Source organism: Vicugna pacos, unplaced genomic scaffold, assembly GCF_048564905.1.
Source record: "Vicugna pacos unplaced genomic scaffold, VicPac4 scaffold_66, whole genome shotgun sequence".
In the NCBI taxonomy this organism is placed as follows: Eukaryota; Metazoa; Chordata; class Mammalia; order Artiodactyla; family Camelidae; genus Vicugna; species Vicugna pacos.
The window spans coordinates 2,487,254-2,559,342 of record NW_027328747.1 but is presented as its reverse complement, the minus strand read 5'-3'; the positions used below and the strand labels follow the sequence as shown (position 1 = coordinate 2,559,342).

Genomic DNA, 72,089 nt, shown 5'->3' with positions numbered 1-72,089 from the left:
TGTATGGAGTGGGGTTTGGAACTGAAAAGAAACTTTGTGTTCCCTTCAAGCTAGGTGAAGGACGACTTTCACACACACTTATCTCTCAGAACTGAGCATGTGGAGAGACGTTCGTTCATCCAGCACAAAGGGAGCGGGTTGCAGGAGAAACCCTTACTCAGGTTTCTCAGTCTGTTTCCTAATGCCGGTTTGAAGTCCCTGCCGTTTTCACTGTAAAACCGAGTTGCAGCTTCTACCTCACCATATATATGTATGGAGTGGAGTTTGCCACTGAAAAGAAACTTTGTGTTCCCTTCAAGCTAGGTAAGGACGGCTTTCACACACACTTATCTCTCAGAACTGAGCATGTGGAGAGACGTTCGTTCATCCAGCACAAAGGGAACGGGTTGCAGGAGAAACCCATACTCTGGTTTCTCAGTCTGTTTCCTAGTGCCGGTTTGATGTGCCTGCCGTTTTCACTGAAAAACCGAGTTGCAGCTTGTTCCTCCCCATATAGATGTATGGAGTGGAGTTAGCCACTGAAAAGAAACTTTGTGTTCCCTTCAAGCTAGGTGAAGGACGGCTTTCACACACACTTATCTCTCAGAACCGAGCATGTGGAGAGACGTTCGTTCATCCAGCACAAAGGGAACGGTTTGCAGGAGAAACCCTTACTCTGGTTTCTCAGTCTGTTTCCTAGTGCCGGTTTGAAGTGCCTGCCGTTTTCACTGTAAAACCGAGTTGGATCTTGTACCTCCCCATATATATGTATGGAGTGGTGTTTGTAACTGAAAAGAAACTTTGTGTTCCCTTCAAGCTAGGTGAAGGACGGCTTTCACACACACTTATCTCTCAGAACTGAGCATGTGGAGAGACGTTCGTTCATCAAGCACAAAGGGAACGGGTTGTAGGAGAAACCCTTACTCTGGTTTCTCAGTCTGTTTCCTAGTGCCGGTTTGAAGTGCCTGCCGTTTTCACTGTAAAACCGAGTTGGAGCTTGTACCTCCCCATATATATGTATGGAGTGGAGTTTGCCACTGAAAAGAAACTTTGTGTTCCCTTCAAGTTAGGTGAAGGACGGCATTCACACACACTTATCTCTCAGAACTGAGCATGTGGAGAGACGTTCGTTCATCCAGCACAAATGGAACGGATTGCAGGGTAAACCCTTACTCTGGTTTCTCAGTCTGTTTCCTAGTGCCGGTTTGAAGTGCCTGCTGTTTTCACTGTAAAATCGAGTTGGAGCTTGTACCTCCCCATATATATGTATGGAGTGGAGTTTGCAACTGAAAAGAAACTTTGTGTTCCCTTCAAGCTAGGTGAAGGACGGCTTTCACACACACTTATCTCTCAGAACTGAGCATGTGGAGAGACGTTCGTTCATCCAGCACAAAGGGAGCGGGTTGCAGGGAAACCCTTACTCAGGTTTCTCAGTCTGTTTCCTAATGCCGGTTTGAAGTCCCTGCCGTTTTCACTGTAAAACCGAGTTGCAGCTTCTACCTCACCATATATATGTATGGAGTGGAGTTTGCCACTGAAAAGAAACTTTGTGTTCCCTTCAAGCTAGGTGAAGGACGGCTTTCACACACACTTATATCTCAGAACTGAGCATGTGAAGAGACGTTCGTTCACCCAGCACAAAGGGAACGGGTTGCAGGAGAAACCCTTACTCTGGTTTCTCAGTCTGTTTCCTAGTGCCGGTTTGAAGTGCCTGCCGTTTTCACTGAAAAACCGAGTTGCAGCTTGTACCTCCCCATATATATGTATGGAGTGGAGTTTGCAACTGAAAAGAAACTTTGTGTTCCCTTCAAGCTAGGTGAAGGACGGCTTTCACACACACTTAACTCTCAGATCTGAGCATGTGGAGAGACGTTCGTTCATCCAGCACAAGGGAACGGGTTGCAGGAAAAACCATTACTCAGGTTTCTCAGTCTGTTTCCTAATGCCGGTTTGAAGTCCCTGCCGTTTTCACTGTAAAACCGAGTTGCAGCTTCTAACTCCCCATATATATGTATGGAGTGGAGTTTGTCACTGAAAAGAAACTTTGTGTTCCCTTCAAGCTAGGTAAGGACGGCTTTCACACACACTTATCTCTCAGAACTGAGCATGTGGAGAGACGTTCGTTCATCCAGCACAAAGGGAACGGGTTGCAGGAGAAACCCATACTCTGGTTTCTCAGTCTGTTTCCTAGTGCCGGTTTTATGTGCCTGCCGTTTTCACTGAAAAACCGAGTTGCAGTTTGTTCCTCCCCATATAGATGTATGGAGTGGAGTTTGCCACTGAAAAGAAACTTTGTGTTCCTTCAAGCTAGGTGAAGGACGGCTTTCACACACTCTTATATCTCAGAACTGAGCATGTGGAGTGACGTTCGTTCATCCAGCACAAAGGGAACGGGTTGCAGGAGAATCCCTTACTCTGGTTTCTCAGTCTGTTTCCTAGTGCCGGTTTGAAGTGCCTGCCGTTTTCACTGTAAAACCGAGTTGGAGCTTGTACCTCCCCATATATATGTATGGAGTGGAGTTTGCAACTGAAAAGATCTTTGTGTTCCCTTCAAGCTAGGTGAAGGACGGCTTTCACACACACATGTCTCTCAGAACTGAGCATGTGGAGAGACTTTCTTTCATCTAGCACAAAGGGAACGGTTTGTAGGAGAAACAGATACTGTGTTTTCTCAGTCTGTTTCCTAGTGCCGGTATGAAGTTCCTGCAGTTGTCACTGTAAAACCGATTTGGACCTTGTACCTACCCATACATATGTGTGGAGTGGAGATGGCAACTGAAAGGAAACTTTGTGTTCCCTTCAAGCTAGTTGAAGGAAGGCTTTCACACACACTTATCTCTCAGAATTGAGCATGTGGAGAGACTTTCTTTCATCCAGCACAAAGGGAACGGTTTGTAGGAGAAACATTTACTGTGGTTTCTCAGTCTGTTTCCTAGTGCCGGTTTGATGTTCCTGCAGTTGTCTCTGTAAAAACGAGTTGGAGCTTGTACCTCACCATATATATGTATGGAGTGGATTTAGCAACTGAAAAGAAACTTTGTGTTCCCTTCAATCTAGGTGAAATAAGGCTTTCACACACACTTATCTCTCAGAATTGAGCATGTGGAGAGACGTTCGTTCATCCAGCACAAAGGGAGCGGGTTGCAGGAGAAACCCTTACTCTGGTTTCTCAGTCTGTTTCTTTGTGCCGGTTTGAAGTGCCTGCCGTTTTCACTGTAAAACTGAGTTGCAGCTTGTACCTCCCCATATATATGTATGGAGTGGAGTTTGCAACTGAAAAGAAAATTTGTGTTCCCCTCAAGCTAGGTGAAGGACGGCTTTCACACACAATTATCTCTCTGAATTGAGCATGTGGAGAGACGTTCTTTCATCTAGCACAAAGGGAACGGGTTGCAGGATAAACACTTACTGTGGTTTCTCAGTCTGTTTCCTAGTGCCGGTATGATGTTCCTGCAGTTGTCACTGTAAAACTGAGTTGGACCTTGTACCTACCCATATATATGTGTGGAGTGGAGTTGGTAACTGAACGGAAACTTTGTGTTCCCTTCAAGCTCATTGAAGGAAGGCATTCACACACACTTATCTCTCAGAATTGAGTATGTGGAGAGACTTTCGTTCATCTAGCACAAAGGGAACGGGTTGCAGGTGAAACACTTACTGTGGTTTCTCAGTCTGTTTCCTAGTGCCGGTTTGATGTTCCTGTAGTTGTCACTGTAAAACCGAGTTGGAGCTTTTACCTCCCGATATATATGTATGGAGTGGATTTAGCAACTGAAAATAAACTTTGTCTCCCCTTCAAGCTAGGTGAAGGACGGCTTTCACACACAGTTGTCTCTCAGAAATGAGCATGTTGAGAGACGTTCGTTCATCTAGCACAAAGGGAATGGTTTGCAGGAGAATCACTTACTGTGGTTTCTCATCTGTTTCCAAGTGCCGGTTTGAAGTGCCTGCCGTTTTCACTGTAAAACCGAGTTGGAGCTTGTACATCCCCATATATATGTATGGAGTGGAGTTTGCCACTGAAAAGAAATTTTGTGTTCCCTTCAAGCTAGTTGAAGGACGGCTTTCACACACACTTGTCTCTCAGAACTGAGCATGTGGAGAGACGTTCGTTCATCCAGCAAAAAGGGAACGGGTTACAGGAGAAACCATTACTCTGGTTTCTCAGTCTGTTTCCTAGTGCCGGTTTGAAGTGCCTGCCGTTTTCACTGTAAAACCGAGTTGCAGCTTCTACCTCCCCATATATATGGATGGAGTCGAGTTTGCCACTGAAAAGAAACTTTGTGTTCCCTTCAAGCTAGGTGAAGGACGGCTTTCACACACACTTATCTCTCAGAACTGATCATGTGGAAAGACGTTCGTTCATCCAGCACAAAGGGAACGGTTTGCAGGAGAAACCCTTACTCTGGTTTCTCAGTCTGTTTCCTAGTGCCGGTTTGAAGTTCCTGCAGTTGTCACTGTAAAACCGATTTGGAGCTTGTATCTCCCCATATATATGTATGGAGTGGAGTTGGAAACTGAAAAGAAACTTTGTGTTCCCTTCAAGCTAGGTGAAGTACGGCTTTCACACACACTTATCTCTCAGAAGTGAGCATGTGGGGAGACGTTCGTTCATCTTGCACAAAGAGAACGGGTTGCAGGAGAAACACTTACTGTGGTTTCTCAGTCTGTTTCCTTGTGCCGGAATGAAGTTCCTGCATTTGTCACTGTAAAACCGAGTTGGAGCTTGTATCTCCCCATATATATGTATGGAGTGGATTTGGCAACTGAATAGAAACTTTGTGTTCCCTTCAAGCTAGGTGAAGGACGGCTTTCACACACTTATCTCTCAGAACTGAGCATGTGGAGAAACGTTCATTCATCTAGCACAAAGGAAACGTTTTGCAGGAGAGACACTTACTGTGGTTTCTCAGTCTGTTTCCTAGTGCCGGTTTGAAGTTCCTGCAGTTGTCACTGTAAACCGAGTCGGAGCTTGCACCTCCCCATATATATGTATGGAGTGGAGTTGGCAACTAAAAAGAAACTTTGTTTTCCCTTCAAGCTACGTGAAGGAAGGCTTTCACACACAGTTATCTTTCATAACTGAGCATGTGGAGAGACGTTCTTTCATCTAGCACAAAGGGAACTGGTTGCAGGAGAAACACTTATTTTGGATTCTCAGTCTGTTTCCTAGTGCCGGTATGAAGTTCCTGCAGTTGTCACTGTAAAACCGATTTGGACCTTGTACCTACCAATATATATGTGTGGAGTGGGGTTGGCAACTGAAAGGAAACTTTGTGTTCCCTTCAAGCTAGTTGAAGGAAGGCTTTCACACACATTTATCTCTCAGTATTGAGCATGTGGAGAGACTTTCGTTCATCTAGCCCATAGGGAACGGTTTGCAGGAGAAACACTTACTGTGGTTTCTCAGTCTGTTTCCTAGTGCCGGTTTGATGTTCCTGCAGTTGTCACTGTAAAACCGAGTTGGAGCTTGTACCTCCCCATATATAAGTATGGAGTGGATTTAGCAACTTAAAAGAAACTTTGTGTTCCCTTCAAGCTAGGTGAAGGACGGCTTTCACACACACTTTACTCTCAGAACTGTGCATGTGGAGAGACGTTCGTTCATCTAGCACAAAGGGAACAGGCTGCAGGAGAAACACTTTCTGTGGCTTCTCAGTCGGTTTTCCAGTGCCGGTTTGAAGTTCCTGCAATTTTCACTGTAAAACCGATTTGGAGCTTGTACCTCCCCATATATATGTATGGAGTGGAGTTTACAACTGAAAAGAAACTTTGTGTTCCCTTCTAGCTAGCTGAAGTACGGCTTTCACACACAGTTGTCTCTCAGAACTGAGCATGTGGAGAGACTTTCGTTCATCTAGCACAAAGGGATCGGGTTGCAGGAGAAACACTTACTGTGGTTTCTCAGACTGTTCCCTAGTGCCGGTTTGAAATTCCTGCAGATGTCACTGGATAACCGAGTTGGAGGTTGTACCTCCCCATATATATTTTTGGAGTGGAATTGGCAACTGAAAAGAAACTTTGTGTTCACTTCAATCTAGGTGAATGACGGCTTTCACACACACATTTCTCTCAGAACTGAGCATGTGGAGAGACGTTCGTTCATCTAGCACAAAGGGAACGGGCTGCAGGAGAAACACTTTCTGTGGTTTCTCAGTCTGTTTTCCAGTGCCGGTTTGAAGTTCCTTCAGTTTTCACTATAAAACCGAGTTGGAGCTTGTACCTCCCCATATATATGTATGGAGTGGAGTTGGCAACTGAATAGAAACTTTGTGTTCCCTTCAAGCTAGGTGAAGGACGGCTTTCACACACACATATCTCTCATAACTGAGCATGTGGAGAAACGTTCGTTCATCTAGCACAAATGGAACGGGTTGCAGGAGAAACACTTACTGTGGTTTCTCAGTCTGTTTCCTAGTGCTGGTTTGAAGTTCCTGCAGCTGTCACTGTAAACCGAGTCGGAACTTGGACCTCCCCATATATTTGTATGGAGTGGAGTTGGCAACTAAAAAGAACTTTGTTTTCCCTTCAAGCTAGGTGAAGGAAGGCTTTCACACACAGTTATCTCTCACAACTGAGCATGTGGAGAGACGTTCTTTCATCTAGCACAAAGGGAACGGGTTGCAGGAGAAGCACTTACTGTGGTTTCTCAGTCTGTTTCCTAGTGCCGGTATGAAGTTCCTGCTGTTGTCACTGTAATACCGAGTTGGACCTTGTACCTACCCATATATATGTGTGGAGTGGAGTTGGCAACTGAAAGGAAACTTTGTGTTGCCTTCAAGCTAGTTGAAGAAAGGCTTTCACACACACTTATCTCTCAGAATTGAGCATGTGGAGAGAATTTCGTTCATCTAGCACAAAGGGAACGGGTTGCAGGAGAAACACTTACTGTGGTTTCTCAGTCTGTTTCCTAGTGCCGGTTTAATGTTCTTGCAGTTGTCACTGTAAAACCGATTTCTAGTTTGTACCTCCCCATATATATGTATGGAGTGGATTTAGCAAGTGAAAAGAAACTTTGTGTTCCCTTCAAGCTAGGTGAAGGGCGGCTTTCACACACACTTATCTCTCAGAACTGAGCATGTGGAGAGACGTTCGATCATCTAGCACAAAGGGAACGGGTTGCAGGAGAAACACTTACTGTGGTTTCTCAGTCTGTTTTCTAGTGCCGGTGTGAAGTTCATTAATTTGTCACTGTAAAACCGAGTTTTAGCTTGTACCTCCCCATGTATATGTATGAAGTGGAGTTGGCAACTTAAAAGAAACTTTGTGTTCCCTTCATGCTAGGTAAAGGACGGCTTTCACACACACTTATCTCACAGAATTGAGCATATGTAGTGACGTTATTCACGTAGTATAAAGGGAATAGTTAGCAATAGAAACACTCTCGTTTCTCAGTTTTTTTAATAGTGCCGTTTCAAAGTTTATGCAGTTTTCACTCTAATTGTGAGTTAGAGCTATTTCCTCCACATATATATGTATGTAATGTAGTTTCCCACTTAAAAGTATCCCTGTGTTCTCAACAAGCTTGTTGATTGTTGGCTTTCACACACATTCAACTCTCAGAATTGAGCATGTTTATAGGCTTTCGTTCATCTAGCTCATAGAGAATATGAAATCGATAATCATTGCCTATGGTGGTAAGAAAACAATAAAGGGAGCATTAATTTAGTGTCTTTATAGCTATTGTCAGCAGACATGAGAGAATTTCATTTTCAGCATAGATTTCTTTTTTTTAAAGTTCAGAAATCTTAAATCTTTCCTGTTACTGGATATATATAGTGAATGTCTTAAAGTCTTTGAGCAAGTTCTTTAAAGCAGAATTGTTACTTTGCTTTTGGTTTGTAACCTAAGGGAATTTCCAGAATTCCAGTGGCAGTTCAAAAGCAATGGCCTGTACCTTGCCTATTACATTTTTAAGTTCCGTAAATATAACTGTAGACTAGGTTACTGTGGATAATTCAAGAGCTGCTTGGATATGTTATATGTAAGTTATATTTTCAAAAATTATAAATATCACGGAAATCCATCACCCTTTGAAATCTTTTTGGTATAATTTATTCTTTAATAATGTAGATTTAGATAGCCCTTTTATTTATGTAACCCTTATGAAAATAAGTTGGTTTTATATAACTCCTTTGTAAATAAATGATTTAAAAATTGTTTTTTTAATCATTTGCTTCTTAAAAATAGGATATTAATTGCACAATATGTATTTTCCTTCAAGTTCATACTTTTTTCCCTATACTATCTTGACTTGTTTAGATAAGTTAACCCGTAGTCTGATTTATTTTAAACACTCAGTATGTGCTTCTGTCTGTTGCTTTATTAGAGAGCAAGGATTCTTTATTATTTTTAATAAAATATACTTGCAGTAAACTATACTGGGATTCTTTCATTCACAGAGTCAAGCAATGATACCTGTTTGTTAGATCAAGTGTCTAAGCCTCTCAAGTGATTACATGGACAAAGTTAAAAACGTCATAAATGATCGACTAACAAACTTTATTGTATTCCTTGATTAAAGGTATAAATATTGGTTGATCTTAAATTCGGATGTAAAGCTCTTATGAATTACATGGGTGTTCTCCAAAATTCTTTAATTTGGGCTTTAAACCCTCCAGTAAAATACTGGTTTGAAGGAAGAAGAAAGTCGAGAATAGATTGAATCCAAATTTTGTGGGAATAAACAAAGCTAAATGTTTCAGTCATTTTTTGAAGCAGAACAGATATCTTTTCTGCACCATATGATTTTAATAGTATTCATCTGAACATACGGTTTAGACACCATGAGACCACAAGCCAACAAACAAGATCTCAGGCAAAGCAAGAAAAACAACTGAGGGGATTTTCTACTGCAAAATTTTCCCTAGTTAGAACTGTAATAGAGAACAAATCTGATGCCATATTGGATCTGTTCCTTCAGTTTGAAGCACTGTGCCCTGTTTTCCAGGCTTAATCTTGCTGGCTCTGCACCTTTTGTAAAACAACATTGCCTTTAGCCTAAAACCTACAGGAAAGCCTATTCTCGGGGCTCTGACCTTTAAGGATGTTAGCACTTCTGCACTTATGTGGAGATGGCAAGTTGCAAAATAGAGAATAACCTTTGTTTTGTTGGAGGTTTACAGGGACACCATAGCCTGGCCCACATGGACGGCTGCAAGAACAAAGAATGCCTGCAGCAAGAAGTTTGCACAGCCAACCACACCCCCTCCCCTTTTTAGTTTAAAAGGAGCCTGAATTCTGACTTGGGCAAGATGATTCTCCAGGACATTAGTCCCCCATCTTCTTGTTCTGCCAGCTTTCTGAATAAAGTTACTATTCCTTGCCCCAAAACCTTGTCTCCTGATTTATTTATTTATCACTGTTGTGCAGCGAGCAGAACAAGTTCGGCCTCGGTAACAGAACCAGCTTTGTCATTCCCTCTGATGTGAAATCTCTCTGGGTGTACACGTGCTTGCCTGGTGGTGGTGGTGGTGGTGGTGGTGGTGATGGGCAAAAATATTTCACTTCTCCTGATTTCAATAGGCTAAAATTTCCTGCTATCTAAGTCAACTCTAGACTTTTACAGAATCACCTGCAGATGTGTTTCTGGAAGCTACAAAAATTCCAACAATGAAAATAATTCTATTGTCTCCAGACAAGATACTTTTCCTCAAAACTAAGCAGCTCTGAGACACACTTCAGGAGTACACATAGATGCAGTGTGCTTCATTTCCCATGCTGTTCCGACACAATTTTCCACTTATATCAAAGTAAATTAAAATCGGTCTTCAATAGCAGATGCTCTGGCATGATACAATAATGTCAGTTCCACATATTTATTGAGCCAGAGCAGCTTTAGAATAAATGATTTTATACCAAACTCCTGCTTGATGTCCTGTCTTCTCCCTGGTGGCTAATTCTTTTCTTCTTTCTTCCAAAAAGTACTCCTGTTATGGGAAGTTAGCCTTTACTGTGCACATTCAATTGGGAAGGCACAAATTAAACATGTGAAGGGATGACATACATATTTAATTCTTACTTATACATATATACAAGCACACAGGATCTGCGTCTTGGAAGATGTCACTTCCTAATGTGGGCAAGAGGATGGTCTATAGTTCAATCAATGATTTCTAGGATATAATAAAGCAATGCTTGATTTACAAGACAGAACAACTCCTGGATATGAATCAGTGGCACCGATCAGTGGGTGCACATGTGTGTATACACACGCCCATGCACACGGAGCAGCCTTGGAGACACTCCATCTGTGCTGTTGGAGCAAAGTCATGCTGGGGAGATGAGGAAAAAGTGCCTAAAACAATCAAACCAGGACACCTGAGTAATGGGTAATAGGAGTCAATTGAATTTTCTGGTTAGCTGAAGGTCAAACAAAAACACTTTTAGTTTCAAACGTCATTGCTAAAAATTTCCTTAAAGCACAGGAGCCTGTTTTCCTGCCTTGCTTAGTGTCATATGGCATATTAAACATGACAGATTCACACTTCTCTGACTGTGGAACGGGAAAGGCCTTGCTGTCATGTTCTGAATATTAGTCTATTTTTGCAGCACAGTGGATACTGAAAATAGGGCAATTTGAGTGAATGGGAATGGACGTAACCTAGCAGACATTGACTGTGTGTGATTTGCCAACTTTCTCCAAAAAGTAGGGGTAGCAAGCAAATCAGATAAATTGAGGGTTCTTGGGGTGGGGTGTCGGGTGGGCTGACAGCTGGGTGGTCCCAGGTAGCTTGTTCTACTGTGTAAAATTGTGACTATGATCCAGACAGTGACACATTGTCAAATTCTTGTGCCTGTAGCTTTGATACCTGGCCAAGTCTGTGCAGCCCCAATTTTATCGATGGTGCATAATATAGATAACTAACATTCCCTGAGGACCAGGTTGTGTGACTTCCATGCATTGACTCACTGACTTCCCTAAGCACCCTTTGTGGTAAATAACAGTCTTAAAATATGCAGCAGGGATTTATTTTGTTTGCAAGTGATAAGATGAAGCTCTGAACTGTTGAAGCCTGGCCCAAAATCATGCAGATGTGGAGATGCAATGCTGGGATCTAAGCTCGGGCCAGACTCCAGAACCTGAAGGGCCCAACAAGTCCCCTCACCCAGGAACCTGGCCCACAGCCACTGCCAGGCCCTGTTCTGTTTCTATGAGTGCTCACAGGAAAATGCCAGGTACTCAGGGTCAATGTGACTTGATTAAGGAATTCAAACTGAGATAGCCTTTTGTTGGGGACTGTAACCTGGGAGTGAAACTGGCAGTGAAGTAAGGGAGGAAACAGCCCTGGTTGTAAGAATATTTCTAGGGAAGAAAGTTCCCTGATGGGCTGGCATGGAATCGCTGTGGTTGTGAGCCCCCTGTTGCACTGTGGGGGTGTGGGCAGGGAAGGAGAGAGACTGTTCATGCTGGTCATAGTCAATAAAGTTTGTAAACAGCTGAGTTCTGTTCCTTCACAGCTCAGACACATGCAGGACATGAGGATGCTTAGCTAATGACCAACAGTGGGTAGCAAAGGCCAAGAGTGGGGTGGGGAGGAGAGAAGGGGTCACCTTCTGGAAGAACCTCTGCCCCAGGGGGCCAGGAAGGTAATGAATGATTGGGGATGCACAAAGGGTTTATATGGCCTCATCAGGTAGTTCCTACTTTAAACTGATAGTCTGGAATATATGGTAAAATACGGTGGAATGACTGCTCTTATTTTAGGTTCTACAAACTCTTAAACAGATAGATTTCTATCTCCATTATACAAGCACTGCTGGGTAACATTTATAGTCATGTGAGGATCAAAGGAGTGAGTACTTATTAATACTATTACCATGCTTCTACTGAATTAACACTTCAGCAACAGTATAATGGCCATGCTTCTTAACAACTGCCTCTGTAAAAGCTCTTGCAAGTCACAAATAATAATTATTAAAAAAATATGAAAAATTATAACAATTACATTTGCAACAACTATGTTGTCTATAACGATGATAATGTTAGCATCTCCCTCTCATATTAAACAATACCCAACACTGGATTCCTTAGGAAGCAACGCCAATGCATTTTTGGACTCTTCAAGGTCTTCACCCCATGAAGCATTTTTACCCACATTGGTCCACCACAGCCAGAATTGCTGTTCCTTGCATGGGGGGCTGCCATGCTGCGATGTCCTGGGCTTTTTCTGGCACCATGTGTCTATACTGGGTCGTCAAGTTTCCACGTACCCACTCTGATTTCCAATATATTGTTCTCCAGAGCCAACAGAGGGGCCACTGGAAAGAGGCCACAAATCAGGTGGTGAACCCAAACTGAATACCTGTTGAAGGAATGGACACACAACATGGAGTGGTGGATGGATGGAAGGACAACATCAATTCCTTTACTCCTGTAAAGAGAGAGGGGCAAATGGTGAACTAAATCTCAAAGAGAAAAGACATTCATGGTAATACTAATGTTCAACAGAGAAAGAATCCATACAAAAGGCAAATATAAAATTTCTGGGAAGAAGACTAATTACAACCTGTTTCTTTCACGTATATACCCTTAGTAGGAATAACATGCTTAAAAATCTTTAACCAACCATAGTTATTTGCTGATAATAAACTTGGGAATCTTGAAGCATATTATTCACTCTCAGTGTTGAAATAATACAATCTTGCAAGATGATTTGTAATTGAGGATTAAAAGAAGACTGTTTAACAAGCAATTCTCCAAGGAAGACATACAAATGATCAAAAAGCACATGAAAAAATGCTCAATATCACTAATTATCAGAGAAATGCAAATCAAAACTACAATGAGGTATCACCTCACACCAGTCAGAATGGCCGTCATTCAAAAATCCAAAAATGACAAATGCTGGAGAGGCTGTGGAGAAAGGGGAACCCTCCTACACTGCTGGTGGGAATGCAGTTTGGTGCAGCCACTATGGAAAACAGTGTGAAGATTCCTCAAATGACTAGGAATAGACTTAACATATGACCCAGGAATCCCACTCCTGGGCTTGTACCCAGAAGGAAATCTACTTCAGGATGACACCTGCACCCCAATGTTCATAGCAGCACTATTTACAATAGCCAAAACATGGAAACAACCTAAATGTCCATCAACAGGTGACTGGATAAAGAAGATGTGGTATATTTATACAATGGAATACTACTCAGCCATAAAAACCGACAACATAAAGCCATTTGCAGCAACATGGATGCTCCTAGAGAATGTCATTCTAAGTGAAGTAAGCCAGAAAGAGAAAGAAAAATACCATATGAGATCGCTCATATGTGGAATCTAAAAAACAAAAACAAACAAAAACAAAGCATAAATACAGGACAGAAATAGACTCATGGACAGAGAATACAGACTTGTGGTTACCGGGGGGGGTGGGTAGAGGGTGGGAAGGGATAGACTGGGATTTCAAAATTGTAGAATAGATAAACAAGATTAAACTGTATAGCACAGGGAAATATACACAAAATGTTATGATAAGTCACAGAGAAAAAAATGTGACAATGAGTGTGTATAAGTCCATGAATGACTGAAAAATTGTGCTGAACACTGGAACTTGACACAACACTGTAAAATGATTATGAATCAATAAAAAATGTAAAAAAAAAAGAAAAAAAGAAAAAAATTTAAAAAAAAGACTGTTTTGGATGTATCTAACAATTTAAATAGAAATAAGAAATGTACTTTTGGGAAAGCTATGCATAGAGAATGTTGGAAGAAATACACTGAAAATAGGCAAATGAGCAAGCTCCCTTGAGTCTGGGAGGTTGAGTGCAGCACATTCAGAGAGTCTATGAAGTTATTAAAAGTCACAGAAATGTATGCAATTAAAGTGCCTTCATAAGCAAAATATCCTTCTTCAGGAATTTTTATCTTGATATTTCTATGGTCTGTGTGGTCACAGGAAGTCAGAGTTATGGTGCTGGCTTAGAAGTTCTTTTCTCTCTGTCTGTAATTTACAGGGCATTGCTACAGATGGGGCAGCAGAGATCTGTGGTAAGCTGTTCCATGGGGTGGGGCAGCGGTTAGAAATGATAAGGCCAGAGATCTAAAAGACTTTTAGACCCTCCCCTCCTAGCTGGCAGACCTTTTAAGTAAACTAGCACAGGTATGTAACTAAGACAGTGGATGAGAGGCAAATTTATAGTCCCTTTAGTGTTACTGCTCAGTCAAGGGGTAGGGACCACTCTGGCCAGGAACAGCAAGACCGTGGATGGGGTGGATGGGTAGGAGGAGCTGACATTTGCTTCTGACCTGAGAGGCCGGGGTATGTTGTAGAAAAGCCGACAGGGCTGGAAAGATGCAGCAGGTACACAGCCCAAAAGGAGCTGTCATATTCAGGGAAGTCAGAAAGCAAGAACCAGAGTTAGTGACGCCACAGAGTCAGCAGCGTGGCAGCAGTGATGTCAGTATCTGTGTCCATAACCCACCTAACCCTACATGAACTCATCTGCCTACAGGGGGCAGGTAAGTAGCAGAAATGTGTGGAGTGTGTACAGCCACTGGCAATTAGGCAAGTGGACATCCTAATGAAATGCACTGCTCACAGTCACCATATTGGAAATAGGGCCTCACACTGTCAGATCTAATTCTTATTCAAGAGAAGCCAGAAATTAAGAGTTTATTAGCAATCAACCCAGCTCAAAACCCAGAAAAGATATCATTTATAATGACAAAAAAGGCACATACTATTCAGAAATAAATTAATGAAAAATATTAAGATGATTCTGATAAATGACTTAAAAAAAGAAAAACAAATGATGATTGAATGAACAGTTGAATGCACCATTCTCTTCAGTGTGCAGACTCATGTTTGTGGGACATAGAACAATTTTTCTCCAAAATAAATTTAGTATCTGAATGCAAATTTAGTTAATAACCCCAAATGGATATAAGAAAAAAATCTGAATGGTGATCCTGAAGTTTTTCCAGAAATATACCCATATATACAAATAAAATAATGAGGAGGGATGTCTGAATTTGTAGTATTAGGGACGTTCTGGAAAAGGATAAAATAGGACCAACTCTAGGAGGTATTAATCTATGGTCATGGAAACAGTATAGAAATAGTGCACTGAGAGTATGAATGAAATAGATTACATTTCAAGAATAGACGTGGATATTTATGAGATTTTAGTAATATTATATAACTGACACTTCAAATCAGTAGATTCAAATACTGCAGTATTTAGCTAAATCATTGGAAGTCCTGGTACAGTGTTCTCATTTATGACATTAAAATAAATTCCAGATAATTTGTTAATTAAAAAATAAAACACCAGAAATAACCCAACATGATTAAATCTGTTCAGATTTTCATGCGAGAAGAACTTTCTAAAAAGCTTTTGGAAAAAGACCAAAAAGACCAAAGCCCCAGCAACGCCGCAAGGCCAGAAACGCCCACTGTAAAACAAAACTAACCCTCGCCCAACCCTCTCTCATGGTCCTGTATTGCTCTCTGATACTTTCTACACTTTCTTCTTCCCTTTAAAGTCCAGTTTCTTGGAGAAGTACCTGCGCTGAAGACTCCCCCAGGGCTCAGAGCCCTGCATCCCCCACGGCCCTCACCGCGGCACTGAGACAGGAGTTGCACTGCCGGTGGCTGCGTGTTTCAAACCAGTGGGCATTTTCAGCTCCTGTTTATTTGATTACCAGGTAGCTTTTGCAGTGGACAAATACTTTCCTCTCAGTGGAAGGTTTTCCCCCCTTAACTTTTGTTTTACTTGAATAAATTTAAAAAGCCCAGGCAGAAAGCTGTGTGTGCACATATGCACACACACAGATACACACAGATCTGGTTTTTAAAGGCTACCTAAGTATAGTCCTCCTCCTCCTTTTCCCCAGTCTTGTTAATTAAAGGTGGGCTTTAGCTCTTGCTTTTTGGCCCCACACAGCCCCCTTTCTCACTATGCTCCTTTTAGTCAGTGTTCAAATCCCTCTTAAGCCAGGTTACAGCCTTCTCTGTGTTGCCTCAACTAGTTTTCTCCCAACTGCTCTGCTATTCTTCTTACTTGGTGGATTTCTCTTCTCCCATTTGCCTTGTTCATGGCCCTTTTCCCCAGGGCCTCGTCTTCAATCCTCCACTTGGCAGGACTGAATCACCCCCACGGCCTCACCCACAGCCCCTCTGAGCTCCTGACTGGTGAATCCAGCTTAACAACGGACATCACCCCTCAGATGTCCCATGGACTCTTCGCACTCAAAATGCCACACACAGAACCATCTCCTCGAAACCAGCTTCTCCCCTTACACTCTCCTGCAGATCCGCTCTCCAGATGGGTCACTGGAAAGTCACCTCAGCAGCTTTGTGGTCCGCCGCCCCTGCCCTATGCTCACCTCTGCAGCAGTCACCATTTCTGCCGCCCATGTCACTATCCCTCTGCCCAGGGCCTCTCTGCAGGCGTGTGCCACTTGTTGTCTGGGTTACCTGGGGTGGTGCCTGAAATATCCTTTCCCCCCAAAATATGGGCCTCCCCCCAAAAATAGTATCTTCCATTCTGCTGCCAGTATAACCAGATATTCTTCAACATAAACATTATGCAATTCTCTTGCTTACATATATTCCAATATATCCCTGTTTCTTTAAGGATACATTCAAGTCTAAGCACACAAGGCCCCTCGTGACACAGGCCTTGTGCACCAGATATTCCCACCTTGGATACTTTGTTCTAACCCTACTTGTTGTTCTTCAGTCTGGCCAAGCCGCTTCATGCCGTGTACTCTTATATGTCTCTACCTCTCAGCATGAAGTGTCCACTCCCTCTACCACACATTAGAGAGTGAACTTCCTTTCCCCTTTCAAAATTCAGTTCAAATATTTCCAGCTCTAGGAAGTCCAATTTGTGTTCACCTGCTTAGCAACCCATCAACTACTCGCCAAGTCTCGCCTGGCTTGGGGAGTGCAGACACCAAGTCTTACCTGTCTTGGTCTCCCCAGCAGTTGATACAGTGTTTGGCATAGCAGGTGCTCAGTGTTTGTTGGATAGATAAACGAATGAATCGGTAAAGACATAAGAGGTATACAATCCCCCCTAGTTACTCAGCTGCCATTTTGGAAAGTTCATTCTGTGGAGTTATGGAAATGTCAGTGCAGGTGGTGGGCAGACAGAGCAGAGGTGAGGGTGTGGGGGAGACAGGCCTGGTCCTGGAGTGCGCAGGAGAGGTGTGGGTGAGATAGGACTGGAGAGAGAGTGGATGGAGGGGGCGGGTGCAAGGAGATATTGAAGAACAACTGATATTAACTGCAGTAAATTAAATGGAGAACATAATATATGAAGGGAAGATCAAGTTAACACAGCAAGGGTGGAAAAGGCAATACCAGAGACAAAGAGCTCTCACTTCATCACTCACTGCATTTCACTTACGGCACCCGCCCTCTGGGAAGGCATCGCCAAATTCTTGAGAGACTGCTGTTTGTGCTGTGGGTGCTCTAAGTACAAAACGGTATCTTATGGCTTCCAGATTTTAAGACTGATAGATTATTTCTCTTATGTCCCATGTCTGAGTTCTCAGACAGCAGGATCTTTTGCTGGTGGGGGTAGAGCTATTGTGGTTAATAACTCAGGGTTACTCTAATAATCTCAAAGGACAGTGGGGAATTCACTCAAACAAATAAAAGAGAAATTTCATTCAGAATAAAACATATGCCATATAGAAGCTTGTGGGGGCCTTGGGGGCAATGCTACCGCCAACTCACCTAACGCTTGTATGTGAGTGTGTTGAAACTCCAAGCTCAAGTCACTTAAACACGTATGAGAACCAGGGTCCAGGCTGAGGTGCTCCAGACATGGACAGGAAGATGAAGAGCCTGACTACTGCCTCCGACAGGATCAGTCCAGCCGGGGAGCACAATGGGCACGGACACGATCACACACCATCAAGACAAGAATCAAGTGCAATTAATTCATGCCTAGAGAGGAGAGCAGAAAATCTCTAAAAAGTGGAGGGTTTCCTGCCAAGGCTTGGCAAGACTCCTTCCAGGCAGAAAAGCAGAGAAAGGTACTTCAGGCGAAGGAGACTAGGGTTGGTGGCTGGGTGCGAGGCCTAACGAAGCACGGGTGGAGGGCTCCAGGGTCATCTGTCAGTAGCTGTTCCCCTTCAGCAGCTAAGAGGCACAACTAAAAAGGCAGGTGGGGTGTCATTAATGATCATGGGGAAAACTGGTAGGAGGAAACTGAGGTCAGGAGATCACCACCAAAGGCACTTTATTTTAGAGGAACAAAAATAATTCAAAAAGCACTTGGAAATTCTATCTCCCATGAACAAAAAAACACAAAATAAGTTTCACTCCAGTGTTGAATACAGAATAACACACTGCCTACTCTCAGAAATGGATTGAATTTTCTAATTCGTTAGGGATTATTTAGATAATAGGAAAACAAATAAATCTGAAAAATCTCTCTAGAATGGCTGTTACTCCATCCTGTTATGTAGGGTAGAGTTAGGCTGAATTATTTAATTGGTATTTTAATGAGACTATAAAGTTATAAAAGTCCTATCAATTTCTCCCAGAAGCATACAACTTTTCCTTTCAATGACCTTTATTTGACTTAACTAGAACAATAACTTTTTTCCAAGGCTTTTTTCGTGTGTGTTAAAATACCAAATGATATGCTGCCCTCAGAAAGTTGTTGTTATTATTAATGCTGATAATAGCCCCAGTAAGACATATTTAAAATTATGACTCATTTTTGAATAACAGATATTGGCTTAAAGTCCTTTTGATAATAAGCAGAATAAACGAACATAATTTCTACACCAGGGACAGCAGCTGCACCCTTAATGGAACCTGGTCACTAAACACAACAAAAGCAAAGATGAAACTCAAATCAGACACCAGGGCACAAAGCATAGCTGACTGAAGATGCCACAAAATGACCTTTCATTCACCGAGGGAACCAGATGCATTTCCATGTATATTGTATATTTTTAAAAACTATTATTTTATATATAGAATGCAATTTAGGAGAAAGAAAACTCCCTCTATCTGTAGACTTATAAACAGGAAGCACAAAGGGGTGCCTTTGCAGACATGAACCCGCATGCATAAATGCAAATCCTATTGACCAAAATCCTTTCCTGTCTCCTAAGCTTGAAAAAAAAAAAAACTAATTCAAGGCAGTGGTGAGCTGAAAGGGCTCAGATACAAAACGTGCACATCATCAGCCTTCTAGTAGATAAAAGTGTGCCATGCATAATAGAAAAGATGACGTTTCCTATGGAAATCTATTTTGAGATGCAACCATTTAAAGGCAACCGAGAGCTCAAAACCAAGTTCAATCAAAGAGAAACAGAGACCAAGCAAATGTACAGAAATGGACAAAGACATTGGAGATTTAGGGGATCTGTGTTCTACCGATACTCCAGATCAGCAAATTCATCCTGAATTCAAGCCAGTGATTTTCCACGAGGTCACTCAAGGAACTAGGCAGAAACCATCGGCCAGAAGAAATAGGAACAATGCGAAAGGCAGGTGTGAGTTGTGGAAGGGGTGACCCTGTGAACCTTGCTACCATGAGGCAGGATGCTCTTGTGGGCTTTCTGCACAGGCTGGCAGGCTCACATGACTCTGTTTAGAAGGATATCAGCCAACAGCTGTGCCACACGGGCTACAGCCTGAGCTGAGTCACATCTAGTAACGGTTCTGAGTTCATCCTTAGACGACATGATCAGAAGGATCTGAGAATCAATGGTGGAGACGTACCTGAATGAGTATTCCATTTCATTCCTTGGCAGTAAATCTTCAGCTTTGTGCAACATAAATATTGACAAAGATACACACAGGCACCCTGTTTGAAAGCCTGACTGCATAAATGCATATAACGGAGAAAAGCGGGCTCCGTTTCGGTATGCTAGGTCATTGTTTGGCTCGGTAACCGATGCTTCTGTGACCCAAAGCATATTCTAGTATAACCGACAGCACAGAAATCTCCACTGATGACTGACTCATTTCAGGGTATTCATAAAATAACCCCAGTTTGCCCATGGGATACAGATGGCTGTCCTGTTCCCATTGTGGGGTGGTCTGTTCTGCTCCTGAATCTGTGGCACCATTAGATTCATGACCCAGCTGCCAAACAGATCAAATTATAAGGCAGGATATTATCAGACCAAGGTCATAAAAGTATTACTGACATTTCAAGCTGAAGACATCATCTTCCAAAGAATTTAATTTCTTGTTTTCAGGATAAATTTCTTTTTATTGCTGCCTCCGTACCCTGAAATATTGTGAAAACTAGTCCTGACCACGTACCTTGGGCTTACCAAAATTGTAACGACTACTACTTTATCTCCTACCTCCTTTTCAGGTGGGCATTTTAGCTTTTAGAAGATACCTTCCCTAATTTGTCTTTTTTCCCCCCATTTCTCTGCTATTATCCACCATGGCCTTTCCAGTCTGAAAATCGTCAGAGAAAATAAGTAAAAGAAAGTAATACAGGGCCTTTGAGCTGGTGATAAGTGCTGCAGAGGAAAATAAAGGAGGGCGAGGAATGTCTGTAGGGAGAAGTGGGGCTGGGGCAGTGACCTTTGAATAAGGCAAAGATGGAGGCAAAGGGGTGGGCAGAGGAGGGGCAGAGGGAACAGTGATCACAGGCCTGGAGGTCCCTCACACTGGACACACAGCATGGAGACTGGTGTGGGCCAGAGTGAATAGGAAATAAGTGGTGATTTTGGGGGTGGAGCCTAAGAGGCTGCCGTGAGGATGTGGGCATTTTTCCCTCTGAAGGAATTGCGGAGCCATGGAGGGTCACCGAGCAGAAAAGTGATACTCTAACGTTGGATCGAACAGGTCCAAGAACCTAATTTAAGCTGTACAAATCAAGGACCAAAGAAGTGACATGCCACCTCAAATTCAGTGCAGAGCTTGAAAGAAACACAGCCTCGACTCTCAGCCCAGTGCTCTGCCCCTCCTGGATGCTGTCCCACAGAGCTGTCTCTAAGGTTATGTTTTTTCCTCACTCAGAGGCTTGTGGGCCAACTGAATGCTTCCCCCTTTTTCAAATGGCAATTTGTCCTGAAAGGAAATTGGAGTTGGCAGTGAAACAAGGCATGGACCTGTAGCCTACAGAGCTGTTGTCCCTGAAAGCAACAGCTGGCGTGTGGTGTACTCGTGGAGTTCAGCAGAAGAGACAGAGCAACAACAGGCAACTTAGCGTCTGGTTGAGCTCCGGCTGACTGCACTGCACGTCTGGATGGATTTCAAATTTGGACAGTGAGGCGGCTTCACACGGAAGGCAGGTGTATATATCATACATGCCCACACGTCTGTATGCACACACGTGGACACACACTGAGGGTATGATGTGACTTGTAAAGAGCTGCCCCTGCTTGGTTTCCCACTGACTCTAGTCTCAGCGTTAACTTTTCACTGGCCATGCTCCCAGGTTTGCTATGAGATTTCTTTGCAATGGAACATGCCCTTCGCTTCACAAACTTTCCCCATTTCTTTCAATGACATTAGGGGAAGAGCAGGGAGCTCGGGGAAGTGGTGGGGATATGGACTCGAGATACCCCTGAATCTGAATCCACACTTCATGACTTATTTGTTATTTTACTTTATTTACATTCAAAATGCAATTGTTGCAGATCTCAGAAGATGATTGACACTCACTGCTGTGGCAGAATGTTGTGGTTAGTAGACCCATCACTGGATCCTCTTATTCAACACGTTCTTCCAATAATTCAGATATTACTGTATCACAAATGCCCATTTCTATATTTTGATATCTGCTTTTCAGTATAATTATCTTCCTTCTTTATTCTCTAAATCTCATGATTTTAAAACATTTTTCTGAGAAGTGGTCCACAGGCCCTTTACTTATGATAAGTTGATAAAGTGATCCTGGAGATCAAAACCACATTTAAATACTGAGATAAACTCAACTCTGTCATATACATGGCTAGGTTTAGTCTGCTTACTTTGTTACTTTGTTTAGCAATTTTTGTTTCAAACAACAAGATCCTACTGTATAGCACAGGGAACTACATTCAATTACTTAATAACCTATAGTGGAAAAGTATATGACAAGGAATATATATATATATATATATATATATATATATATATATATATATATATATATATATATGTATAAGTGAATCACTATGCTGTACACCAAGAATTAACACAATATTGTAAACCAACTATACTTTCAACAAATAAGTTGAAATAAAACTGGGAGATGAAACTTCCACTGCCCAGGCAGCTGTCTGGATGAAATGATTCAAAGCAGGCCAGGTATTAACAATCCCCCCTAACACATCAAAACCCCATGTGGGATCTTCCTTTTGAGCAGCACAGGCTAACCGGCTGTGGCCACCTGTAAATAGGGTTGAAGTCACTTAGACCCTTGGCTTGGGAACACCGTGGCCACAGGGGTGGGGGTCACTGCAGCACCTACGAGAAGGACGGGGACAGACTGCTGCTGAAGCCGCTCCCCAGGCCGCAGCCCAGAGCGCTGCAGTCAGGTCTGAGGTTCGGCCGGGAGCGCGCAGCTCCACAGCCCCTCGGGCCCCTGCGGTGCGGGTGGCACTGAGACCACGCTCGTCCATCACCCTTCCTGGCACCCAGACACGGGAGTCTCCTGGGGGAGTTTTTCTCTGCCTCATACTTCCTGTCTCAGCCTCTTGTGGAATCCGGTCCATGCCCCAGGGAAGCAGGGCTTTAACCCTCCGGGACCCAAATCCATTACGGTTTGGATTCGGGATGAAACTTCCATGTTAACTCACCTGGCGCTCCCTTCTTGTGCTGAACTGCCCTCCCCCATCGATGGCATTAGGTCGTATTAGAAGTCCCGACATGCTTGTCCTTAGCTAAGAATCTGAGCCTCTTGCTCAGTCTTCCTCAGTGGAACCACTCATCTGTGGCAGAAAAGTTTGGGCTGTCGTCTACCCATCATTGTCCTCGGTCTTTTGGGTTTTCTGTTGGGTTATGGTTCTCGTGCAGGGATATCAATTTGCACAGGAGAAGCACCTGTAGACATTTTGAAAAATACAGACAGTGAATCCTTCCCCCTCTCCAGCCAAGGCTGGAAGCTTTCTCCCTCTAACAGGGGTTACACAATCATTTGCTTGGGAATTGACCAAACATATTGGCATAATCATAGTAAATTGCCCTTTACTCAGTGCTTGCCACGTGGCATTTTCTACTTCTACTTCATGTTGTCTTTGTACCTTCAGTATCACATATAATCCCTGAATTATAGATTATAACCATTTCTGTTGAGGACACTCCTACTTGCTAATCTTGAATACAAGTATCTTTGATTCTCTTAATCTATTTCATTCCTGAGTTTCCTGTTCCTGAATTTCAAGAGTGAGTTATGGACACATGTATTTAAGATTCTCTTATTAAATGTATCTGACTCACCCTCTAATCAAATCATATCCGGAGAAGAGAGATTTTCTCTTTTAAACATTTGCTTTTTCTTATTATATAGTAGTGCATACACACGGTGGAAAATGTAGAAAACATATAAAGTAAGAAAATTACAGCCATACATTATCTAAACACCAAAGGACAATGCTGTGTCATTTTGGACATTTAACTATTTTTCTTAATATTTTATCATAAAATCTCCCTAGGGCAAGTTGCTTAACCCTGGAATTTTACTAGCCTTTTGTCAAGTACAGAATAACATTCCCAGAAATGACCCCAACATCAAAATAGTATGTGAGGTTGGGAAGGCCACAGGGCACTCAGCTTATTCTCTGAGTCCTACAGAGAATGCTGTTAATTCACTGATGTTACGCATTCGATGCCTGTGAGTCACTCACTCACTCAGCTGGCTCGGACTGAGACCTACTTTATACCACGTGCCGATCAAGTGCTGGGGGGACCCCAGAGGGAGCCTGGATCACGGCATCACTGCTCCAAGAATCCTACTCAAGAATCCCACATGGGATTGGGGGGGTGGAGGCAGGTGAGATATGGTGAAATTCATTTCATTATGTTCCTTTAGACATATTTAAATAGCATGAAAATAGTCCCTAGCTTTGATAAGTTTTCTTTTCCCTTCCTATGTATTTTTGAGGATGGGTATAGTTTTGGTGCAGCACGAGTAATTGTTAGATCTTTGGTATGTTAGGATTTTACATGGAAAATTAAGAAGGAAACTGGCACCTTATACAAAGAGAAGAGGCACTGAGGAAAACACAAGCCACCCTCGAACTTGGCTACCATTCAGCATTCCTGGTTTTCAAACAAGGGGAACATAATTCAAAATAGATTCCCTAAATATTTTAGCCCATAGTAGAAATACATGGAGGCAAAGTTCAGCTCACTGGAACCTACAACAATGTGCTTACTTAAGCGAAGGTATAAACAGACCACAGATACTATAATGCATCCTTTACTTTAAACTAGTTCATGTGAGCAAGTTTCATTCCACATGAATTTCTCAGTACCAATTTAGGAAATATATCCTTCTTGATTGGTAAAAGTAGCTCACTGATAACCAGATTCAACAAAATTTACTGTTAAATATTTAACCTATTTCCTTCAGGAAATGCTTTTGCGTAATCTGAGTTAAGTGTTTCCTCTATCTGATCTATTTCTTTTCACAGAGAAAAGTAGTATTATTTGCACACGAGCTACTTTTACTCCTCTGGAAATATCTGAATGTGAGCTCAGGGTAAGAGTTGTCTACTGCACAGGATGGAAAAAAAGATTCATTTCACAGCGGAGATCAGAATCTTTTTCTTGAGGGGCGTGGTGAGCTGGGGGACAAGGGAAATGCCTTTGTTTAGGGACAGACCCCAGTAATCCACACTGAAGCTGAAAGATGAAGCCCTTGTGAAGAAATGTGGCAGGACGCACTGACACCCAAAGGTGTTCACTCTGCAAAAACAGAAAGAAATAAAGAAAGAAAGAAAGAAAGAAAAAATAATTTAACTGCCCTATAAACAGAATGGACAGAAACTTGGTAATAAGGGAGAGAGAAGGAAGGTTAGGAAAGGGAGGAGAAACAATGAAAGGGAACTTGGATGCGGTGGGCAGAAGAGCAGGTTTCTGGAGCCTACAATGAAGGATGATAAGAAAAAAAGTAAAGTTTAAAAAAATTACAAAGTTTAAAATAGTTTAAAAATTAAAAAATGAAGTTAAAAAAATAAAATTTTTTATAGTAACATGGAAGACTTTAAAATGATGGAGGTTTTTTATTTCAAAATTCAAGTTGTTTGAGTTTCTCCTCCATGCTCCAAACAACAGTAAGACCTGCTTGTGTAAGTGGTTTTGGGGGACACCACAGAGAGGGGTGAGCTCTGCAGTTAGGTTGGGCAGGAGCAGAATGCTGGTGTGGAAGGCAAGACAGAAGAGAGAATAACAGTTTCATGAGAACAGAAACGCAAAGCCAGAAATTATCTTAAAAAGATTAGTGTGGTAGGCAGAAAAACGTTCCCCCCCAATATGTCAATGTCCTTATCCCCAGAACATAGGAAGAGGTCAGATTCCCTGGCAAAGGGGGCCTATGTTTGCAGATGCACTTAAGGTTGCTAACCAGCTGACTCTAAGATAGACGAGCTGGATTATAGAGGTGAGCCCAGTGTAATCACCAGGGTCGTTATGGGAGGAAGAGGGAGGCAGAAGAGGGGAGAGAGGAGAGGAGATGTGACCACAGGATCAGAGTCAGAGGCACACAACCATGCTGACCTTGAGAGAGAGAAAAGAGGTCACAGGCCAAGAGACACAGGTGGCCTCTGGAAGCCAGAAAAGTCAAAGACACAGGTTCCCCTGAGGCCTTCACAAACAGCCGTGCCAATACTTTGACTTCAGCAGGCTTCTGCGTTCAAGAACACTACAAGGTTAAATTTGTGTTGTTTAGTGGGGACTTTTTCTTTTTTCTTCCTACTACCATGACGTTTGGGGATACTTGTTGCAACATCAACAGAAAGCGAATACAGTAAGCTCCTTGAAATGTTCAGAAATTGCAGATAACACTGGACTGTCCACTTTGATATGGGATTGGGCTTATGTGAACAACAAAAGGACAGTGTGACCTTTGCTAACATCTGCTTTTCTCATTTTTAGGAAGAGAACAGTAAGTCAAAACCTCTGTAGTTATTATTTTAGACAAGTATTTCTTAAAATATTATGTAACATTGTGCCTTAAGACCACAAGAGAGTCTCTGTTCTTAGAAGAACATGGATTCCGTGAGATAGGGTCTTACATCCGAGTCCCACAGTTGTCTCTTATTGGCAATGAGAGCTTGGGCAAATCATTTACCCTCTTTAAGCCACAGGATCTTCATTTGCAAAAGGAAGACAAGAATAAGGATTGTTTGGGTGATTAAATTGTACACACACACACACACACACACATATATGTACAACATTTAATACACTGACTAGCACATACTAGACACTCAACAAATTCGTGTTATGGATTTTTAAATGCATGTATAAAAGGAGGAGAAAGTTGCAGGAAGTTGTGGGAAAACTTAGTTCACGGTCCCAAGAAGAGCCATCTCTCAAAGGGCTCTGATCAGTCAGTCCCCAGTGATGGGCTAATAAGCAGAAACTATAGCACATGAGGATTTAAGTTAAACATAAAAAAGAAGGTATTTAAGCATAATTATTAAACAGAAGGTACGTTTACACTTTTGGCTGGATCATCTTATCTGGAGAGCTTTAATAAGCAGAGAGTCTCCCCTGTTCTAGAGATGGGCATGCAGGAAAATGACTTGGATGGGTGGGCTGTTCTCACACAAAGATCACATGACTTAGTCCTCAAGGAAGTAACACCTCTTGTACGTTATTCCAGATTGACTGTCCTCCCATGATTATTGTCAGCTGTGTCATCAGTTCAAGGAGACAGCCACCTGGGTGACACTGGAATATTAGAAAGAAAATCTCATTTAAATTTTAGATAGCTCTAACATGAAATAAAGTCATTATTTTATGCCTAAAAAAATCTAAGGAACAGAGAGTAAAGACACTCTTCATTGGGAAACTAAGAGAAAATCTGAAACAGCTTCGACTGTCAGAACACAAAGCTGTATTCACATGTCTTCATTTCTGTATTTTCACAGCCAATACACCAGATCTCCTGGATAAGTCACAAATCTGCCCTTAAAGAATGTGATGTAGAAACACGAGGAGAAGTAGTTGACAAACTGGAACAAGAACACCTTCATGGCTAGGTTGTTCTCATAGTCAGTCTGGTCCTTGGGAACTCTGCAGTTAGAATAAAGAAAAGTATAGTCTGTAAAACTGTGAATGGCTTTTAGATCCTAATCAAAGCCACGGACACATGAGTTAACATGCCAAATATGTGTATATATATATATACACACACACAATTCAGTGTTTTCATTTAAGCTGTTTTGAATTCCTTAACATAGCTACTATGCTAATTCCAAGTGTACACACTGTGGTAAGAGTTTATCCCATTATGAACGTAATATCCCACAAGGCAAAAAAAAAAAAAGTCACCCGTTCCTTAAAATTTATAAGCACAACTGTATCCAATGGGCAAGAACTGTCCTCTGTCAGGTGTAAGTTGACAGAAAGCTACTTCTATACATCCTGCTAATTGATATTCTCTTGTCTCCCTGAACGGCAGTAAGGTAGGACTATTGAAGAAAACAAACAAAGCACGGGGCAACTTGCTAGAAGCATTTGGGGAACATAAAACGGGTCATCCTCCTAGTTCTGAATTTGAATTGGTCTTAGTGTTTTCAGAAGATGACCACTGAGCAGACCACTGGGAGAACCACCCAGCCACATGCAGCGTGTGGGAAGCACTTAACTTGGGCCGCTAAGCCGCTGGCTGGGATACAAGCCAGAGAGAAGAAACATTTATTAAAGAAGCCACAGCTGATGAGAATGGAGCTACACTAACAAGAAAAGCATGGGGGGAAGACATATAACACTGTGATTACTTGTCCTCTCTGTAACACACAAGCAAGTGTGCCACTGGAACCACGACCATCTTCCACTTATTTGCAATACAAAGACTATTTACTTTCAACAATAGGGTACATGATCTAATGTAATTGAAATTATTATTAAGCACTGACCTGTTTACACAGAGCTTGGACATTCTAATGCTTCCTTTGTCCCTTTCACTAATGCAAAGCTGGAGCTAATTCACTTCTCACATAGGCTAGAGAAAATACGTTTACACTTGAAGTTTTCTAAAGACTGTAATGTACTGGAATTGAAGTGCCTAAGAGACACAGTCTCTGTTTTGACCTGGTTCTAAAACTGGTGTAGAAATGACCTCAGCTGCAGGAGGAGCTTACCAGAGTCCGTCATCATGATTGCCGGTTTCTCATGTATGGCGTTCAGGGTCACGATGATGATAAAACTGATGAGGGAAGCAGTGATGGGCGTGGCCCACCTGCACAGTCAGGTACTTCTGGATTGGGTCTCTTCCATTCAGGTTCTTGGGAAGTTTTGCAGAAAATACAATGAACACTGAAAGTCCATAGACAATGATCCCAATAACTCAAGCAATGGTCAACAGGACCTGACAACCCAAAAACCCAGCAGCATGAGACTCACTAATGATCGTATTTTTACACAGAAAACTTGCCCCACCCCACGCTTAAACAGACAACATGCATGTGCTGTAAACCTCACATAAACGTGAGAAGTGATGTAAATCGCACGTAAATGCCACAAGAGACGTGAATATCAGGCATGTTAAACTTTAGGGGAGGAGGAATGAAGGATGTCAAAAAGAATGAGTGCATCCACTAATGTAACATGCTGACAGCAGGAGCAGCTGTGTGCAGGGCATAGGGAATATATGGGAACTCCAATTTCTGTGACTATTTCTGTAAACCTAAAACTGCACTAACGAAGGAAGCCTGTTAAGTATATCTTTAAATGGGTGAAAATGGAGTAACTGGTGGCATGTTCTTTTGGAGACAAGTCTGTGATAGCAGAACCAATGAAAGTATCCCTTCTACATCTATAGAAGTACTTAGGTTATGAACTAGTTGTAACCAATGAAGGGGATATGCTTCCTTCCAAGGGAGAACCTATCACTGATTCAGGGGTCAGCAGGTGCTAGCTGTCGTCTTCATTCTGAATAGGACCAGTGAAGCTGCGGACATGCCCTGAGGGAAATAGTGGAAGTGACAGCAGGTCTCTGCTGATGAAAGCTTCACATGCTTCTCATACTCCTTGAGATCTTAAAATGGCAGGTACTCCTACTCCCTGCATTTGCACAAGATTCATGTCCCTGATCCGTTGTAGTTCTGACTGTGTGGACCCAAGGGCAACGGGGGTGTCGGAAGCATAATTTTCACGTGGCTGATAGGGTTTCAGTTCCTCACTAGGCAGGTTATTTTCTGGCCACTGAAGAATGCACATTAAAGATCCCATTTTTAAACTGTTTTCCTTCCATCTACCTTCTTGGTCATAGTCCAGAAGCATGTACTCAGTGTCCCTGGCTGCTCCTGATGGCTGCCCCAGAGAGAAAGCTACAAAGAATGTGAATTTCAAGACTAAGTGAACCACATCATGTTACTTACAGTAATAGCAGGAAGCTGGCTTGCACCTGCAGGGGAGAGCAGAGGGAGTGTTTACAAGCCTCTCCTGGAGCCAAACTCCTGATCTGGATCCCAGCTCTGATGCTAGCCGTGGGGCCTTGTGCAAATTTCTTAACCTCTAGGGGCTTCAATCTCCTCACCCATATAATGGGGGGATAATAATAGCAATTTATAGGACTATTGTGATGAGTCAATGATTTACTAATTGTGAAAACAATTAGAACATTAACCACAGGCATGTGAAAAACTCTACCTAAGTATTAGCTATGAATATGGTGACCAAAGTCTTAAAAAGGTGTTTTTCTTAGTTTTTAAGCCATAAGTTTGTAGAGAAAGCATTTTATTTCCTCCTCTACTCTCTTTCATCATCCTTTTCTTCACAGTTAAGGCTTCATGCTTGTGGAAGGAATAACTTTTTGGTGTGTGTGTGATTAAATGTGAAAATTAGTTAAGGCTGAGAAAAATGTATTATAGAAGGTATATTAAGCCTTCCTCTCTTGTACAGCACATATAGGCCATTTAAATAGTATGCATTTTTAAAAAGTCTGCATAATAATTTTTTAATTATGTATTAAGTAATCATAATAGTTAAGATTCCTTAAATGCTTACTATTGCTTCAGCACACATCTATTTTTCTAAATCCTCACAATCACTCTGTGGGGAATGTAATATTATATCTCTTTTACAAATGAGGAAATAGAGCCATGTGGAGATGATGCAATTTGCCCCAAATGAAGCATCTATTAAGTGAAAGAACTGAAATACTCAAAGAGCCCAAAGACACACTAACTGTATAGCACTGTCTCCTACATGGTCTGTGAAATCAATTCTAATTCATTTCAGAACTTTTACAAACTTGACACATTTCCATTTTTCTTCCAAGCACTTAATGGGTTCAGTATTTCTTACAAAACAGGAAAGCTTTCCATTCTCCTTCCTCAAGTTTCTTCTTACTTATCATCTTTTCTGATCATAACTTTAATATTTGCTCATTAAAGAAAATTTGAAAGTACTCAGTAGTGGACAGAACTGCTGTCCTGTATCTGTCCCCAGTCTTAGGAGAGGACCCAGAATTTGCTTTAGGATAAATAACCTGCCTTCTGTTTTTAGTCCTGTGATTTAAGCTCGATTGACCCACTCTTTCTGAAGCACCAGAGGTAGATCTCAGTTGGTTTAAGACAAATAATACCCCTCATTCTATTGGCCTCGCACATGATTTGTGAATTGGCAAATAACCCAGGAAGAGCCACTATTATGTGAGGAGATACGTGCTGGTGCCCATGTGAATGATAAGCTTCCTCTATCAAGAGAGGAAGCTGGCAAAAGAGACCTCTCTTGGTTTGGATGGATGTGTGATCTGGGATGCTGAGTGCCTAGAAGCAGCATGCTGAGACATCTTTGGACACAGAATGAAGACAGGACAAAACCAGCCCTTGACATCATCTGGGCTACAGTATCTCTCCTTGACTGAAGCCAGACCTCAGACCTGAGGTTTTCATTTACAGGAACCAATAAATCCCATGCATCCCCATTCTTTGGTTGTTGTTTAAACACATTGGAGATTGATTTTGTCACCTACTATCAAACGACTCCAACTCTGAAAATGAATAAACACTAAAATAAGAAAAATGCTTCTACCTATAGACATAATTCCTTCAGAACTGTGCATTGTTTGTATATTACAAATCATTTTATATATTAATTTTATTCTCAAGCCTATCATAAGCACAACACTTTGACATGTCATAAAATATTCTCATGGACACACTTTTTCATGGCTGCATAATATTCTACTATGTGAAGGGTGGAAGAATATTTTGGCTGAGATTTTATATATATCTACATAGAAAACTATGTCTGTGACTTGCATCCATACTGACATTTCCCTGACTTTTTGAAATACTTCCTGATTAAAAGTTTTTCAAAGCTGAATGAGTGGATTAAAGCCTATGAATATTTTTGACTCTTGATATGAACTGCCAGACTGCTATCTAAGAAGACTTGAGGAGTACACCAGAAATTAACACAGCATTGTAAATCAACCATACTTCACAAAAAATATCCAGTAACCTAGGCATGGGATTGGTGATCACTGGCACTTCATCCTCATAAACAGAACTGTGTCACTCAAGAGGTGGAAAACTACTTCATTTTGATGTGCACTGACTGAATTACCATTGGAGCGTGACATCTATTTTTTCCTTTGTGAATGTGTGTTCATCTTCTCTGCCTTCTACGCTCCTGAGATTTTTTGATGTTACCTTTGAAGTGATCTGAACTCTCTATGTATTGAAGGAATTAGCCCCTTGTCAGATTTGGAAACAAATAACATCCTCTGGTGTTTCGTTTAAAATTAGGATGCTTCCGATGCATGGAAATCTTTATATATTTTCCTCTGAAACTTACTGTTCATCTAGAGGTTGTATATTCATCCATATTTATTTCTAGTTTTTTTCTAATTGTGTAACTTTTTTAAATGTTTCTGGACTTTATCACAATATATGGTTCACTGTATGATTTCAATCTTTTCTTTTCCCCCCAAGTAGCTAACAAGTGTTCCATTTACTGAATATCTTTTATTTATCTCCCTGATTTGTCATGCCTTCCATCTCTTATATTAAATTATTATTGATATCAGGGCCCATATCTGGACTTCCTGTCCTATTTTCTAATCTGGCTATTCTTGAACTAGTAAAACTCTCATTATCTTATTAATTATTATATTACTAATATGATTTTATTCACAATAAATCCCAAATCAATTTTATAACTTCTGATATTTTGGAGATATGATCTTTTAATCTAAAATCATGTGATTAAAGCATCTTTTATATCTTTCAGTAGTTCTTATTATTTTTGTTGTTAGTTCCTACTATCCTTTTGTTAGGCTATTCTTAGACATTTTACCTTGGTTGTTATTATTGGAAAATTTTAGAATTTTTAATACCTCCATCTGGTCTCTTAATCAGACCCTGGAGAATCCTAAACCACTGATCTGATTTTAACAAATGAGATGAAAAGAATTGGGGGAAGCACTGTGAGCAGAAGAGACTGTGGAACCTCCAGAGTGGCGCCCTGTGTAGGCTCAGATGTTCTCTGGTAAAAGTTTTCTCTACGAGACTACATAGTTCCCAGCTTGATTTTCAGTTTTCTCAGCATTTCACATTAGATTTCAAAAAGTCTGTGGCAGGTTCTTACCCAGAAAAAGAGCACTTGCACAAAGGGTTATAGGTACCCACTTTCCCCAGGTGGTAAAGGAAACACGCTCTTCTTCCTAATTAAAAAAACAAGTTTAGTCAATCAAGGGATTACACCAATGAAATGATTTTTCTCTTAACTGGTCACTAAATCCTAAACATAATTTAAAAAAATAATAATTTTCAGACACAGCCTCCTTATTTGTAACTGCATGGGGTTTTTTTCCTTTTTTTTTTCTTTTCTTTTCTGTTATCGATGTAAAACACACAACAAAATACATACAGTGTTCATTTTAATAGTATTTGTTGGAAATGCACATGTGAACAATAAACTGTTTCCCTGTCACGGTCTGAGCTTAGGCGTCTGGATACCTGACAAGGCCAAGCTTTAAAGCTCTATTCCTTAGCTTGCCTTTGATTTCAGAAGTGACTGTAGTGACAGCTTAGAGTCCGTGCAGGACAGGAACTTTCACAGGTGTCTGCAGTTAACTGGTCTCCGCTGTGTGTTTCTTGTTTGAATTTTATGCGTTAATTAGCTTCAACTATGAAGTTTTAGAGTTTTCCTTTTAGAGGTTATAATTAGATTTTTTTTTAGAGATGAAATCAGTAAGACTCAAGATTTACCTGGATTATAAAACCAGATATAGAATAATAATAGCTGTAACTAAGTACATGGCCCTTCCTCTGTGCCTGGAAGTCTTTCAAGTAGATTCTGAACATTAATTCGACCTGTCCTTACCACAGTCATGAGGAAGCAACTCTCTTATTTTATTTTATCGGAAACTATGGCACAGAGAATTTAAGTTGTCCAAGATTACCAGGAAGCAAGCTACTCTGTTCAAATATGTATTTAGGCAACTTCATTCCCAAGGTCTCACTACCACAACGCTGGCCGCTCTAAACAATGGAGCATGCATTCGCAATTAAAGTAAAATGTTTCAATTAAATAACTAAAAAAAGATTAAACAATTTTTTAAATAAGGAAGAACGATAAAATGAAATGAGTCTTCATCTTCAATTTTTCAACATGCATGTTCCAATGAAAATTTAAACTTATTAGTTGGCAATTTTAAATTTAAAATTGGCAGTTTAAATGACCAAAATACTTTTCTTCAGTATTTTTTGTATGCTGCCAATATAAGTTTTTGTTTTTCAGGACTCAAAAACATTATGAACATCTAATTTTGTCTAAGTTTCAGCTTTCATTTCTGAATGTACAGTCTTTTACCAACATATGCTTTTACGCCCAACTTCAGTTGTAAACAATGAGAACTATTCATAATGGGGATTATTAGAAGCTTATTACATTGTAAAAGACAAATGTCATTTTCTATTGGTAGCTGAACTTCATTTTTTTCCATTTATAAACAGAGGAGTTTGACCTGCTCCCTCCAGACCTTTTCAGTGCCAACATTCTGTAGATCTGTGATTCAATTTATAAAATCTATAGTTGGAGACATTTTCAGATGCTCCTAGTAAAAGCATTTTCTTTCCAAGTGTTATTCATGCTCACAACCTACTGTCCTGCTGCTGCTGACTGCAAGTACCATCAGCTCTAAATTATCTCAGCTGATGGAAAGAAGCAATAATACAGATGACTCAAAAAACCATCTTTTCATAGCTCTGGAATGTTAATACAAAGATGTATAGTTTTATTTTTTTAATTTTGCAGCAGGAGTGGCAGCAATAAATTTACATTTCCAATTATAGAAAATGCCTAGCTCAAACACTGCTCAAACACTGATGGCACATCAACAAAGGTTTCCCTGCTTCTCCTACCCTTCTCTGACTTTAGGATGAGAGCCACGCTGCTTTGTGCACATCCCAAACGGGAGGGGGAGCAGTGACTGGGACTTAGTTCAAGGCAAAGGGGCACCTAGTCTATGATGAAAAGGAGGCCGCAATAATGAATGCACATGTGAAAAAATGGGAGTCAACTATAAAAACCAATGTGTCTTTCCTTCTACATTCATGCCATAGCAGCTAATTTTTATTTTGCATTTTTTTATTGGTGTTTTGAAAGGATAAAAATCAATGCCTCTTTTCTTATACGTTTATACCAGTCTTTTTCATTTCCCCATTTTTACTGTTATTATGAATGAAGGACCACACTTCTCTTCTGTGTCCACCATTCCAAGCAGTGCTCCTTCACCTTGGCTGCACATTAGAATAACCAGAGGAGCTTTAAAAACTTCCCTATGCCAGAATGCACCCCAGGCCACTAAGTGCCATCAGAGTTTGCAGTGATGGAATCCAGGCACCAACATTTTTTGAGGTCCCCTGGTGATTCCAACATGAAGCCAAGGCTGACAAGTCCAGAAGTCAACAGACTAAAGTGCATCTAAACAGCGCCCGCATTTCCTGGGTAATCTCATCTATCTCCACGTGTGGTCACCGTGCCTCCTATTCTGGAAGGGCTTGTTCTTCCTGCTCAACCATGTCCCATTCTTACCCAAGTTCTGCCTGGCGCCGCTTCCAGAACTCCAGAAGTAAGGTGACGAACAGAGAGAGAGAACAGCAGAATGTGGATCTCCAGTGATAACTGATGCTTCAGAAATCTGTACTTAATATTTATTACACTTAACACTTTGGTAAATGATTAACAAAACCACATTTTATTTATAGGCGATACTGAAGAGAAACATGAGTTAATGCCTTTTTTTAAGAAAAAAGAAAATTTAGATAACTTATTGAACTTGTGAAAACAGACTATGTAGTTCTCTAGCTCAGGGGAAAGGTATTAACGTGATGGTCAGAGGCAGGTTACTGTGTCTGATGCTAAAGTACCTGCTACCAGCATATTATGCCTACTAAAAACACAAATATCAGGGGGAAGAGTGGGTATAGCTCAGTGGTAGAGCACGTGCTTAGCATGTACAAGGTCCTGGGTTCAAGCCCCAGTACCTCCATTAAAAAAGAAAGTTAATAAAAGCAGAAGTAACTGTCATAATTTAAAAGCAGTGCATGGTCCACCCTCCAAGCCTTCTCCTCACATCCCTCTGTCTCTTCTGTCCGAAGGACCTGAGGGTGGGGAAGGGGATGAGAATGCTTTAGTAGCCCCTGCATTTCTATTTTCCACCACCCCAGTCACACAAAATTAAGATAATATTCTTAAATATGGAAAACTGCCATTTTCCTCAATCTTCAGTAAAGTAATTTTTAGAAATCGTCATTCTGTTTTAAGACTTGTAACTTGAAATAGTAGACAAAAACAACATGAAATGTTAATTGAAAATGTGGCTTCAGGGTAAATACCCTAAGCCCTTCTTCCAACCAGACTGTTAACCCTAGGCCCCAACTCTAGAGAAATTCCAGAATAACCACTATTCCCTCCACCGTTATACCTGAGTCTCTACCATGCTCTGAGAATAAAGAGACAAAAGACACAGTCCCTGCTTCCGGGAGCTCCTAGGTGCACAGGACTCATCGTGAAATGATGGCTGAGGAGGCGTGTTAAGGGGGCTTGGATAACAGTCAGCAGAGGGTGCTCGGGGCAGAGAGCCAGAACTGCAGTCAGGGCTGTCCCAGAGGAGGGAGCCACTGTGGTGAGTTCTGAGATGCCCTAGAAGTGATCAGGTGAAGGTATAATGTTATGGACATTTCTACCTGGGGAGCTGCACATGCAAAGGAGGGAGGCCAAAGAGAGCCAGGTCTCTTCCAGGAACTGCAAATAGTCTAGAAGTGAGTACAGGGTGTGGGAGGCAGGTGAAGCAACCAGGTGGAGAGATCACAGCCACACATCACAAAGGACTCTGTGTGCCTCCGAGGTAGAGGGGACATGCAAAGTGATCTAGAAAGAGACAAGATAGAGGCAGGGAGACCTACTGGCAGATTCATGTGAAGGCCTGCTGAGGCCCCGCCAGGAGGAGAGAGAAGAAAACATTTCAGCAGGTGGACGGATTGGCCACAGGTGTGATGGAAGGGCAGGAAGAGGTCAAAGATGACGGCCAGCTTTCTGGCTTTGGCAGTGTCCTAAATTATAGTGCCATTCCCTGAAATAAGAAGGGCAGGAAGAGGAGCAAGTCGTGAGAGGAGACAACTGATTCAGTTCTGGCTGGGTGTCTGTAGGCTCCAGGAGAGATGTCCAGTAGGCAAATAAAAGTCTAGAAATCAGGAGAAAGTTCTATGCTGAGACAAGTACTTTTCCTGTTTCAAGAGGCTAATGGGTGTGAGTTGACAAGCTCACGAGAAGAGGTGTAGAGGGGTAGCTTTCACCCTCCTGCACATGGGAAGCATCTGGGAGCCTTTAAAACATAGTGCGCCCCAGCCTGGAGTGGGGCCTTTGTACTGTTTATTGTTTTTTAAATACTTCTTTCCTTTTTTGGGGGGGGTAGTTAGCTTTATTTATTTTAATGGAGATACTGGGAATTGAACCCAGGACCTCTTGCATGCTAAGAACATGCTCTACCACTGAGCCGTACCCTCCCAACCTTTTTTTTGTTTTTAGACATTAGCTCTACTGAGCAGTCAGGTTTGAGTATCAACCTCTAGAGAGCAGAGAGCCTTGGGGTAGAGATCAAGGAGAAGCTGCCCAGAGCCCTGCAGACCCCACTAGGGGCAGTCGGAGACGTAGGGAGCCTCAGACGGGCTGTGAGGAACGTGAACTCAGCACTGCCCAATGACAAACATGTTTCAAGCACCCACTTCCCAGCAGTGTTTGTTCTGAGTTTACTTGTTTTCCAGTAATGCTGGGTGAGAATAGAAATAATCTGGACACAGGGATCAAATTCAAATGCTGATTATGACCATTCTTAGCTGCGTGATTACTGATTAAAAGGTTACCCGTCTGCCACGTGTAAACTGGGGGACCTAGAACCGTGCTCGTGGGCTGCTGTGAGCGTAATGAAACGACATCTATAAAGTCCCTCCTGAGTCTCAGAGGTAATTGCTCCTATTGTCCCCAATTGGGACACCAAGAAACAGAGGCACAGAAGGCTTCAAACATTTGCCCAAGGTGAGGGTTGGGGTCAGGAATCAAGCCAACGTCTTCGTGGATCCAGAGCCCAGGATCTTCTTACGAACAACACGGCACTGCCCAGGCTCCCTGCTCAAAAACCCGCCTCCCTTTGGCTCAGTTCCATGGCGCCTGTGCTGCACAGATGTCGTCACTACCTGCCTGCCCGCCCGGTGTCTGATCCCGGCACTACTCCCTCCGTCCCACACACCGCTTCCTTGGGCACACCAACCCTCACGAGGCCATTGCTGTGGCTGCTCGGATGTTTACACGGAAATGCAGGTGGCAGCCCAGCTTTTTCCTATAGATGCTGCTGTGAATGGAGGCAAAGAGCTCACAGTTGGCGGGGGAGGTCAAGTCTGATCTCCTCCTTGGCTGGAGAGCTGGATGGAATCCAGTTTCCCTCTGCAGCTTAGACATCCAGCATGAGAGTTATGTAAGGCCATCTGGCCTCTCAACATAGATATGATGCCCTCGCAGTCATACTTAACACCGTAATCTCCTGGCTCCACCAGAGAGCAGAGGCCCTGGCCTGTTGTCCACCAAGTTTTGTTTCCTTGCATGACAGCTACAATGGGGTGAGTTAACACCGGACCAGAAAATATACAAAGCCCTCGTGTACTATTTCCTGACACTTGCAGGTCACCGAAATACCCCAGATACTCCAAGTAAACAACTAGTAAGAGGAACTGAGCTGGCTCGTCCATCAGACCCCTGATGGCAGGACTGATTTGGCCTCTGCTGCTCTCGGGATGATCCGTTCTCCTTCTGTGTGCCCTTTCCCAAGTGAAAGAGACTGTTCTTTGTTTATGGGCTAGGGAGTATTTGTGGCTGTCTGACCAGAACCTTCAAAAGTAGAGCTCTTGGTGAGAATGGAAGCATGGCACCCACATCTCATGAGCTCAGCTACCCAACAGCCTGATCTAGCCAAGACTGTGGCCAACACCAGGGGTCCATGCTCTTGAGTGTTGGGTCTGGAGAGCAATGCCTCCACCACTGAGAAGCTGCCCTACCACTTGTGCCCTTATCCCCATCCAGGGGGAGGTGACGCATCCATGGGATGAAAGCCTTGAGGGCACTAGGTGACTGTGGACCAAGCTTTGACTGGCCGGTCCTGCCCCCCATGTGACCCATGTTAGCCTCACATGCAGAAAATCCCCAAAGAGACCCCTGCTTGAATGAATGGGTCACCTATAAGCCAACTGTCCTCGGGCCGCCTAAGAAGCAACACAGTATACACAGTGAGCCACCCACTCACTGAAGTACCCAAGGCTCACAGTTCCCTAATGTGACACCAGGAACCCCCGGCAAACAGAAAACCCTTACTTTGTAATTGACTTGAGAATTCTTCTGCCAACACTGCCTTCCACCATCCACTTATGAAGTTCTTTCCACTCTGTCCCCTGCTCTGCAACTGTGCAATCAGTCCAGAGCTCCTTCATGAGACAGGAGGGAAGGTGGCCGGGCACAGCCATTAAAACAATGGCACAGCCATTAGCAACAAGACGGTGGGAAAGTCAACTCCCAGTAGATCTTGAGCTTCAATACACACTCACCGAAATACAGCAGGATGCTTAATGGCACTCCCACAGGTGCCAGGACAGGTTCAAGGCTGACCATAAAAGGTCAAAGGGTGAGTGGTGGCCCAATTTCTGGGAATCCCAACACCTTCCCCAAAGCGGTTGGAATATTCCTCCCACTTATTAGCATATGAAGATACTGAGCGCATAAAAACTAACAACCGCACAACTCGTGGCTGCTCTCTCTGCTGAGGGAGACAGCCCACACTCTGTCTGTGGAGTGTGTATCTACTTTTACTTTAAACTGGAGCACCCAACCCCCACGCCTCATGGCCTTTCTCTTGCCTTCTGAAACAGCCCACTCTGTCTACGGAGTATATATCTTTCCGAATAAATCTACATTTACTGAAATGTGGCTCTCTCTTGAATTTGTTCCTGTGCAAACCAAGGACCCACACTTCACGAGGTGCATCCCAGGGACCCAAATAAGACCTGGGCTACGGCCATCCTCTCCCCCACATTTTCCTGTATCATACATTCCTTCCCAAAGGATCTCACCTTGTGCACTTCAAAGTAGACAGCACTCATGTGTCCTGACCTGGGTCTGCTTCTGCGTGTATCATTTCTCATGTCCACTAGAACGTCACCTTCATGAGGACAGGGATTTGGTTCTGTTCACAACGGAAGCACCAGCACATCACAGGTGCTGGAGAACTATTAGCTGAATGAATGAGCTGTGGGAAGTCCTGGGAATTCCACCTGCAACTCCTAGCCACTTGGGTCCCAGCTGACTCCAGTTGCTCCCTGCTATTCATGGCTGACCTCTGGCCACCACTATCTGCTCTGCCATCACCTGAGCCGGGATGAGCTGAGATGAGCAAACACCTCGGAGAGCATGGCGGCTGGTTCATGCCGTTGCAAAACACACGCCCTTTGACTGCCAGGGGTTACTTAGAATGGACAAACTGAAGGCAGCACCATGGGCACCGCCCTATGCCACAACTCACTTGAAGCACCAGGACTGCACACAGGGGAAACGCTGGCCCTTTCCAACCTAAGGAGAGGGACTATGGGTGAGGAGAGGGTCTCTGTCAAATAACAGTCTCTTTACATGCCCAGGCTTAGAAAAGCTCTTTAAAGACACTTCTGGTATCTTCCTTGTGTTTCTGTAATCCCTCTAAATTTTGTCATTTTAATCTACGCATGAGAAATACAGATGCTCTTGAAATCTCTCTTGATTTTCAATGAAGAAAATCCTCAATTTCCTTCTCTGCTAAGAAAACTGCTGCACTTTATATTAAAAATCATCTTCCTTTCATGAGTTTCTATCTTCAAACACCTAATTTCACAAGAATCAATGAAGCAGGACATGAAAATCATGCTGTGCTTTATCACCTACAGGTGGGCAGGAATGAAATGAATGAGTACTGATCTCATGAGACGGGAAGGCTGGGGCTGTCTTATTCCTGCTACAGATGGAAGGGTCCATATCTGTGAGGGTGAGGAAGGACCAAGGATGAGAAGCCAACATTTTCTAACCCATTTCTCTTTTTCAGAGTCCCAGACAAAACAATGTGATTGTATCAACAAAAACAAGAACATCTGCACCCTTCTAAAAGCACGCTACAACTTTACTACTACACACGGCACTCTGTCACTGACCTAAAGGCTAATGACAGCCAAGAAATTTGCAGAGATCTTATTCTGTGCTCATCCCTTTTTGTCTTTGGAACCTCAGGAAATTTGCCTCCTCTCCCTGAGTGGCATTTTCCTCATCGATCAAATGGGAGTGTAACAGTCATTCATTTGCTCAGTGTCTATTCGACAACAGGAGATGGCTTATGAAAACAACAACAAGAAAAAGCAGAACAGCAATTCTGATCTGTGCTGTCTTCCTCCCCCTTCCTGAACATGAACTTACAGGGTAAAATGGCACCTTTCACTAAATCCTGAACTTAAGGAGTAGTTCTGATAAGGGAGTCACAGGACTGCCGTGTAACCGAGAAATGACCTGGTGAAAGAGAATGAGTTGCCAGTAAATCCTCAAAACCCATAAGGGTACAAACCCTGGGAGCTACAGGCATGGGTAGGAGTTCCTTAGTTCCCCATTTCACAAAGCCGAGAACTTTGCAGGGTCCATGAAAGACACAGATATCCCAGTACAACCAAACCATGTTTTGGAGTACACCGGGGCCACATCGCTGCTGACCTGGACTTCTTTGTGTCCCAGAGCAAGAGCCCTGGGCGGGGGTGACTGTGCTTGAGGCTGGACAAGAACTTCCTGTTCTGTCTCTTTTGCTCTCTCTCTTCCTGCAATAAAACAACTGGTAGGACTCTGGTGGGGAGCAATGCACCCACATTCTCTGGCAAACCACACACTAGGCAGCTCTAGCTGATCTGAGAGAGGACTCTTCAATGAACACATATACACCAAAGTCAGGCAGAAGGCTGCCTGTGACCTTGGGAATCCAAACCAGCTTGTCTTGTTAATCAGGATATTACACATCTAAAGAAAGTGTGCACCAGATGAAGACGATGCCTTAGACAGCATTGGTGGTTATGTCCAGCAGTGTCTAAGGACAAGTCATGCTCTTGTAGATGGGAGCACTTTGGTTGCTTTCAGAGTTTGCTACTGAAGGGCTGGGACATTTCATTGGGCCTTGAAACTCCAGACCTCTTTACTCACAAAGGCAGACAAGTTAGGTGAGCCAGCTCAGCCTTTATTCCAACTTTCTAACCAAAAGGCTATGAGGTTGAAAATATATTCCTCAGACTCTTCTGCAGCAAGGGTTCCAGATGTGGCTTTAAAAATGCCCATCAGAGATTGAGATTTGCAAATATAAACTACTATATACAAAAATAGCTAAAAAAACTAAATTTCTTCTGTATAGCACAGGGAACTATATTTAATATCTTGTAATAACCTTTAATGAAAAAGAATACGAAAAGGAATTCATACATATATATGTGTATATGAATGACTGGAACATTGTACTGTACATTAGAAATTGACACATTGTAACTGACTATACTTCAATTAAAAAAAATATATATATATATATAATGACCATCAGCAGCATCTGAGTGTCACTGAAAGCAGAAACCCAGATGAATGGAGGCAGAGGTAGTTGGAGGAGCTACGTTATTTTGCTGGGGTGGATGCAGCCGGCATGTCAGAGATCTAGAAGGAATGCTCACAACAGCCACTCACTGATCTGCAAGTGAGTTAGGGTAACAGCTTCCTGAAATCCTTCCCACCCCTCCTGATGAGCCAGGTGTCTGGTGTTTCTCTGGAAATCACTAGGCGCAGCCTGGAACCCAAAGGTAAAAATTAAAAACTGCAGTCAGGAAGCGAAGAGCCTGGCAGGACGTGTTGGACAAAAGTAGGTCAGAATCAACAAGGAATGGAGAGGGGATAGGACGTGTGCTGAGAACCCTGACTTCAGTGGTGGATTGTCTCTGTTGAGGACTCTGAGTCAGTGTGAGTAGATGGATTGGTGTGGACTATAATGGTGGCCATTGTTCAGATAAGTGTGTGATTTGGAATATATTTATTAGAGGAGGGTTTTTTCTTCCCCTTCAACATTGATCATTTCTTGGGAGCAGAAAAATACTCTGCCACAGAACATCTAAGTGCAAAAGAGATGCTACGGGATGATGGTGGTATAAAAAATTTCAGTTCTGCAGTTCCAAGGTTTCCTTAATGAGGTTCACAGCATTTGGAACTTAAAATAAAATAAGGCACTTATAATAAAGACATCATCATATGTATATATCCTTAAAGATACACATATGGTGCTATAAGTGGGCCTGAAATGTGTTCTGCATTCTAAAATCCGATGAAATAAAATCAGTAGCTCAATATGCCTGTCGGCTCTATAAACATGATGTAGCTAATGATCACAGAAAGCAAGATCAGCTAGGAAATTTGAGATTTGTCTTTTCCAGTGTCAAAGCTATTATTTTTTGCTTTACTTAAAAAGCATATTTTTAATTAGGGCTGTCAGCATCCATTGGTATATGGGGTTCAGTAGATGTGTTCAGATGCTCTAGACAGTGAATCAGAGCAAAGACTGAGGTTTAGACAGTAGTTAAATGCCTCAACCGTGTGATCAGCATCCACATATTGCTGTACTGAAAATCCTTAAAAGTGAGAACTTCATTAAAGCAAAGAAAAGAGAGGGAAAAAAATAGCCACAGTCTAGTGGAAGTTTTGTTACGTGTAAAAATGACAAAGGGCTATTCATGAGCATATTTTTAAAAACCCCTGCATTTTAATAAGAAAAACAACAAACTGACAACAGGTTGCACACTGCTTCCTGTAGGAGAAGCCATGCAGATGGACTCTTATGTGAATGGGGCTGGAGCTGTAGAATTAGTTAGTCTTACAAGTAACTCAGTTAAAAACAAATGCAAATGGGATACACTTCTAGAGTATCTGAGTAAAAATCATGGAAAACTTAGGGCTCTATGAAGCAATGACAATGGCAAAATTTGTCAAAATTAACCTCTGCAGTCTCTGGAAATTAAACCAAGGCTTCCAGCAATCCGGGGGGTGTTTATTTGAGAAAAAAAAACAGCTAAATTTCCATAATGATAGTGAATTTTGTGGCATTGTATCTTGATCTACCCCCATCCCCGTATCCTCACCTATATGGTGGCCTTTAAAAGCAACAGTTTCACAATCAAGGTAGGGGCAGAAGTGATTTGAAGTTACCCAAAAAATCCGCCCCCAGAGAGCTGTCACAATTTGACCTATCTCAAACTCATGCTGTGCAAACAGCCAGTCCCCAGAGTGTGTGTGGGAAACAATCAGCAGTGAGTATTTAACATTACAACTGCCTGAGGCAGTGGGGCCAGCAGAGGCTAACTAAATGCTGACAAGGAAACTTAGAAGGCAAAATTGAGACTTCCGGGCAAGATGGCGGAGTAGAAGGACGCTTGTAAGTCACCCTCTCCCACAATACAACAAGACCCACATGTACAGACCCACTCAGCCAACCAGAGCACCTGCGGAACTCCAAATGATCATCGCGCTCTTCAAAAGATAAAGACGCCAAAAATCTGGTAGGAGAAAAGGAAAAAAGAAAGAACAAAAGGCAAAGCAGCACGGGACGGGTCCCGTGGGGAGGGAGCGGCAAAGGAGGCCTGGCGCTTGCTCGCTGGGTCTCCCCTCTCCAACTGAGAGGCCAGCGGGACGGAGGGGGAGCCTCCAAGGCTCGGATCTGTACAGAGCAGCCCTTGTCTGACAGAACTAAGTTAAACGGGCACAGAGCGTCCCCCCGACACCCAGCCTGAGACGCGGGCCGGAAGCAGCGGGCAGGGCCAGGCGGCACAAGCCAGGTGGAGGACAGGGGCGGCTGCACGGAGGCAGCTCCGGGGGACTGCAAGGGGCTGGGCGCCGTGGCCGTAGGTGTACAGGACAGAACAACCTGGGCCCTCCATAAAACAGCAAGGTTGATGTGCTCTCGGGGGAAGGGTGCATACCCCCATCTCTGAAAACCCGCAGAAATTTTCAGGGGAAGAGGGGCGGGGCCCGGCAGAGCCGCCATATTCTCCAGCGCTGAGCACCCAGGCGGGGGCAGAGGCGAAACCTGTGTCCACACCAAAGGGCTTAGCAGCCTCAAGGGCCAGACTGAGACGGGCCTACAGCCCGGGGCAGATAGGATCCTTCCATTCTGGTCCCCCAGAGAACTTGCTCCACAAAGACAAACAAGCAGCTGTGTCTTGGCTCGGCGCAGGGACGAGGCTGCCCCTGGGTCTTCCCCGAGCCCACCCGCGGAGCGCGACCAGGTCAGAGTGCCGAACGGGGCGGAGCGCGACCAGGGCGGAGCGCCGGCGCAGAGCGCGCAGCCGCACAGAGCAGCGGAGCTACCGGCGACGCAGGCAGGGGGAGAGCGGCCCCCCGCCTGTCGGGCAGGAACACAACCCCGACCAAGGTGCTGGGAAGGGGCGCGACCCGCCCTCCTGCCTGGCCAGTCTGCAACATCTGACTGCGGCATCCAGAGGGGCAGTGACCCGCCCGCCCGCAGCAGAGGAGAGCTGCATCTGACCCCGTGTTAGGAGGAGGCGCGATCTGCTTGCCGACAGGTGCTGGGAGCAGCACAGAAGAGGGCGCCAACGGAGGGCCTATGAAAACAAGCTGAGCTTCCAAAACAGGACAAGACAGAAGGACATCACATTAAAAGCACACACACTCCAGGAGAACACCGACAACCCCCTATTTTTGTTTTGTTTTGTTTTGTTTTTTTGTTTTGTTTTGTTTTTTTGTTTTTTTGTTTTTGTTTTTGTTTTTTTTAATCTGTTTTTACCTCTTCTATTTTCAATTACTCTCTTAATTTTTACTTCTTAATTCATTTCTATTTCTCTTGGGTTTTGATGTCCTGTTATTGATTAGACACAGGCTTCAAACACATATATTCATCTCCCCACCCCTTTTTTTTTAAAGGTTTTAAAAGGACGTCTCCACCTGATTAATACTCTGCTTCAACTCGCTCTTCTATTATTCATTATACATTGTTTTCAAACCCTCTTTCTCCCTTCTTTTAAAACTCTTTTTCTCTCTCTCTTATTTTTTTCTCTTTTTTTGTTTTTTCTTTTTTCTTTTTTTTTCCTAAGTTCTATTCCTAAATACGCATTAGATAGATAAAATCCTTAAGATCCAAAATAGACAACTGATACTCCATAAACCACAGTGCCAGAGAGGTATGGGCAAGACGAAGAAGCAGAGAAACCTTTCCCAATTAAAAGAACAAGAGGAATCCCCTGAAAGAAAGCTCAATGAAATAGACATCGATAGCCTACTAGATCAAGATTTCAAAAAAAGAGTGATCAAATTGCTGAAGGAATTAAAAGAGATAATGCTTAGAGAAATAAAATATGTCAAAAATGAAATTGAAGCTATAAAGAAGAGCCAAGCAAAATGGGAAAACTCATTGACAGAGATGAGGAATGATCTAACAGCTGTGCAAAGCCGACTAGTTAATGCAGAGGAACGAATTAGTGATCTAGAAGAAAGGGCAACAGAAAGCACCCATTCACAAGAACTACAAGATAAGCAAATAAAAAATAATGATAATAGCATAAGGGACCTATGGGATAATATAAAGCGTCCCAATCTTCACATAATAGGGGTCCCAGAAGGGGAAGAAGGATCAAAGGGAATTGAAAAGGTTTTTGAAGAAATCATGACTGAAAACTTCCCAAACTTAAAGAAGGAATCAGATATACAAGTACAGGAAGCTCAGAGGGTCCCAAACAGGAAGAACTCAAATAGACCCACAGCAAGACATATCATAATCAAGATGGCCAACGCCAAGGATAAAGAAATGATTCTAAAGGCAGCAAGAGAAAAGCAAAGAGTGAACTACAAGGGAACCCCCATAAGGCTCTCAGCTGATTTCTCTACACAAACACTACAGGCCAGAAGGGAGTGGCAAGATATATACAAAGCCCTGAATGAAAAAAAGATGCAGCCTAGGATACTTTATCCAGTAAGGCTATCCTTTAGGATAGAAGGAGAAATAAAGAGTTTCACAGACAAAAAAAAGCTGCAGGAGTTTAGCAACACTAAACCCAGGCTAAAAGAAATATTGAAAGGGCTATTCCAAATAGAAAAGCAGCAGGATGCTACAGAAATGAGAAACGTACAACTGGAAAGGTGATAACTCATGAATTACAAATAAAGAAAACACGAAATTATAAAAGAAGACATACAAATCACTGAGAGTGGGAGAGGGAGGCAGGGAAATATAGAATTTTTTTTCTTTCTTTTTTAAATTTTCTTAACAGTAGGATGGGTTTGAGATCATGTTATTATCAGTTTATTAAAAACGGGTATAGGTTAATAGATTTAGAAAAAAGGGTAACCACAAGTCAAAAATTTACAAGGGAGTCACAAAAATTAAATAAAATCCATGATAATACAAAGGAAAATTACCAAACCACAAAAGGAAGAAGAAAGGAACAAAGAGGATATACCAATTCAACTGCAAAGATAAGTTCAAAATAGCAATAAACACACATCTATCATTAAGTACTGTAAATGTTAATGGACTAAATGCTCCAGTCAAAAGACATAGAGTGGCAGAGTGGATAATAAAGCAACAACCTTCAATATGATGCATACAAGAGACCCACTTTAGGGAGAAGGACACATATAGATTGAGAGTGAAAGGATGGAAAAGGATATTCCATGCAAATGGAAAAGCCAAAAAAGCAGGTGTTGCAGTACTGATTTCAGACAAAATAGACTTTAAAACAAAGGCCATAAAGAAAGATAAAGAAGGACATTTTATAATGATTAAAGGAGTGATACAAGATGAAGATATTACACTCGTTAATATATATGCACCCAATATAGGAGCACCTAAGTACATACAAGAATTACTAACAGAGATAAAGGGGGATATTGATGGGAATACAATCATAGTTGGAGATTTTAACACTGCATTAACATCACTACACAGATCTTCCAGACAGAAAATAAACAAGGCAACAGAGAAATTAAATACTACAATAGAAAAACTAGATTTGGTGGATATTTTCAGAGCTTTACACCCCCCAAAAATAGAATATACATTCTTTTCAAGTGCACATGGAACATTTTCCAGGATCGATCATGTACTTGGACACAAAAGAAACCTCAACAAATTTAAGAAGATAGAAATTATCTCAAGCATCTTTACTGACCACAATGCCATGAAACTGGAAATCAACAACAGAGAAACAAAGGACAAAAAAAGAAAAGCATGGAGATTAAACAATATGTTATTGAAAAAACAATGGATCAATGAGGAAATCAAAGCTGAAATTAAAAAATACCTTGAGACAAATGATAATGAAAGCACAACCACTCAAAACCTATGGGACACAGCAAAGGCAGTGCTAAGAGGGAAGTTTATAGCGATACAGGCCTTAATTAAAAAAGAAGAAAAATATCAAATAAATAAGATAACCCACCACCTGAATCAATTAGACAAAGAAGAACAAAAAGCCCCAAAAAGCAGCAGAAGGAAGGAAATTATAAAGATCAGAGAGGAATTAAATACAATAGAGATTAACAAGACCATAGAAAAAATCAACCAAACCAAAAGCTGGTTTTTTGAAAAAGTAAATAAAATCGACACAGCTCTGGCCAAACTCACAAAGAAGAAAAAAGAGAGAGCACAAATTAGCAAAATAAGAAAGGAAAATGGAGAAATTACAACAAACAAAATAGAAATACAGAATATCATATGAGAATATTATGAAAAACTATATGGAAACAAACTGGATAACCTAGAGGAGATGAACAAGTTTCTGGAAACATACTGTCCACCAAAACTGAATCAAGAAGAAACTGAACACTTGAACAATCCGATCACAAGAAAGGAAATAGAAATAGTCATTAAAAACTTCCCTACAAATAAAAGTCCAGGACCGGATGGTTTCACCGGGGAATTCTACCAAACATACAAAGAAGAACTCATACCAGTCCTTCTCAAACTCTTCCAGACGATTGAAAAGGAGGGAATACTCCCAAACTCATTCTATGAAGCCACCAACACCCTGATACCAAAAGCAGGCAAAGACACTACAAAAAAAGGGAATTATAGGCCCATATCACTGATGAACATAGACGCCAAAATCCTCACCAAAATTTTAGCAAATAGAATCCAAAAACACATAAAAAAGATTATACATCATGACCAAGTGGGGTTCATCCCAGGGACACAAGGCTGTTTCAACATATGCAAATCAATCAATGTAATACATCACATCAACAAGAGAAAGGACAAAAACCACATGATCATCTTGATCGATGCAGAAAAAGCATCTGATAAAATTCAACACCCATTTATGATAAAAACTCTCGCCAAAGTGGGTATAGAGGAAACATATCTCAACATAATAAAAGCTAAATATGACAAACCTATAGCTGGCATAGTTCTCAATGGTGAAAAACTCAAAAGTTTCCCACTAAAATCTGGGACAAGACAAGGATGACCACTATCACCACTCCTATTCAATATAGTCCTGGAAGTCCTAGCCACAGCAATCAGGCAAGAGAAAGAAATAAAAGGGATCCAAATTGGAAAAGAAGAGGTAAAATGTCATTATATGCTGATGACATGTTACTATATATAGAAAACCCTTAAAGGTCCACTCCAAAGCTACTAGAGCTGATTGAATAATTCAGCAAAGTAGCAGGTTACAAAATTAACGTTCAAAAATCAGTGGCCTTTATTTACACTACCGATAAATCAACAGAAAAAGAAAGTAAAGAAACAATCCTCTTTAAAATAGCACCCAAAGTAATAAAATATCTGGGAATCAATCTAACCAAGTAGGTGAAAGAATTATACACAGAAATCTATAAACCATTGATCAAGGAAATTAAAGAAGACTTTAAAAAATGGAAAGATATTCCATGCTACTGGATTGGAAGAATCACTATTGTTAAAATGATCACACTGCCCAAGGCAATCTACAGATTTAATGCAATTCCTATCCAATTACCCAGGACATATTTCACAGAACTAGAACAAATCATAATAAAATTTATATGGAACCATCAAAGACCTAGAATTGCCAAAGCATTACTGAAGACAAAGAAAGAGGCTGGAGGAAAAACTCTCCAAGGCTTCAGACAATACTATAGAGCTACAGTCATCAAGACAGCATGGTGTTGGTAGCAAAACCGACATATAGACCAATGGAACAGAATAGAGAGCCCAGAAATGAACCCACAAACTTTTGGTCAACACATCTTCGACAAAGGAGGCAAGAATATACAATGGAATAAAGACAGTCTCTTCAGCAAATGGTGCTGTGAAAACTGGACAGAAGCATGTAAAACAATGAAGCTAGAACACTCCCTTACACCATATACAAAAATCAACTCAAAATGGATTGAAGACTTAAACAGAAGACAAGATACAATAAACCTCCTAGAGGAAAACATACGCAAAATTTTATCTGGCATACATTTCAAAAATTTTCTCCTAGAAGAAATAGAAGCAAGAATAAACAAATGGGACCTAATGAAACTTACAAGCTTCTGCACAGCAAAGGAAAACAGAAATAAAACAAGAAGAAAACCTAGGGAATGGTAGAAAATTTTTGCAAGTGAAACCGACAAAGGCTTGATTTCCAGAATATATAAGCAGCTCATATCACTCAATAAGAAAAAATAAACCACCCAATCCAAAAATGGGCAGAAGATCTAAACAAGCAATTCTCCAAGGAAGACATACAAATGATCAAAAAGCACATGAAAAAATGCTCAATATCACTAATTATCAGAGAAATGCAAATGAAAACTTCAATGAGGTATCACCTCACACCAGTCAGAATGGCCGTCATTCAAAAATCCAAAAATGACAAATGCTGGAGAGGCTGTGGAGAAAGGGGAACCCTCCTACACTGCTGGTGGGGATGCAGTTTGGTGCAGCCACTGTGGAAAACAGTGTCGAGATTCCTCAGAAGGCTAGGAATAGACTTACCATATGACCCAGGAATCCCACACCTGGGCTTGTACCCAGAAGGAAATCTACTTCAGGATGACACCTGCACCCCAATGTTCATAGCAGCACTATTTACAATAGCCAAAACATGGAAACAGCCTAAATGTCCATCAAGAGGTGACTGGATAAAGAAGATGTGGTATATTTGTACAATGGAATACAACTCAGCCATAGAAACCGACAACATAATGCCATTTGCAGCAACATGGATGCTCCTAGAGGATGTCATTCTAAGTGAGTAAGCCAAAAAGGGAAAGAAAAATACCATATTAGATCGCTCATATTTGGAATCTAAAAACAAAAACACAAACATTCAAACAAACAAAAACAAAGCATAAATGCAGGACAGAAATAGACTCATGGACAGAGAATACAGACTTGTGATTACCAGGGGGGTAGAGGGTGGGAAGGGATAGACTGGGATTTCAAAATTGTAGAATAGGTAAACAAGGTTACACTGTATAGCACAGGGAAATATACACAAAATGTTATGATAAATCACAGAGAAAAAAATGTGACAATGTGTATATGTCCATGAATGATTGAAAAATTGTGCTGAACACTGGAATTTGACACAATATTGTAAAATGATTATAAATCAATAAAAAATGTTAAAAAAAGTTGAAATTAAGGAATACCTTGAGACAAATGAAAATGAAAACACAACCACACAAAACTTATGGGACACAGCAAAAGCTGTACGAAGAGGAAAGTTTAGGGCGATACAGGCCTTCCTGAAAAAAGAAGAATAATATGAAATAAACAATGTAACCCACCAGTAAAAAGAACTAGAAACAGAAGAGCAAAAACACCCAAAAGTCAGCAGAAAGTAGGAAATAATACAGATCAGGGAGGAAATAAATAAAATAGAGATTTAAAAAAAAATAGAGAAAATAATCAATCAAACCAAAAGCAATTTTTTTGAAAGAGTAAATAAAATTGACAAACCTCTGGCCAAACTCACAAAGAAGAAAAAAGAGAGAGCACAAATTTGCAAAATAAGATAGGAAAATGAAGAAATTTCAACAAATAACATAGAAATACAGAATATCATATGAGAATATCATGAAAAACTACATGGAAAAAAAATGGATAACCTAGAGGAGATGGACAAGTTTCTGGAAGCATACAGTCCACTAAGACTGAATCAAGAAAAAACTGACCACTTGAACAAACCGATCACTAGGAATGAAATCGAATTATCAATAAAAAAACCTCCCTAAAAATTAAAGTCCATGACTAGACAGCTTCACCAGGGAATTCTACCACACATACAAATAAGAAATCATACCAGTACTTCTCAAACTCTTCCAGAAGATTGAAAAGAAGAAATATTCCCAAACTCATTGTATGAAGCCACCATCACCCTGATACCAAAACCAGGCAAAGACACCACCAAAAAAGAGAATTACAGACCAATATCACTAATGAACACAGATGCAAAAGTCCTTACCAAAATACTAGCAAATAGAATCCTACAGCACATAAAAAATATTATAGATCATGCTCAAATGTGGTTTATCTCAGGGACACAAATGTGGTTCAACATATGCTAATCAATCAATGTAATACTTCACATCAACAAGAGAAAGGACAAAAACCACATCATCATCTCAATAGATGCATAAAACTTTTGATAAAATTCAACACCCATTTATGGTAAAAATTCTCACGAAGTGGGTATTGAGGAAACATATCTCAACATCATAAAAGTTATATATGACAGACCTACAGCCAGTATAGCACTCAACGGTGAAAACCTCAAAAGCTTCCCACTAAAATCTGGGACAAGACAAGGATGCCCACTATCACCACTCCTATTCAACATAGACTTGGTAGCCCTGGCCACAGCAATCAGGCAAGTAAGAGAAGTAAAAGGGGTCTAAACTGGAATAGATGAGGTAAAAGTGTCACTATACGCAGATGATAAGACACTATATATAGAAAACCCTAAAAGGTCCACACAAAAACTACTAGAGCTGATCAAAGAATTTAGCAATGTAGCAGGTTACAAGATTAATGTTCAAAAATCAGTTGCATTTCTTTACACTAATGATGAATCAACAGAAAAAGAAAATAAAGAAACAATCCCTTTTAAAATAGCACCCGAAGTAAAAAAATATCTAGGAATAAATCTAACCACAGAGGTGAGAAAATTATACACAGAAAACTATTAACCATTGGTGAAGGAAATTAAAGAAGACTTTAAAAAATGGAAAGGTATCCCATGCTCTTGGATTGGAAGAACCAATATTGTTAAAATGATCACACTGCCCAAGGCAATCTACAGATTTGATGCAATCCCTATCAAATTACCTTAGACATATTTCATAGAACTAGAACAAATCACAATAAAATTTATATGGAACCATTAAAGACATAAAATTTCCAGGGCATTACTGAAGAAAAAAAGAAAGAGCCTGGAGGACTAACTCTCCCAGACTTCAGACAATACTATAGAGTTACAGTCATCAAGACAGCATGGTATTGGTACAAAAACAGACATATAGACCAATGGAACAGAATAAAGAGCCCAGAAATGAACCCACAAACTTTTGGTCAACTAATCTTTGACAAAGGAGGCAAGAATATACAATGGAATAAAGACAGTCTCTTCAGCAAGATAAACATAAGACAAGATACAATTAACTTCCTAAAAGAAAATACAGGCAAAATATCTGACATACATCTCAGAAATGTTCCCCTAGAGCAGTCTACCAAGCAATAGAAATGAAAGCAAGAATAAACAAATGGGACCTAATGAAACTTACAAGCTTCTGCACAGCAAAGGACACCATAAGTAAAACAAAAAGACAACCTACAGAATGGGAGAACATTTTTGCAAATGAAACTGACAAAGGCTTGATCTCCAGAATATATAAGCAGCTCATATGACTTAATAAGAAACAACGAAATAACCCAATCCAAAAATGGGCAGAAGACCTAAACAAGCAATTCTCCAAGGAAGACATACAAATGATCAATGGGCACATAAAAAAATGCTCAGTATCACTAATTATCAGAGAAATGCAAATCAAAACTACAATGAGGTATCACCTCAAACCATTCAGAATGGCCATCATTCAAAAATCCACAATGACAAATGCTAGAGTGGCTGTGGAGAAAGGGGAAACTCCCACACTTCTGGTGGGAATGCAGTTTGGTGCAGCCACTGTGGAAAACAATATTGAGTTTCCTCAAAAGACTAGGAATACACTTGCCCTATGACCCAGGAATCCTGCTCCTGGGCATATATCCTGAAGGAATCCTACTTCAGAATGACACCTGCACCCCAATGTTCATAGCAGCACTATTTACAATAGCCAAGATATGGAGACAGCCTAAATGTCCATCAATGGATGACTGGCTGAAGAAGTGATATATTTATACAATGGAATACTACTCGGCCATAAAAACTAACAACATGGGGCCATTTGCAGCAACATGGATGCTCCTGGAGAATGTCATTCTAAGTTAAGTAAGCACGGTAACAAGGAATAAAAAGAAGTTATCTCCAGGTACAGTTATTTTGATTAAAATTTCCATACAGAAAGCAAGTCACCCCCAAGAATGCTGCCAGGAGGAGCATCTGAGTGTAATAGCCCAGCCAAGCAAATTTGATTCTGACCTTCTCTCCGTAGAATTTCCTGCAGAAAGACAGAAGGTAGTTTCAGAAGACACACATAATCACTCTGTAGCTTCATCCTCATGTTAATTTCTTTTTTATTTTTTGGGGGGGACATAATTATGTTTATTTATTTCTTTTTTAAATGGAGGCTTTGGGGATTGAACACAGGACCTCATGCATGCTAGACATGCACTCTACCACTGAGCTATTCCCTCCCTCCATCATATTAATTTCTGATTCTAAATCAAGGGGGCTTTAAGTTTATACCCCTGGCTCAATTCACACTTAAAACATGCGTTTCCATAGCAGTCCCCAAATTCTACCGTGAAATAAGAAGTATTTTACATATCATAGAAGTACAGATCACTGGTTCACCTGCTGAAGAGAGATAAATGAGAACAGAGCAAAAGAGGGGACGAGGCCAACTCCGGAACAGTTACAAGGGATCATCACCACTCACTGGACAGTCTGGCACATTCAACAAATCCCGCCATAGATCATTCTTAACAGGCTTGACACAAGTGGACATCAACAACTGGCTCAGTCATCTGCTCCTGCCTTATCTCGGGAACGTCCCGGGAGCAAATGCATGGTAAACCACAGATAATAAGGAAATGGCTGATAATGATAACAACTGGGAGTGCAATGTCTCTCTGACAAAATATTTATAAAACTCATTGTGGGAATGGGAGAGGGCAGGATGGATGTGACTGAGGAAGGTACTGCCCTGTATTTTTTGTATTTAGCACGTCTGTTTCTCCTAGGTTTTAAAAGCTCCTCAACGTTTCTCAGTTAATCTGGAGTAGATGGAACAGGCCAGGGAGGCAAAATTAGAAGAAAGGAGGCAGGGCATGAAGTGGTACCAGGCTGATCCTGAAAGGGAGACAGACACAGACAGGCAGACACAGAGGGTTTAGGGATGAGGCGGAACAATGAGACGGCTGCTCAGGTGTGTCTTGCTGTTGCTGATACTTCCCTCAACTGGCTCACTGCTGACTCGGCAGTGCTGGGTAAAACCTGTGGATTTCCTCAGCTCTGAGTTCTCTCTGAGGCTTCTGGCTCAGGCTGGAGCTGAGATGAGCTCCGTGGGCTTAGCCTAGGGGGGACTCAGCTCTGAGAACAGCCTGGAGTCCTGGGAAACTTCACGCAGGAACCCCCTTGGGCTGGACCAGCACTCACAGGGCTGCTGTGAGGCCAGCTCCATCGTCAGAGACCTGGGTGTGGACCATTCCATGGGGAAAAGGGCTGAGCCCGATGCCAAATCAGATAGGAGGGACAAAGTGTGTTCATTCTCATGTGACTGGGCTTTGTGGCCTGGCTCACGGATGGCAGGCTCAGGATGGTGTCTGGCAGAGAAAACCCTGGCAATGGGTTTGAGATGTCTTGGACTCTTTCTTGTTAAGCTTTTTGTAATACATTCTTATCAACTATCCGTCCTGAAAATGCCAAATTCAAAACTGAAAGAATTTTAGAAGTTGCCTGCTCCAACTGGCCAATGGTAAACACACCCTGCTACAGTTAGAGAGCTGGTCAGGCAGCCACTGCCTGGATATTTACCAGTGATGGGGATTTCATTACTTCCCAAGGTTACATGTCGGCAAGAAGGTCAGAAAGACTTTTTGAACCTTAAACAGATGTCTGCCTCCTAGTCCTTGCTGAAAGGCTAGAAATAATGAGGATCCCTTCAAATGTAGTTTTGTCTGATTGTTATCTCTCTCTGTCAAAAACACCCCAATTATTAACATCAATTTTTCAAAATTCAGCTTTGATTTCTTTTTATCAAAGTTATACCATACATTCAATAAAGAGTCAAACAGTTCTCGAATACCAATTGTAAAAAGGAGCAGTTCCCAACAACCGCCCCATTTCCTGGCCAGAAGCAACCATGTTCAGCTCCTACTGCTGACTCTTGGGATAATTACTCCCTTTCTCTGACTAATATCCTTGTAACACAGCCTACTGATTTTTTCAGCTTTATGTATCACCTATTTAAACTTCTATTTTGGAAAATGAGGATTAAGCTGTCTTTCAAACCCCATCTCATCTACACACCCAAACCTTCATTCTTCCAACCTTTTGATACAATTACATTATAATTTTCATCAGCTCAGTATCCTTGCTTTACATTTTTAGGACTCTGTACAGACTGTTCACAGCTGTAGCAAGTTGTCTGCTAGACTTACATTTTCTTCCCTACTTTGTTTTTCCTGGAGTTAATAATTGTCTTGGTCGTTCATGGTGCACTTAGATTTCTGTGCACTTAACACTTCAACCCCAGACCTTCTCTTAACGAATAACTTTCTCAATACTTTCCAATACATTGTCTACGAATTTCATCTCCTTGAATAAATCTCTTCAGATCTCCTTCAACCTGCATTAACGACATGCTAGTCTTGTCACAGAGCTCAAGGGGCCACCAGTGGGAAGCAACAAGGGAATACATGGACCAGGAGCAGGGAAAAGATCAACATAATTTCCTTAGCAAACATACTTAAAATAGTGGGAAAATTGTTTGCTTTACAAACACAAACACACACACAAACCCCAAAAGCCCATAAAGAATGATTAAAGAGCCATCAAACCCATTGCCCTGCCTTCAAATTCTGCATAACATAAAACAAAAATAACAGAAGGAAAATATCATATAAATATGAATCTCAAGGGGGATGGGGTACACTCAGTGGCAGAGTGTGTGCTCAGCATGCATAAGGTCCTAGATTCAATCTTCAGTACCTCCATTAGAAAAAAAAAAATTAAAAAGAAAAGAAAAATGTATCAACTTTAAATATTTACATATTTACAAGTGTCCTCTTTTAAAACTGTGTTCTACAGGATAACCCGGGTTAATGAGAAAGTGCCTCTTCATGACTGTGATCCTGCTGATAATTGAGGGAGGAAATTAGAGTATGACCACATGAAATAAAATCCCTTATGAAATAATGATCCCGGGTGACAATCATTATTGGCTGCTGTCATCACAAAAAAGAAAGTCAACTGGACATTATGTACCTTATTACAGGAGTACAAAACTTCACATAACAAGTATTCTTGCACAAAGTTGAACCACAATCAGATCAAGCTTTTAGGGGAGGATCAAATCACTTAGCTAAAGCCAATACATAGGATGGAGAAACAAGTCTAACACCACAGGGGAGAATGAAATTAGCCAAACAGGAAATAGAGAAACCCCTCAGCAATTTCAAGGAAAATGAGAAACAGGAAAATTATAGATTAGAACCCACTTGAGAGATATGCTAGTTGCAAGGTCTGAACCTAGCCTGGATCCTGATTTCAACCCCAAAACTACTTAAAACTGTATTTTTGTGACAATCAGGGAATTATTTTGTAACCCTAAAAAAGAAAGGAATATTCCAATTGTATTTGAAAGAGACCTTGTCATTTCTCTAATGAAAGGTTAAGCTATGTAGGATTGTCTTCAAAATGATCCCGTAGTGGGGGAGGGGAGGAGGTAGAGATGAAAGATGCAACAACAGTGACTCTGAGTTTATAATTCTGGAGCTGGGTGACAGATACAGGCAGGCTGGCTGTGCTGTTCTCTCTACTTCTGTACATGTTTGAATCTTTCCGTAAAATGTGAAACAAACAAAAAGTCTTCAGTGTTTTAAAACCCTCACTTTGAAGGTTAAGAGGTTTGCCCAAGTAGGTGGGCACCTGCATGGGACACTGAGATTAGAAAGAAAAGGCACTTGGCTCCAGGCCTACCTGGGGCTACCTTGACCCTCCTCTTCTCCTCACCATCCACAGCCAGCCCATAACTGCATCGTGTCAGCTCCACTCCCCAAACGCATTCCTCCCTGGCTCCCACCATCTCTCATCTGGCCCACTCCAAGAGCCTCCTACCCGGCCTCCCTGCTTCCTGGGTCCCTGCAATTCATTCTCCACATTACCTTTGCAAAATGTGAGTGAGAGAAAATTACTTTAGTGCTTAAACTATCATGACTGCATCTCACTGCACTTAGAGTCTACACTCCTTTCCGTGCTCCTGATGCCCTTCTAAACCTCGTGTCTCATCACTCTCACCAGCGCTGGCTCCAGTATCTCCTCAAACCTGCTGAGCACATTTGTGCCTCGGGGCCAATGGACAAGCTGCCTCTATTCCTGGGGTGGCTTTTCCCAGATCCTCAAAGTCCAACCTCCTTATCACCATCTCAGCTCACATGTAACCTACTCAAAGATAGCTTTCTTGACTCACTTCCCCCCAAGTCTCCCATCTCAACACTGTCTTATTTCCTTCATTTCAATCTGACATTGTTTCCTTATTCGCCCAATTATTTTTGTTTGCTCGGTTGTCCTTGGCCTCCCTCCCCCCAGCAGCCTTGCCCAAACAGCGTAAGCTCCCGGGGAGCAGCCGGCACTGGTGCTCTGAGAAGACACATGCTGAGCGCGACATTACAGTCACGTGGTGTAGTGAAATGGTGTCGAACAGCAGATACAGCAAAGCAGTGAGAATTTCTCTTATTTTATAATTTAAGTGAAATCTAACATTTACTCCTGTTTAATGAAGAATTTGGTAGGTCTTTGCTCCCAGTTCCTGGACGGCAACTACTAAAGCCTTGAAATTTCCCAAGATAGGAGTGTCTTTGCTATTCATGGTGGAACCTTGGATGGCTTGTGTTCATGAGATGACTCAGGATGGGGACTGGCCAGCCAGAGACACCAACCATGTTATTAGAGGAGTGGGGCTTTGAGATTTGTGACAAGTGAGTGACCACCAGGAGAGGAAGGGGCTCAATGGTTTGGGCTAGGGAAAGGCTTGACTTACAGTTAGGGTTTGGGTTAGCCATGTCGGTAGTGACCCAATAAATCATGGCTTTGTAATAAAGCCTGCAGTAAAAACTTGGGGCAACAAAGCTCAGAGCTCCTGTGAGCTTCCTGGTTGGTAACACTCTTGGAGGACTGTCACACATAGATGCCATGAGGACAACCCTGAGCCCTTCCCACTGGAGTGCTCTCCACAACAGCTCACCTGATGAGATCTAAGGGCTGCTTCTTGTCTATGCTTCGAGGAGGAGCCCATTCCCTGTACAGAAGGCCCTGTTCGCTGGGGCAGCTGAGGTCCTCTGACGGAGGCTGAAGTTGCACTGGGAAGCAGAAGCAAACAGGTGGACGTCACTGTCACAACCTGTTCACATGTTCTGTTGATAAAATGTGGTGCTAACACTCCGTGGTCATTTGTAAATAACGGGCCCTCACTTGCCAGGAGGGATGGAGGTACCATATAATTTTTCATAATTCTCACCCAGGGTTAATTTTAACCCCTTGAGGGTCATTTGCAAACGTGGGTGGAAAGGAATGCTTGGGTGTTACAGTCCTGGGACCACCATGGGTACCTGGTGAGAGCCTTGCAGATGCTTAATGTCCTACAACCGGGACAGTCTTCCACAGCAAAAATCCTAGGCCACCCAAGTGCCCAAACTGCTGCAGTGGAGGGACACCTGATGGTCCAGCCTCCTCCTTGGACACCCAGACGAACCTGGACTCTGGCTGGTTAGGGGCAGGGTCAATTCTAAAACCCAGGCTTTTTTGTCCCCACAATTCAGTAGATTTTCGGTGACAGCACATGGAATATAAACAACAAAGAAACTTGACATGATGTTATATATTTAGCTTACTCAAGAAACAAAATTTAAATCCAGTCATTCTCCTTCCCACCTGACCTACTTTCCTTTCTCCTGTACTAGAACCAGATTATTACCCACCCAGCCTTAACATGGGTCCTGACTCCACTTACCTCCCTCCCAAACACCACATGAGATGATTCCTCAGCCTAGATGTGGGACCAGCAATTACAAGAGGCTTTAGTGGAAAAGAACTGGTTGTGCACAGATGCCAACTAAACACTGTAGAATCCTGGTGTCCCACATTAGTAATCATGACAGCTGTTTGCAAGTGTCCCCAAAGTTCATTTAAGACTCTCACTGCTAATTTTGCTGGGACATAAATATGAAATATGTGGACTGCTTGGCTGGACTGCTATGCTGTGTCTCTGATCCAGGAAGCTCAGTGACTGCTCCCTGCCCCTAGCTCCCTGTTCTGTTCATGCATGTGCATCAAGCAGCTGTTTAGTGTCCATTTTAATATGTTAAACAGTGCATTTCACTATTGTCTTCATCCACAAATACGTGTACCACACAGTAGTAATGATCAATCTCAGTCTTTGCTTTCTTTGGTCTTAGAGAGTCAGATAAGTGGATAGCAAAGATAACAAAGTCATAGAGCGCTATAATATAGTATTTCCTTTATTTCAATGACAGGATTTACTTAAAGAGCTTAGATATAACATCCTTGCATTTATGGCATCATTAAGCGTCTGAAGCTGTTACATTTTAAAAACTTCATTTCATGCGAGATGTTATCAGTTAGAGAAGCGCTCCTGAATTTGAGGGGTTGCTGTCATCTCAGACGGAGTCCCTAAGAAATGTCAACACTCTGCAGTATTGCCATCATGACAAGAACCCAGACAGATGAAATTTGCAAAGCCCTGTGGTTTTCTAGTGCACAGACAGAAAATGGAATTTCAGAGGGAAAAAGCCTGAATTACAGAAAATGATAAATGAAATGGTCTAACATGCATTTCCCTTAGAAAGAACGAATTCTTCTTTGGTTGATAATAACATCTATCAGTAATTATGAAAAGAGCTGACAGATGCAAAGTACTTAGTATTGGCCAGGGCTGTTCTAACATTGACACAGATTCATTAACCCCCATAGCAACTCTACGAGGTGGGTACTATTATTATTCACATTTTATTGATGAGGAACTTGACAAACACAGAGGCTAAATGACTTTTACAAGGTCGACAGCAAGAAACCAGCACATGTGTTCCAGCCGGATTCTACACTCTTGGCCACTTTTCTTTTTGTTTTTTGGTGGCGGGGAGATAATACGGTAATTCTGGTGGGGTGTGGGGAGGTAATTAGGGTTATTTGTCTATTTTAGAGGGGGTGTTGGGGGCTGAACCCAGGACCTTATGCGTGCTAAGCGTGCACCCCATCACTTGAGCTGTACCCTCCCCTCTCGAGTCTATACTCTTAGCTGCTAATCTGCACTGCCCCACATGGTAACTCTGGGGGAACTACAGTTCATTCATTCACTCACTCGTTAAACTCAGCCTTCCTGGTGCCTAGGATTCAGCAGTGAACCAGACAACATGATTCCTGCCGTAAATGAGCTTGTCGCCTCCCGACATATTATCTTCATTTTACCCAGGAAGAAACAAGGTCAAGAAGATTAGCCTTTTCCTGTTAACACCGGAGGATACATGAGGTGCTTTATTTCATTTCTGCCATTTGACTTACACCATGGGGAGGGAAAGCTGCCTTGCAGATCCCGGAGCTCACAAGCCTGTTTATCCCGAATTTTTTTTAACACTGTCCCTTACTTGATACTTGATCTGAGAAAGGATGAAGTAAACCTGAAAAGATTCTAAGAGAGCGTGTGGTGTACACAGGGTAACTAACCAGCCACTCTTTACTATCCTAACGGGAATCTGTAGGCATATTTCTTTTCTTTCTCTTTTTTCCTTTTTATGGGCAGCTTTTAAAAACCAAACCAAACCAACCAAACCAACCAAACCAAATCACTGATAATTCAGCAGCAGGTTCTATATCACCCACAAGACAGCAGCTAAACTCGGTTTAGACTTACATAGTGGCTTCTGGTGGCTGGATTGAAGAATGTATCTCTATCCTGAATATAAAAGTCATTCACGCAGCTCTTCTCAAATAGGGTAATGAAAATTTCTTGCTCCTGCTTGATGATACTTTCATCCACTTGGAGGACTTTCATAAAACAGCTGAAATTATCAAAGGCTGAGGACCAGGTTTTCAGATCATTGGGCTTCAGAGGCAATTTTATGTGCAGTATCTCAGCGTATGTACAGAGCACCTCCCACAGGCTGTGTACTTTTGCAAATACAAGCTTGTCATCCAAAACCTATATTGGGAGAATGAAAACACAAACAAGGAAGCTAACTATTTTCACATTTTTAATACACAGATTTTTCTTACGTTGCTGGTAGTTAAAGCACTTGTGCAAACACACACTCATATGACACTGGTAAAAGTGAAGATATAATAAAAAATAGATTTGCAAACCATCATACATTTTTGCCTTAAAGATAATTTCTTTGTTCATAGCAGCACTATTTACAATAGCCAAAACATGGAAAGAGCCCAAATGTCCATCAACAGGTGACTGGATAAAGAAGAAGTGGTATATATATACAATGGAATACTACTCAGCCATAAAAACCAACAACATAACGCCATTTGCAGCAACATGGATCCTCATAGAGAATGTCATTCTAAATGAAGTAAGCCATAAAGAGAAACAAAAATACCATATGAGATCGCTCATATGTGGAATCTAAAGACTCATGGACAGAGAATACAGACTTGTGGTTACCAGGGGGGTAGAGGGTGGGAAGGGATAGACTGGGATTTCAAAATTGTAGAATAGATAAACAAGATTACACTGTATAGCACAGGGAACTAGACACAAAATGTTATGATAAATCACAGAGAAAAAAATGTGACAATGAGTGTGTATATGACCATGAATGACTGAAAAATTGTGCTAAACACTGGAATTTGACACAACATTGTAAAATGATTATAAATCAATAAAAAATGTTAAAAAAAGATAATTTCTTTGTTGAAATTACTGAAAAGTTATTTAAAATCCTTACAGTTCATTCATAAAATAACCAATGTTTTAGATGAAGAAAAGCAAACTTGTTAATTTTAGTCCAAATTAGTAACTAAAAATAGAAACACCAAAATATTCTTTGCAGTGGTATTGTAATGACAACTTTTTAAATTTCTGAAACCTAGGACTATTTGCATATCTGTTCAATATAGTGTTAAACAGCCATTAAAAGGGATTTAAAAGAATTATATTTATTGATATGGAATATATAATAAAAGGAGAAAGCAAAAAAAATGTGAAATAATAATTTTCCTTTTTGGAAGGGAAAAATATCTTCATTTGAACAAAAAAATGTTTAAGAGGATTTTAAGTTTCTTTATGTATATTTAAGGTACAGATGATTTTTAACTCCACTGTTCTTTCATTTTCAATTTTGGGGGGTAAATTTTTGTAATAAAAAACTCTTTAAAATTGTTCTTGCATAAATACATTAATAGATATATTTATGACTATATTCTCTGGCTATTAAAAAAGATCTCCTAGCTTTGGATCTGAAACATACATTCCATAATGCAGATTCTGACTGACTCGCCTCCCAGCCCACAGCGAAGACACGGCTAGTGTGACATGTTTCAAATATCATTCCAGATAACATGCAGGCTCCCAGCCAATGGCTGCAATGGGGCTGACACTGATCTGGTTGCTCCCAGCTGCAGACCATCACAGATGAGGTTAGATTCATAGACTCATGTTGTCTCTGTCAAAAGAAATCAGAAAATGTTTGCTTTTACTTTCACCAAGGGAGCAAGAAGTTGTTTGATTTTTTTTATGCAATAAAATAACAACAAACCAATTTGAACCTGATGAAAAGACATTTGCTCAAAACTGCACAGTAGCAATGAAGGTGCTCTGGCTGGCAGGGACTTGCTGGATTCCTGTGAGTGCTGGACTCCTCACATGGAATTCCCTTGGCACTCCAGAAGGCCTGTGGTTGTCCCCATGTGTTTGTGGCCATATGTGACATAAAAGTCTCTGGCTTTGCCACAATTTCAAAGCCTTTTTTCAATTATGAAAGGTTTTGCACTCAAATGGAGTTTTCTTGAGTCCACTCACTGATGTCATTCACCAGAGTTATAGTCCAGATCTGACATTCTAGACTCTTAAACTCTTGCAGACATTCAAATGGTTCAGGTTTGGATGTGTATTCACCTCTGGAGGCCTGGACCAAATTCGATAAAGCCACCCGGACAAGTTCAGCAAAATGCAAAGAAATTTTTCTCTCTGCAAGACTGAAATGTCTGTGAAGCTATAAAAACTTCTGCATCTACAAAAAAAGGGAACCAACTCATCAGTAACATATCTATCCATAATGCATGGACATTTAAAAAAAATACTGTATTTACTCCTATTAATTTCTATCTGGCTTTTGCCAAATTGTGTCCTAAACTGTAAGGAAAGTATATAAATGTAGAGAATTTTTGACCTTTTAAGAGAAAAAGGAACCCTCCTACTCGGTTGGAGGGAATGTAAATTGGTGCAGCCACTATGGGAGACAGTATAGAGGTTCCTTAAAAACTGAAAATAGACTTACGTGTGATCCAGCAATCCCATTCATGGGTATATGTCTGGAGAAAAATATAATTCAAAAAGACACATGCACCCCTATGTTCACAGCAGCACTATTTATAATAGCCAAGACACTGAAACAACCCAAATGTTCACTGACAGATGACTTGATAAAGAAGTTGTGGTATATTTTATATATATATATATATATATATATATATGTATATATATACATATATATACACACACATATATACACATGAACACACACACACAATGGAATACTGCTCAGCCATAAAAAATAAAATAATGCCATTTGCAATAACATGGATGGACCTACAGTGTATTATGCTATGTGAAATAAGTCAGAGAAAGAAAAACAAATATTCTATGTATTAACTTCTATGTATATCTAAAAAATAAAACAAATTAATGACTATAATAAAACAGAAATAGACTCACAGGTACACAGAACAGACTGGTGGTTACCAATGGGGAGAAAGAGGAGAGGGGAGGCAGGAAGGGGGTAGGGGATTGAGAGGTAAAAAGTACTATGTACAAAATGGACAGGTTACAGGGCTGTATCATACAGCACAGGGAAATATAGCCATTATTTTATGGTGACTTTAAATGGAATATAATCTATAAAAATGTTGAGCCTCTGTGTTGTACACCTGAAACTAATATGATGTAAATCAACTACTAAATTGCAAAGTTTTTAATCAAAGTTTTCTTTTCATATTATTTGCAATAAGTTAGAAGCCAGCACTGTCAATAGAAACATAGTGCAAGTCACAATTTTCCAGTAACCCCATTTACAAAATAAAAAGGAACAAGTGAAATTAATTCCAGTAATAATTATATTTATCCCAAAATAGCCAATATACTATCATTTCAAAAGTGTGATTAACACTTTTAAAACTTATTAATAAATATTTTACATTATTTTTGTTGTACGAACTCTTGAAAATCTATTATGAATTTTCCACTTATAGAAGATCTCAATTCACAATAGCCACATGTGGCTGGTGGCTTCCGTACTAGACAGGGCAGATTACACCATTCACACTTCTGATAAATTACCTGCTCTTACTTATTTAAAAAACTTGCAGAAAAGGCTTCAGATATTCCCTATATCAAACAAAGCAACCTTGACGGGTGGGGAGTATCTTCATTATAAAGTGAAAAATAAAGGTAAGAGAACCATGGTTACATGTATGTTAATGTAACAATACCTTCTGAATTCATTCAGGACTTTACAATCTTTCCTCATCTGCCAAGGATTCACTGTCACTGCAAAATATTTTTCACTATTATTATTTTTGGAATTGAGAGGCTTCTGATGACCCTGCTTTGTGTATCTGTACATAAAAGAAAACAACAAACAGAGAAAAAGACCTTATTAAAGATAATTTAGGGTGGAGGGTATAGCTCAAGTGAAAGATCATATTCTTAGCATGCACAAGGGCCTGGGTTCAATCCCCAGTACTTCTTCTAAAAATAAAATAAATAAAAACCTAATTACCAACCCCCTGCAAGAAATTAATTAATTACTTTAATTAAAAGTTAAAAACTGATAATTTAGTGCAGGCTTATCAGGCTACAAGAGCTACAATGAATGCACCCCCCATTAATTTAGAAGAAGTCTCACAGTATTTCCCAACATAAAGGCTAAAATATAATTGAGAACACTTTCTGATGGTCAGCATGATTTTAACAAAATAGTAGATAATTACCTCCCTGGTGTCAAAGCTCTGTCAGAGATGGGCACAGAAAATTTAGTAAGAATGATTTTGCAACTACCTTTGAAAGAAATGCTGAGAAATGATCTTTTCTGTTGGAAAGTAGCCTGCTTTTACATTCTGCAGTAAGCATACGTGTTTACAAACCAGGCAGGAACTGGATCATATTTTACACATACTTTAGAAACTGATTTGAATTTTGCTCTCTACCTGCAACGCTATTTCTTAGGTAATAACATAAGCTGGCCACTATACTAAATTTTGTTTCCCTGCTTGCTTAATCCTCACAACAACTCTGTAAGCTGCTATTATTACCCCCATATAACAGATAAAGGGCTTGAGGCAGAAAATAATTTGGGTAACTTGGTAAATGTTGGAGCTGGGTAAGACTGCAGCCAGTCTGACACTCAAGTCCATTCTTCTCACCAATGTCTGATACTGCTACCTACATTCAGCAATGACCGCTGATTTCATATTTAAGTGTGTCATTTCGAAAAGTGCAAAGCTATATTAGTACTGCTGTGTAAATTATTCTTTTGAGATGTGATTGCCAAAAAAACAAAAACAAATAAAATCAGGGTGCCACTGAGGGCAGGGTGAACTGCGTATGGACGGACACAAGGGGACTTTTTGAGGACACAGTTGCACAACTCTACAAATAGCTAAAATTGTTGACTTGTACAATTATAATGTGTCAATTTTATGGCCTGTAAATTACACCTTAATACAGCTTTTAAATTGAGAAACTGGGATACCAAATTAAGACTAAAACACACACACACACACACACACATATATATATATATATCACACAAAGAACAACAGGCAAATATCATTATTTACTGCACCATTTTCATTCATGCAGCTTCCTTTCCTCACCCGTTCCTGAAAGGATGATTCATTTTTAAAATAGTCTTTTAATTTATTCAGCAAATAATTTTTGACTGCCTAATATGTACACAGGACTAATCTAGGCACTTGGAATAAATCAATAAACAAAACAAAAGTACTGTCCTCACGGAGCTTGGCTGGAGTCTAGCAGGGTTGGGGGGTGACGATGACAATTCACACAACAGAGCAGCAGAGGAGGTGGCATGTTAGGAAAGAGGAACCATGGAAAAATGAAAAAAGGGCAAGGTAAAGAGAGTTGAGGGTATGGGATGAGGGTGATGTTGTATTAAATACCAAAGCTGGCCACACTGAGGACTGAGGTTAGAACTAGGACTAGGATGTGAGGAGTCCCAGTTGGACGGAATAACCATCACCTAGGCCAGCGTGCACCTCGCATGTTCCAGAATGGGGGCACGGCTGGAGCTGCGGAGAAGGGTCAGTGCAGATCCTGTACGGCCTTGGAGGACGTTGTAAGGACTGTGGCTTTTACCCGGAGTGAAATGGGGAGGCACTGCAGAAGGACGACACAATCTAACTTAGGTTTTCAAGGCTCACTTGACTGCCGGGTGAGAATTGTCGAAACGGGTCAGAGATGAAAGGAGGGAAGCCTCTGAGAAGGGCTGTGCAGGAGGAGAGGACAGTGGCTCAGGGCAGGGAAGCAGCAGTGGAGGCAGGAGCCATGGTGAGAAGTGGCTGGGTTCTGGATATGTTTTAAAGGCAGTGTTAAACCAGATCTATTGACAGAATTCATGTGGTATGTCAGTGAAAGTCTGAATAACCCCACGTTTTTTGACCCAAGCAGCTGGAAGGGTTAAGTTTCCATTAACTGAATGGGGGAGGCTGCAGAAAGAACCAGTTTGGGGGGTAGGAGGACCAAGAGCTCAGTTTTTACACATGTTGGTTTTAAGATATCAGAGTTCCAAGTGAAGATGTCAAATCAGCAGAAGACTGTAAGAGTCCAGAGTTGGAGAGAAAAAGTCTAGCGGGAGACAGAAATGTGGAAATCACGGGTCACACAGGTGGTAGAGGAAGACATGAAACCCAGGTACTCAAACATTAAGATAACCTGGCATTAACCATAGAAGTTGTCCTTGAGGGCCTGCCTACTAGGTGTGGATATCAGTAGTTTTTCCCGACCACTCGAGTTTTAAAAAGGAACTTATAAATGAATTCGTGCAAGACACTGCCTCCAGTGGTTGGGTCCAGAGCTGGAGTGGGAGGATGGGATGGTGCACACTACTCCCTACGGCAGAATGTGTGTGTGTGTGTGTGTGTGTGTGTGTGTACGCATGTGTGTGTGAGCAGGGGGATGATTTACACCTGGCTTAAGAAAAAGAGCTAGTAAGTCTAGAAGCCGAAAGCTGAAAGAATATCCAGATCTGGTAGAGGGAAAAGGGAAAACACTGTGTACTGTAAGACATATCCCCATAATGCCATTTCCCACCATCCTTTCATCAGGAACACAGTTGGAAAAGGGGGAATTAAGTAGATACGTGTGATGTACACAAACTTTCTGACTATGTAACACTGAATATCTACATATGTAGCAAGCTAATGATATTTATATCTGCTTCAGGTTTAATAACAAGTTCACAACAGAGGGAAAATAAAATATTGAGGACTGGTAGAAGAATCATAGAAGGCATTTCAATGCTCAGAATGGAAGCAAAAGCAGCTTCACCTCACAAAGAATGTCACTGAGTCAAGAATGTTTATATATGCTTAAGAAATTGAGTGTTACAACTTCCTGCTTTAAAGAATTAACTTTAATACACATACCAGACTATAAGCAACGTCTATACTGGTGCTTTCTTAAAGGTATTTTTAGTTCCTGCTTGTTCTGATGTACTCCAGAAACTCTGCAAAGAAAACCTTCTATTCAAAGGCTTAAAGGAATAAAAAAAGAAATAACACTGCATTCTTTTAAGTGTTCTCTGTACTGAAAGTCAGTTGCAAATGCAGCACCCTGCCACAGGTCTACATTTTTAACAATAAAGTCCTTTGCGCAATTTTTCAATTGCTATGTGTCTTTGTGTCAGTCTGTCACTCAGAAGCAGAATGGAGTACCAGAAAATGACACATCATGTCTGAAACTACAGATGTGGAAGATGAACGTACACCAGGAAACAGCCAAGTGGGAGGGTAAGGTTTACCTTTTAAGTTACCGTAAGTGCAGTTACACCTGCTCCCTGCTTCCCCTGTGAAGTGAAGGACTAGTCTTTTCCAGAAAAGCTCTCATTCTGAGAACTGTCTTCTTTAAAATATTTGGAGATTCTCTTTTAAGGTTCTTTCATTTTTAAGGTTTTCCCCAACTCTACATCCCATAACAAGTGTTAAAATTATCCAATAGCCTATTGTTACAGAACATACTCTACAAAAGCTGAGGTTTCCCAGGGTTTGGATACCAGAACTCTGTTACCAGATAATCCTAAAGCCTTCCTTCCATAACTGACTCTTCTGCCAATTCCCAGCTGTGGGCAAATTCAGATTCTCAGACCAGGTAACTTTCTAACTCTGCCTACAAACACTCTACTGCCAGTAAAGGAACTCTCAGACAGGAAGCACACAAAGCCCCTAGTGAGGGTTGCCTCCTTCAAACAATCAAGATGCCATCACCAAGCAAATATTTAAACCTACTGCAAAACTTCTGAAGACATCTTACAAACAATATAGTTTCTATAGATGCATACTACTTGCTCTGGACTAGTGATTTCCAATGGAGGGAACAAAGGACCACATGACCCAAGCAATTTTTTAAAACTGCACGTAACCATTCCTCTTCACGTGAGGATTCAGTCGAGCCCGTCTTACAGGCCTAGGTGTAACAGAATGACAGCACCTCTAGGAGTCGGGTGAAAAGCAGCGAGGTAGACTTCCAGTGAAAGGGGGTGATGTAATAGGCCCCATCGCCCACTTACCTCCCACCAAAGGACAATCATCTCAGATCGAGAACAAACACTTTGGGAAACAGAGGTTGTTTATGTTTTTATGGTTTTCTGGTGGAAATAATGCCCTGAGTCATGTGAAGTTGTGGCTGCAAATTGAACAGGGGACCAGACATTTTCACATTCAGGACACAAATAGACCCTGGGTAGCCACCATATCTGCTCTCCCCTTTGCCTGTTCACCCCCAAAGCTGCAGGACTCTCCTGCTTGCAATGACACCCACCGCTTCTCACAAATTCTTGCCAAGTTCACGTCAGCAGCTGGTGGTCTCAAAGTCACCATTTGTACTGCTATGAAGTCCCTCCATTACTTTATATCCCTTCTATTTTCTCTGTTGTCTTCCTAGCTACACTTGCATTCAGAAGCTGGTTATCGCACTAACATTGCCTCTGTAATCAGTCCAGGATACAGGAAGTAGAGATTCAACTGTAACCAGTCCCAGAATACTTGTCATGCCACTCTACTATCCCTACAAAATACTGTGGCATCCCTCATCTCACCCAAAGAACCACCGCATTACTTACAGGTTGTAAAAGTAGAGGGCTTTCTCTACTGGGAAACACTGTGGCTTGTGGTAGAGCTGTGATTTCAGTTTTTGCAACTAGTTACAGGCAAAAAGACATGGTCCGCAAATTTTCTTCAAGCGTTTGGAATTTAAACTTTTATTAGATACAGAGCCGGCGGACTAACCGTAATCTATGAACATATGGTCATATTATCAAATAATGTTCATGTCTGCCTTACAGACATGTAAGAACTTGAATTACACCTGCATCCTGTAGGCCTTTAGAATTGGATGTGAAGCATCCTGTGAGTTAAAAACCTCCTATCCAGTCACAGAACACCTTAAAGACAACATCACATTAATGCCACTGAATACATCAATATAGTCCATGTACGGTTAAGTTACATCTCCAATTTCTCAGAGCTGGAAAGGAGATGTCTAGAAAAGCTGGAAAAGCCCAATTACCAAAACAGCTCAAAAGTTAAAGCAGACCCCTGCACCTCCCAGAGCGGAGGGCGGAGGTGGCATTGCCCACCACCCTGTCCTCCCCCAGGACGTGGCATGTGGGGAAGCAGGCAGGAGTGGGTGGCTGGACTCGGAGGTGGAGAGGTGATGAAAGCAAGAGTGGAACTGCTCTGATCCTAGAACAACAGAGCTGTAAATAGCTCGGCTTCAGTTCAACACGCTCCCTCTCCCATTTTCCCTCCCACCAACGTGACAAACAGAGCCCAGTCAGGCACTTTCTGCCCATGACGGTGACTACTAGCAGGAAAGGGACCAGGATAAAAGCATGTCCTATAAAAGATCAGTCTGATTTTAAAGACTCCGTTATAAACAATGAACAGCACTGTCAGAGTTGGACAATTGTGAGGCGCTCAAATAGGGAGGAGGAGGTTGAGGATCCATTTCCAGCACTTCCATGTCTTTTATCACTCCTATTTCTGACCTTTCCTTTGCCATTTTTTGTAGCACTGCCATCACTGGCAGGTAAAGGGGCAGCAATGCGACTTGGCCGTTTGGCTGATGGGGCTACATTTCCCAGCACTGGAATGAAAAGGCACTGGAAGAGGATCAGCTGGAAGATGTGAAACGCAATCCTGACCTGTGCCAAACTCTAACCAGGTGACCCTGGGTTAGGCTCTTAGTCTCTCTGGGATTCCGGCTGTTTACTTATAAAAGAAGGTTTTGTCATTGCACAAATATATCCAATATGAAATGTAACGTGAAAGTCAAACATAATGATATCTCACCTGCTTGCCTCAGGGAACTGTACAAGCACTGAACACTATGTGAATGTAAACACAGAGTTAAGAAAACTATTGAGGTAAAGAGCTAAACTGAACATGGAGATAAAGTTTTATGGATTTTCTTGGCTTTCTTTTTTAATTGCAACACTGAATTAATAGTTATTAGCAATAATCCACACCACCACCCCTGCGAATAAATAAAGTAGATAAGCACTGCCTGGATGCCTGCTATGGCCCGATG

The 72,089-nt window shown here is 41.5% G+C and overlaps 1 long non-coding RNA gene across 1 annotated transcript; it reads right to left on the bottom strand.

Moving 5' to 3' along the window:
- Positions 1-22,712: 22,712 nt before the first annotated feature.
- Positions 22,713-62,180, bottom strand: LOC140694625 (uncharacterized). Its single transcript, XR_012070205.1, has 3 exons — positions 61,950-62,180; positions 59,268-59,382; positions 22,713-22,946 (listed from the first exon to the last, which is right to left on the bottom strand). It is a non-coding gene; the product is annotated as an uncharacterized lncRNA (long non-coding RNA).
- Positions 62,181-72,089: the final 9,909 nt, after the last annotated feature.